At 43.9% G+C, this 72,089-nt stretch overlaps 1 protein-coding gene across 1 annotated transcript; it reads left to right on the top strand.

Annotated features, from left to right (window-relative positions):
* The first annotated feature begins 29,861 nt into the window (after positions 1-29,861).
* Positions 29,862-62,941, top strand: DAZL (deleted in azoospermia like). The gene is made up of 10 exons (XM_032801126.1): positions 29,862-29,915; positions 30,266-30,357; positions 31,314-31,365; positions 32,130-32,196; positions 32,607-32,743; positions 38,906-38,983; positions 51,809-51,859; positions 60,717-60,824; positions 61,772-61,870; positions 62,888-62,941. Exons 1-10 carry the CDS (start codon positions 29,877-29,879, stop codon positions 62,939-62,941), a joined length of 777 nt encoding a protein of 258 aa, XP_032657017.1. The 5' UTR covers positions 29,862-29,876.
* Positions 62,942-72,089: the final 9,148 nt, after the last annotated feature.

Raw genomic sequence — 72,089 nt, 5'->3', positions numbered from 1 at the left:
TTATGTATATTTTATTATGAGCATAGTAATAAAGTTGAAAACTTGGCTCCTCTCTTCCTATATTAACAGCCCTAACATTGTTAAGACTAAGTTGTATTAGTGTGTTTATTATCTTAATAGATGATGCCATCATACAAATTTATTTTGCTACTATATCTCATAAGGTGATCTTAAAATGTAATGGTCTTATATTTATATTTCAAATGGATTAAAAAAGATATGAGATCACTTCATCAACCACTGAAATGCCACCACTGTGCAAAAAGGCAACTGTTTATAAAGACATGCAGCAATGTAACTCAGTTTATAGATGAAAATCAAGAATACCTTATTAAAAGTGAAGGGGTATTTTAGGCAGGCAGAATGTACCTACTTAAACTGGAATATGTCCCAAGCACTAAGATTAACATCCTATTTACGAAGCATATTGTGGGATCTATTGACCATAAATTCTCATCCAAAAGACTTATGCACCTTAAACAATGAACTGAGAAACAGGAGTGATGCTAGCACATCCAAATGTTTAATTGTTTTCAAGTTCTTTAAATTCAGGCCCAACTCCAAAATATTTAAGTGCCCTTACCACCGTATTCTTGTAATTTAAGTATGAACATGTCTATACTAGGAATGCTACAACGGTAGTACTGCTGCTATGCCACTGTAGCATAGACACTACAGCAAAACAAGGGGTTGTTCTGTTGCTTTGTAGTAAATCCGCCTCTTTGAGAGGTACAGTACTAGGTAGGTCGACAGAATTATTATTTTATCGACCTAGTTGTGTCTACAGAGGGGTTAGGTCCTAAGTACACTGCACAGGGTGTGAAATTTTTCACTATCTTGTGGGTTGCAGGTCACTTAACCTGTTTTAGGTGTAGACCAGGCCTAAGTAAAGCTACATAGAATGGCCTTGCTAAGTCTTACCATTAAGAATAAGATTTACTTTCATCCCTACATTAATTTGAAGTAATTTAATTGATTACAGCTCCATTATGAATGTTTAAATTTTATTTTACTTCCAATGACTATGGGCCAAATTCCACAGCCTGTACTCAGGCAGAGCTCTCACTGAAGCCAGTTAGAATCAATACAACACCTAACAAGGACCAGTTTAGCATTAACTAAATCTGATTTCAATTAAACTGATGCAAACCCTGTATGGACGCTTGTTTCAGTGTAATAGTGCCTTATTTCAGTGTAGCTTAAACAAATTATAATGTAACCTTCCCCCTTCCTTTCAGCTTGCCTTCCCTTCCCCTCACAGAGGCAGAAGTTTCTAGTCACTCTTCTCTTGCCCTAGTGATTGCATCCCTCCCATTCCATCTCCAGATCTCCCTCACATCCACTCATCTCTACACTTATTTCTCTTTAACTTCTTGCTCTCATCTTGCACTTTCCTCTCACAATACAACCAGGCCCTAGTCTCCCTCTTAAAAAGACCCACCCTTGGCCCCGCTTGCATCTCCAGCTACCACTCCAAGCTCCCTTCTCCCTTTTATCTCTAAGTTCATTAAAGGCACTGTATACTATCACTATCTGGAGTTCATCTCCTCCAATTCCATCCTAGACCTTCTCCAATCCAACTTTTGCTTCTTAAACTATCCTGAAAAACCACTCTTGCTAAAGGCTCTAATGACCTCTTCCTAACTCAAAACCAGTACTCCATCCACATCCTCCTTGATCTGCCAGTCACTTTTGGCTCCTTTGATTTCTTTTAGAAATGTCCTTCCATGGCTCTGTTCTATTCAGGTTCTCCTCCCACACTCTAATCATTCCTTACCTTGTCCTTTGGAAGATCCTCCTCATCACCCCTCCAACTTTCTCTGCGGATTCCACAGGACTCTGTCCTTGGTTCCCGTCCCTTCTCCCTCTACATCTAATCTTATCCACAAACACAAATTCAGCTACCATCTCTATGCTGGCGACTCACAGATCTACTTCTCAGCTCCAGACCTGTCTCCTTCTGTCCAAACTAAAATCTCAACCTGTCTCTCATACATCTTCTTGTGGATGTCTAGCCATCAGTGCAAGCTAAACAAGGCTAAAGCAGAGCTCCTAATTTTCCCACCTACCCCCTGCCTGGTACCTTCTATCTCAATCACTGTGAACAACACCAGCATTCTACTTGTCACTCCGGTTCATAACCTAGGTGCCATCTTCAACTTGGACCTCTCTCTGGGTCCTCACATCCATGTGATATCTAAATTTTGCCAATTCTTTCTGGAAAACATCTCTAAAATACAGCCTTTTTATCTAGAGCTCAAAATCTCTTCCATCCCCTCATCATCTTGTGTTTCAGTTACTGCAATGTCCTTTTTTCTGGCTTTGACAAATGCAAAGTGGATTAAACTGATTGTAACCCGGCAGCCTCACCCCCACAGCACCTCCTACTGGTCATCCTCAGGAATTAGCTCAGTCCAGTGTCCAGAGCACCCTCTGCAGGCCAGTGATCCGCCTTCCAGCTACTGGCCCCATGTCCCTCCCTGGACCCCGGTGCCCTTTTATATAGGGTGCTGCCCCCTGGCAGTGACCCCTTGTCCTCAGGGTCTCCCCTCCCTAGGAAACCCTCACCCTCTATTCCCACCTTGCCTCAGTGTATGGCTATTGCCAGTCATTGTCTAGTCCCACACCCTAGGGCAGACTGCAGTATCAGCCAACTCATCACTGATAGGGAGGGTTTGCACCTGCTGCCCTAGCCTACCCCTGGGTTGCCTCCTGCAGCCCCCAGCACCTCTTGGCCTAAAGCTAGGTTGCAGCCTGGGCTCCAGGCAGGAGCTCCCCAGCTCCTCTGCCCTCCCCAGCTCCTCTGCCTTCCCCAGCCCTGCTCCAATTAGGCACCTAGTCTCCAGCTCCCCACAGCCAGGTCCATCTCCCTCTACAGCTAGAGAGATACCATTTGTGCTCCTGGCTTCTCTGCCTTATATAAGGGCCTGTTGCTCAGTTTGGGGCGTGGCCCTGGCTGCTGCCACTTCCCCCAATCAGCCCAGTCTAAAAGGCTGTTTTCTCCAGCCCCAGCCCTTATCCAGGGCTGTTTTAACCCTTTCAGGGCCGGAGCAGTAGTCCACCCTGCTACACTGATATAGAGGAAAGCACTCTAATTCCAGAATAAGAACATCCACATGTGGAGTTATTCTAGATTAGCTATTCTGGAATATGTAGACAAGCTCTATTTGTGTTAAAACTACAAATTGCCTTGACTTCACTAGGATTTTACTTCATGCCAGGCCTTGCCTGTACATAAAAGGTTTGCTTGTATAGCTATACCAGCAAACCTTCCTAGTGTAGATATTGTTTATACAGGCAATGCTGGTATAATTTATATGGTTTCCTGAGTGATATCGGCAAAAGGATTTTTTCTGCCAGTATGATTTTGTCTACACTAGAGTTTTTCCTGACAGTTATATCAACAAAAAATCACATCCCTAACTGACAGCTACACCAACAAACATTTAAGGGTAGACCAGGCCTTATACATCACATGCTAGCAAACACAAGTTAACAGAACACTCCTTTTTTCCACGGAAGACAAGCCCTCCACTTGTCCACTCCAGGAAGAAAAGTGTTTTTTTTAAAAATACAACAGACGTTTTAAAATCTTAGGGTAAAACGCAAACTTCCGCTGCCTGAAACAAGTATTTGGGGAATGTACAAACTAGTTTTATGTTAATTGACAAAAGAAAGAGAAACCTAAATCCTAGTACAGAAGCATGGATTTACCTCGATCAGTTAACATGTGTTAAAACTACAGTTTGCCTTATCTGCACTACAGTTTTAATGTGTGTTAGCTAATGTCTTAAAAACACACCCATTTTCTTAGTGAAGAAAAGAACTAGGAGTGAGTGTGTGTGTGTGTGTGTTGCTTACATTGGCATAGATCAAAAGTAACTCCATTGATGTCAAAAGTAGTACACTGGTGTAAAACCAGTGTATGTGAGAGGAAAATCAGTCCCAATATTCATCCTGGGGGAAAAACAGCAGAAAAAACATTAAAATAATAATTGACGATGTCTTTGCATCATGTGCAAGCAGTAAATAGCAAAAATAAGTAAATATATAAATACATAAAAGTTGTCCTATAGTATTTTCGCAGGAGAAAAAGTGAGAATAATCCACATAAGAAAGCGTCAAAAACAAGGAAAGGCTGGAATACCAGGATCTTTCAGACATAATTGATGTGATTTTTGATTGGTATGTATGTTACCAAGATACTACAGTTACGGACAGATGACACATGCTTATACACATAGTTTGGATTTTTTTTGTTGCTTTGCAGCACATCTTTAAAATCTACAGAAATCTGAGATGGGGGCTAAAGTGCTCCTACTTATACTGCAAGCTTTTTGGGGCAGGGACTGTCTTTTGTTCTGTTTGTACGCGACAGCAATTCCGGGCCCCAGGGAAGGTCAATGGGCACACTTCCGGCACGGCCAGGGCTTCCACATGGTCCCCCGGATGCCTTCGCTGCTGCCACTACCACCCCACACATGCCTAGGAGCCCAGTGGCCTGCCCAGGTGTTTTAAAAGGGCCCGAGGCTCCTGGGCTCTTTTAAATCGCCTAGACCTCTGGGCAGTGGCCCCCTTTACCCTTCCCCCCCATCAGCGGGCCTGGTATAGTTCCTAGCTCAATGGAGACCTACCTTATGAGTGTTGCCCTCAGATGCTAGTGCAATACAAATACTAAATAATAGTACATGCCTTCCCCTCAAGCTGCAGAGCAGTTTCTCCCCTGAGCAGAAGGCAAAATGTGATCTTTTACTTTGGAACCTTACAATCCACCTTTAAGGAATTCTGTATCACTAAGAACTCAGCTGCTTTTAAGCACTGAATTAAACACACATTGCATGCTAAGTTCTTTAGAAAATCTGGCCTTTATTTAGGTGTCTAAATGAGAGCTGAGCTTTTTTTGGGAGTGTGGCACCACATCACAAGAGTATCCTGTGTCTCTTAAGAGACACTGGGCACCGACTTGTTGGTTGTCAAGAAAAACTAGTAAAGGATACAAGTTAAGATTTAATGTTTTCCCCATGCCTTCAAAATATAATTTTTATAAAACCTACATTTATAATGTAAGAAAGTGGCCTTAAAGGCATCCAGCCTTTGGAGACTGTGTTTTTAATGAGCTGTTGCATTCAGTATAGTAACTTTGATTTGGGCCACAAAGCTATGCTTTTGGATTGAAAACTGGATAGATGCCAGTGTTTTATTTGAAGGCAAACCATACACTGTGGTACAACAAGTCAAATGGAAATATTAAGGGTATGACATAAGCAAAGAAATTCAGGGTTAATAAGACCTAATCACTCCAGAGTGATTATGCAGAATTAATTATTCCTCCCTATAGTAAGTGCAGCACATATGCTGTAAAAACCATAGACTACATATGCATCATATGAAGAAAAGATATAGCAATATGTTTGGCCAAGTCTACACTACAAACTTACACTGGTATAATTATGTTGCTTGGGGTATCCACATCCCTGAGCAATGCAGTTATACCGACCTAAACCCTGGTGTAGACAGCGGTATATCAATAGGAGGGCTTTTCCCATCAACATAGGTACCATAAGGGTGGATTAACTATGCTGATGGGAGAAGCTTTCCTGTTGGTATAATAGCATCTTCACTGAAGTGCTACAGCTGTGCTGCTGCATCGTTTTAAGTGTAAACCTGCCCTATAAATCATTTACACAGTGTTACATCCTGGTTCCACTGAAGCCAATGCCAAAACTCCTATTGACTTCAGTGGGACCAAAATTTCACCCATAATGCACAAAGTTGTTGTGGTTGTGCTACAGGATTTTCATGGAATATTATAGAAAAGCCTTAGAGTCATGGAGACACAGTCATAGGTACCATAGCAAAAATAATGGAAAGTTTGTGCTTTGTGATTACAAAAGTGCCTTTACAAAATGGAACCACTGCATTTTATTGTGAGGGTTTTTTTCAGTGATTGGGAAGCTTTTCTTGTTCACTCAGCTAATATCATTTTTAGGTACAGGCATCTTTATTTCTTTTTTTCCTAAAAGGTTTGCCTTGAAAATTTTGAGGGGTATAATTAAGAAAAGTGTTGCTTTTGGATCAAGACAGTAATAGGAAATTAATGGCAGTTTCCCTATATCAGGGGTGAGGAGAGGGTAAATGATGTCTACATCTAAGCAGACAGGAAAAGATATGCTTTTGTGTGCATGTTAAAGGTTGACTTTTGAACCTGAATTTATTGGCAGAGGAATAGAAAGCAGTTAAAAAGTCCAGTAAGAAACATAATTTAATTTAAAACAACAAAAAAAAAACTCATGACTTTTTCAGGCAGTCTCAAGATTTTTGATTTCCTGAGCATGTCTGACTCATGATTTTTGATCTCTTGAGATTGGCAGTACTGTATTTCCAACTTCCATGATTTATCATGAGTCTTACAATAATTGTTTTTCTTGAAGCCTTAGCTGCTGGAGTCATATGAATACATGAGAATGTCTGCTTTCATTTTAAAAATAGTAAATTTCCAGTCTATATGGTTGGGGAGAAAAGGATGAAAATGTGAACCAAGTGTTCACTAAAGGCTCAAAAACCACAAGGCAAATAAAAAAGCCCTAAACTGTATTACTTTTAAAAAAATCTCATAGTGTTAAAGCCAATTTTCAGAATGGAGAGAGGTAAATAGTGGTGTCCCCCAGGGGTCTGTACTGAGACCAGTACTGTTCAACATATTCATAAATGATTTGGAAAAAGAGGTAAATAGTGAGGTGGCAAAATCTGCAGACGATCAAAACTACTCAAGATAGTTAAGTCTAAAGCAGACTGCAAAGAGTTACAAAGGTAGCTCACAAAACTGGATAACTGGGCAACAAAATGGCAGATGAAACTCAAAGCTGATAAATGAAAGTATTTCACATTTCATAATCCCAACTATACATATAAAATTAGCTGTTACCATTCACAAAAGAGATCTTGGAGTCATTGTGGATCAGTGGTGGGAGCGGTCCATCAGGGTAATCCACTGCTGGGCCGCGAGACAGTTTGTTTACATTGACCGTCCGCAGGCACAGTCACCCACAGCTCCAAGTGGTCGCAGTTCACCGTTCCCGGCCAATGGGAGCTGTGGGAAGTGGCGTGGATTGCAGGGACGTGCCTGGATGCTGCTTCCTGCAGCTCCCATTGGCTGGGAACAGTGAACCGCAGCCACTGGGAATTGCAGGAGGCCATGCCTGTGGACAGTCAATGTAAACAAACTGTCTCACAGCCTGCTAGCAGATTACCCTGACGGGCTGTATGTAGCCCATGGGCTGCAGGTTGCCCACCACGACTGTGGATAGTTCTCTGAAAACATCCACTCAATGTGCAGTCATAGTCAAAAAAGCGAACACAATGTTGGGAATCATTAGGAAGGGAATATATAATCAGGGCCGGCTCTAGGCACCAGCAAACCAAGCTTGAGGCGGCACAATTTCAGGGGTGGCATACCGAGCACCATTTTTTTTTTCCCTTCAGCAGTTGCGCACCTGGAGGTTTTTTTGTTTTTGTTTTTTTGCTTGGGGTGGCAAAAAACCTAGAGCAGGCCCTGTATACAATACAATGGAAAATATCATATTGCCTCTATATAAATCCATGGTATGCCCACAACTTGAATACTGTGTGCAGATTCGGTCACCCTATCTCAAAAAAAGATATATTGGAATTGAAAAAAAGAAAAGGGCAACAAAAATGATTAGGGGTATGGAACAGCTTCCATACGAGGAGAGATTAATAAGACAGACTTTTCAGCTTGAAAAAGATATGACTAAGGGAGGGTATGATAAAGGTATATATTAATCATGACTGTTGTGAAGAAAGTAAATAAGGAAGTGTTATTTACTCCTTCTGATAACACAAGAACTAGGGGTCACCAAATGAAATTAATAGGCAGCAGGTTTAAAACAAACAAATGAAAGTATTTCTTCACACAACGCACAATCAGTCTGTGGAACTCTTTGCCAGAGGTTATTGCGAAGGCCAGGGTTCAAAAAAGAACTAGATAAGTTCATGGAGGATAGGTTCATCAATGGCTATTAGCCAGGTTGGGCAGGGATGAGAAATCATGCTCTGAAGTGTCCCTAGCTACTGTTTGCCAGATGCTGGGAATGGGCAACAGGGGATGGATCCCTTGATAATTACCTGTTCTGTTCATTCCCTCTGAAGCACCAGGCAGGAGACTGGGCTAGATGGACCATTAATAGAGCCCTGCAAATCCACCAAGATCCATGGACCATTTTTGTGGCTAGTGGATCAGATGCAGATACAACTGTGCAGGGCTCTACTCACTGGTGGTGTCTGACCCGTGGCGTCTGGCTCGGGCAGCCCAGGGGGGCACAGCACACTCGGGGCTGGCAGCCAGCAGCCCGGACTGGGTGGCAGGTCGGAGTCGGGGCTGTCCAGCACCTGCTCGTATGCCACTTCCTGTCCAGCAGCTCAGGCCTAGCCATGGGGATTAGAAGCCCTGGCACCCCATCCCTCCACCCCACTGTGATGCAATACGCACTGCTGCTGCCATGTGCGGTTGCTCACGAGCCCCCAGAAGAAGCATGCGATGCAATGTTCCTTCCCCACAGCCTCACCCCCTCCATGCTACCCCTTCTCTTCAAGACCCCGCTGCTCTGTCCATTACCCCCAGTTCCCATCCTCATGCTGCCTCTTTCCTGTAAGGCCCTGCCCCCCACTCGCTCCCTTCTCCCCCCACCACATCGTGGGTGCAGATGTAGGTAAAAGATGGCTAGCAGATCATGGGTCAGATTGCAGGTTGATACTGGCAGATGTGGATCAGATGCAGATCCACATTTTTGTATTTGTGCTGGGCTCTAACCATTAGTCTGACCCAGTATGGCCATTCTTCTGTTCAGTCTCATTTTTTGAGGCCTGCCTCATGATTTTTGAATTTTTGGTGTTGACCGTCTGGTTTCTAACCCTAAGATTGTGAAGAAATTAAAAACATGAACGCTGAATGCTCTAATATCAGAAGGCAAATGAAAATAATCTAAAATGTGTTACTTTTTAAATCTCATTATTTTTAGGCAAATGTTTGGGGCCTTATTTATGATTTTTGAATGCTTGGAGATGGCAATATTGTCAAAGTATGAGATAGAGGACTACTGGCAAAGTGCTGAATGTTATTTCCTTGACCCAGTCAGCTGGCATCAGTCAGAGCCCTAAGACATTAATACCCTTGTCACACGACAGGGGTCAGTATCCATTGTCTATAACTACAGAAGGAATCCCCCACCCCCACTTGCAGAGTAGCTGTGAACCTTATCCACAGATTCTGCGGATCTGTTAAGTTTTATGCCACTCTGTGTGTGACATTTTACACAAAATATTTAATTAGCAAATTTGTATATAACCACAAACTTCGCTGATGGCCAATGTGCCCTCCTACAAGTAGGGTAGGACACAGAGATGAATAAAATTTGGGAGTTGAACCTGGGATTGGCAAGTGCTGGGTAGATGGGTAGGTACTGGAAGGCATTAGGGTATCTGGGTTCAGTGGCTGCTGGCTTTCTTGGGTCAATGATGATGCTTTCTGATGATGATGCTGGGAACAAAGCTAGGGCCAGTACTAGGCCCCTTACTGTTTCTGCTGCTGCCACCTGCTTCATTTGTTCTTGCTGAAACTAAGGACATCTCCTTCCAGCAGCTTCCATTCATGCTTGGACCCAGCACAGGGAGCAGTGATACTGCCTATTCAGTAGGTACCACAGTGGCCCCTGGTGACTGGCATCAAATATCACATGCTATCTTTGTAGTCCAACCGAATGTGTGTTATTTCAGACGGGCTGCAGAAACGTCTGACAGGCTGTCAAATGCGTGTCACACAGGATGTGTGGCACTTTGCAACCCTCGGTCCTGTGGATTCTTATGTGACCCTCCGGCCAAGACAGAGAAGGAAGAGGATCTGAACAGTGTCAGATCCCTATGGCTTGCCCCTTACTGTCCCTGTGTGATTCCTCACTGAAGGAGCCTGAAAAACTCAGCTTTGTGCAAGAAATGTGCCACCTTTGAGCAGACCTCCTGGATCCCAAATCTAGCTTCCATTCCACTTTGTTGAGTGAAACTGGACTGATTCCACCACTGTCTGTTGAGTCTCTGCACCTGTGAAGGCAGGACTGGATTTTGTCCTTAGGGAAGTTTCAGGCTGTCTGTAGACATAAAAGAATAACACCAAAATTAAAAGTAAAAATCCCATTGCGAGTGAAAAGGTAGAAACAACAGTAAAATTCTCAAGCATGTTTCCAAAAAGAACTGTTATTTAAAACACCCTCTCCCATCCCCACTCCTAGCCAGGTCTGAGAAATGCTACCTTTAGTGCAAAAATTACAAAGATGCCAGGACATACTTTAGAAATTGATAAGCTGATAGAAAACAACAGAGGATGGAGAATGAAATGTGCACAAACTCAATAAATTCCAGTGCTTCTTACAGCAACAATACACCAGGTCTATTTTCTCCAGCAATTAAATAACACCATTGTCACTACCACTGCTAAATTATGAATCTGGATCATTCCACATTTATAACAATAAATCCTGCATTTAGATCCAGTGCTAAAAAGAAATGTTTTCAGCGGATGCCACCATTCACAACAGGAAGAGTCCATTCTGTTAGTCTCTGAGTCAGATATGAACAAAATTGGATCATTTTCCAGAGATTAAAATAAGGTGGCTATTATATAGTTCAGATTCTACTTATATATCGGCTGCATAACAGATGCTATCAAGTTAAAATCTGTAATACTGTATTGGATGTACATTTTGTTGTCATAGCTATTGGGAGGAGGGAAAATAATAATATAACATACAGGGAAAATTCTACTTTATTTTATACCCGTTTTACACTAGTGCCTTCAGCATTGTGGCAGAGATGTAAATGAGAGCAGATTTTATCCCAATGTGTTCAAAGACCAAGTTAAAGAAAATATGGGCTAACAACAGAAGCATATTGTGAGACCAGGCAACCTCTGCTGAGGTTTATAAAAATTACAAGTTCCCAATTTTCTGTCCACGTTGCCAAGAAACTATGACTAAAGTACATGTGTATTCAGGCACATATTTCTACTTGACTCACTAAGTCTGCTGCAAAGTTTTCCTTTCAAGCATTGAAGGAATGTGTATTGTTTTTAATGATTCTTTTATGCATGTATAAGTGTTTCTTCACCTCTGGTTAGGGTAAAAATCAGAATGCAAAGACATGGCAATGATTTATTTAAGAGAATGTTTTTTATTCTATCCTAAAGCAAACTATTCCTTTTTCTTCACTGACCGACTTCATTTGGGATCAGACTTCAAGAGATCCCAGATTATGCGGTCCAAGTTCAAGAACTTTTTTCCTGTTCACTTTGAAATGAATTTTATTAGCCATTTTTACATTTGTGATCAGCAACCCCTGCTTAAAGGCTTTGATTTGTTTTGTGCCTCATCACTAATTTCTTTTGAAGCTGATTCCAATACACTTAGTGAACACCTTGCAGAGAATACTACCCAGTTATCCAATTCTTTTTGCAACCCTTTTTACTTTTTAAGAAGTTATCATATAGAAAGGCATATGTAGTGCAGGTTATTGTTTAGATACATTTCCAGGACATCTCAATAGTCAGCACTATTCTGGTCTGGATACAGGGCAGTTTGAGGCTGAGTCAAATGACTGCTGCAATAATGATTAATATATTTGTTGCCTGTTTATGGAATGATTATTTTTAAGATTAATCATGATTTTGCATGCAATTGATGACTTAAGACTTATTGGCCAAGAGATCTCACACAAGGAGAGAGTTATTCTCATGGGTGTACTATCCTTTGGAAGGTAAATGTAAGCACACACAGTTGTACAAAATTAATAATGTTCTTGGCATAGCTACGGAAGCCAGTTCCATAGTTTCTGAGATCTCACACACCTCTAGCTTCCAGCAAAACTGTGGGCTTAGATTACAACAATACGGTGGCCTTAAAAGATACACCACTGCATCCCTTCCCCAATGCTTTACCCTCCCAAGGCTAATAAATATAAACTTCTATTATTCTGTTCTCCTAAAGAACATTGATACCATTGCAGTCCTAAGAATATGACAGTCCAACTTCTAGCAATGAGAGATGGGCAGTATGTCTTAGGTTACAACAATACAGTGGTCATACATGGCCACACCATTATAAGGGGCTTTTGAATTTATCAGAGGGAATACACTGAAGGTTAGTCAGGGTGGATAGACTCTGTGTTTGTGTGTGTTCATGCATGCGATGCTATCTGAAGAGACAAGTAATCATTTCCAAGCCTCTGACAGCTGCTGGGACTGGATGACAGCGGGATGGATTCTATTCATTCCTTCTGAAGCATCTGGCATTGCCCACTGTTGGAGAACAGGATACTGGGCTAGATGGACCATTGGTCTGACCCAGTACAGGCATTCTTATGTTATGTTCCTCTAAGTTTATACTACATTAATTACTTGGTGTTGGCAGCTGTTTTTTTGAATGCTGTGAGCAGTCATTCTGCTGGACTCCTTATTCTTCACATAAAGCTTGGGACAGTTGATTTCGGCTGTGGTGAGTGCTATCCATACCTCCCTACAGTGGGAAATGGAAAAACCTGAAATTTCATCCTAGCTCCTCCCCATATTCTTGTCCCCAAAGTTTCTATTTGCCACCTGACAAAATCAAAAGGCATAGAAAAAATATATTTGGGTGTTTTTATTCAGGAAAATAACAGCCCACAACTTAGCCCATTGAGTGACATCTGAGCTTTAGGGATATTTCACTCTCGTTTTATATGTCCTTATAAATATAAAATGCAGCATGAACCTTCACTATGTCGGGAAATCTTCGCTCATTGTATACTCTGCATTGCTGCTCATTTGTGTAACTGAATAAAATACAAAAACAAAGAGGTTGCACTTCTTGGTAGTTGCTTTCCTCCTTCCAGGTCATTTAAATCAGAGAAACATGATCTTCAAGAACTCAAGATCTGTCTTTGTTGTAGCCTGTCTAAACAGGACTCATTTGTCTGCTACTCTTCTGTTCTGTTCATCTCTTAAACATCTGGAGGAATCAGACCTGAAAATCTGAACCAATCCACAACAGTCTCAGTCCAAAAGCCTAAGGTTAGACAGGTATATGGCAGTATCCCAGCCCTCCCTCTTTATATGCCCCTCTCTAGAAATAGTACTTTAATGTGCTAATTAAGAAAATATCTGAGGGGAGAAAGGAGGAGGTCATAGGACCCAAAGTGACAGTGGACTTTGTCTCTTGTGTCTCTGATTCCTGGGTCCCTAATTTCCCCACCTAGATCACATAATTAACCTAGTTTACTCATAAAAGGTGATAGTGTAAGCTAAAGAAAAAGGGAGGATTAAGGAGGAAAACTCAAACAGAAAATTACCAATTTCTAGCCAGAAACCTCAGATAATTCTGATTACCAAGCAAGAGAATGTTCTAGCAGCCCTGGAAGACATGGGAGAAACAATGCAAAAATGACTTCAGAAGATGGAGTTAGGCAACAAGCAGCTTTCAGAACAAGTAAGTGCTATTTCCACTCCACTAAACGAACTCCAAAAGGCAAAATCAGATTTTTGGAGCAGTTGGGGTGGGTAATTGCCATATTTGAGGAATGCATAACAGGGAAATTCTGAGTTGTGGACCTGAAAGATTAACAACAAATTCAGGACTGCTGGAAAGCAAGATGAAAGACTTCAAGTACAGTTAAAGGCACCCCAATAGAAGTCCTGTGAGTTTTCCTTAGGGCAAACAAGAAAGTAATATGTTAATCTGTACACATCCCTTGCTGATTTTTTTTTAACGTGGCATTTGGAGTCTGAATACAAACTCAGTAGGCTGCGTGCAGACTTCATTTCTTTTTATGCCAATAAGTAATTCTTAAATTTTCACAATGAAGTAGGTTATACCATACAGGCAGGAAAAACACTTGGATTATGGCAAAAATCCTTGGAGTCAATCTATTCAGGAATGAGGAAAATATTCAGACTGGAGAGAGAAATGAAATCTTGTTTCTTATAAAGGAGTCTGACTGATGTCATTGTAGAAATATAGAAATTATAGAAATATACAACAACAAATGCAAGGTTATTTGATAAATCTGAGAAGGCAACTGATTTTCTATATCACATTGAAGAATCTTATGTGCTATATATATATATACACACACACATACGAACATTTCAGCTGAACACATCAAAAGGATGCTGTATATTGATCTTTTAACTGGGCTCTAACAAGAAAAATTGTTAATATTCAAGGAAAGAGAGCAAGGAAAAAGACATGGATACTCTCAGAAAAGCTAGCTGAACTACAGCTTCTGTGGATATTTGGAGAGAAATGCATAAGAGAAATGAATCTGAAATGCAACTCTTACTCTAGAATTGATTTAATTTGCACTGATAGAAGTAATCTTCACACGGTAGAACAAAGTGAGATAAATTATATCATTATTTGAGATTATGTCTCTATGTGGGCTTTAATGAGCAGTTCATTGGGACCAAAACAGACAAAGCACTGGGTTTTTATGATAATTTTTGCAAAATGATAACACAGTTAAATAGCACAGGGCAGACATCAAAGAGTATATGTGTAACGGCACATCTGTGAGTCCACCTTCACAGAATAATTTCCTGTCACTGTGGCAATGAAAATAAGTGGCATGAGAGTAGGCCGCAGTATATTTTAAATTACTTAGAAATAAATTTGGGAATTTATGGGGATAAACAATTTAAACAAGTTTTACTCAGTGGGAATGATCAAGAATTCCTACAACTGCAAAATTAAAAAAAAAAAAAAAAGGAGTGGCACAGAGGAAGAAATAAAGATCAGAAAATATCCAGACCATGATGGGTTTTCACTAATATATATCAATTTTTAGGGGAAAATAATCCTCATTATTAAGAAGGGTTTTGTTGAAACTCTGAAAATTGTCCCTAAGTTGAGACAAATGTGTAGGTTTAAAACATAAGGTAAACCTTTTCTCCACTATATACATCCTTTTATCCAATGTCAAATATAGATTTAAAGTACTTGCAAATAAATTAGTAATGAGAATCATTGGAAAGTTGATTGACCAAACAGGATTCAAAGCTACCAAGCAGTCTCGGCATACAGTCTGAGGTGAACATTAGAATCTAATCCTTCAAAAAGATCCTCATGCATAGATTTTTGTGCTGTCCTGGATCTCTTTGTAGAAGTAGTCCCTTAAACTGTTGGCCTCTGACTGGTCTTAAGTACCAAGACCTTTTACTTCTTTCCTTTGATAAAAAGTGTTTGACTGAGGCCTGGTCTACACTATAGCATCAGGTCAACGTAAGGCAGCTTAGAAAGCCGTCTCCCAGGATCCTCGCTTCCTGCTCCAAGTGGGCTGCCACCCAGGCTCTTCGCTCCCTGCTCTGATCCAGGCTGCTGCTCTCAGCTCCCCGCCGGGAGCACGGCAGCTGACCAGACTTCAGGCGCGGATCTCCCCGCTGGGAGCCCAGTTACCGTCCCTGGGCTCTCCAGGCCCCACTGGGAACAGGGCAGTTGCACTGCACTTCTTGACTCCCTGCCGAAACAGGGCAGCCAACTGGACACAGCACAGATCTCCCTGCCTGGGACCTGGCTGGCCACCGGGATCTTGGCTCCCCACCGGGAGCATGGCAGCCGCCAAGATTCTAGGCACAGATCTCCAAGCCAGGAGCCTCGCTGCCCATTCTCCCCTCTCCTCCACGAGGGTCTCAGCTCTACGCTCTGCACTGAGAGCAGAGCTACGCTTGGCAGGGCGCTCCACACCCGGAGTCTGGTCAGCTGTCATGCTCTGGGTGAGGATGCACACCACCAACAGAGGGCAATATGGACATGAATGTCTGGACTGGTATTTTTAGCCCTGCAGCCTTCTTAGAGTGAATCAGTTGACCCAGGCTGTGAGATTCGGTGGAGCAGGTTTTTCTTGGCAGTGTAGATGTCTACACTGTGCAATTAAAAATCTTTGGCTGGCCCATGCTAGCTGATTTGGGCTTGTGGGGCTCAGACCTAAGGGGCTGTTTATTTGCAGTGTCTACATTTGGACTTAAGCTGGAACAGTTCCAGAGCTTGGGCTGCAGCCCGTGCCCAGACATCTACACCTCAATTAAACAGTCCCTTAGTCCAAGTCAGTTTAGACATACCCTTAGAGCAGGTGTGGGAAAACTTTTTGGCCTGAGGGCCACAGCGCGATTCCAAAATCGAATGAAAGGCCGGTTAGGGGAGGATGTGCCTCCCCAAACAGCCAGGCGTGGCCTGGCCCCCAACCCCTATGCAACCCCCCTCACTTCTTGCCTCCTGACAGCCGCCCTGGGACTCCTACCCCATCCAATCCCCACCTTCCCTCTCCCCTGATGGCCCCCTTGGGACTCCTACCCCATCCACAATCCCCTGCTCCGACTGCTCCCGCCACCCCATCCAATCCCCCCTTTCCTTCCTGACTGCCCCCTGGAACCCCTGCTTCCATTCAACCACTCCTGTTCCCCACCCTCTGACCACCACTCCAAACTCCCCTGCCCTCTTACCACACTGCCTGGAGCACCACCCAGAGCACCGGGTCAGGCTGCAGCTGTGCTGCCCAGCTACCTAGAGCATTGTGCTGGCAGCACAGTGAGCTGAGGCTGTGGGGAAGGGGGAACAGTGGGATAGCCTCCAGGGCCAGGAGCTCAGGGGCTGGGGAGGTGGCCCGCAGGCTGTAGCTTGCCCACCTCTGCCTTAGAGACTAGCATAGATACCAAGCAATGGTCCCAATCCTGTTGTCACTGAAGTCAATAACAGAACTCCCATTGGCTTTCATTGGAACAAGTGCATCTCAAGATTTGGTTAGAATGAGAGAGAGAGAGTTCTCTTATGAAATTCTATATTACAAAAAACTTCAGTTTGAAAGTGATTGTTAAAGTGAGGAAATCAAACTGAAACCTCTTCTCCAGGGCCATGTTTTAACCGAGGACTGATTAAATGCGGTAAGATTCTCAAAGGATGAGTGCCTCATTCAAATTAACACCTACTGAGCAAAGTCCTCCCATTTGATAGAAAGAGCTTATGCTATACAGCAAAATGTTACCCTTTTCACTGGCAGGCAGGGGGAAGCTACAGGACGCACAGTAAAATACCTTTCCCACCTCCAGAGAGGTTAGAGCAAAACCCACCCCAATCCAATACCAGATTAAAGGCAGGGTGGGAACACCTCGAAGAAGTCAGTCTTCGAGCAAAGCCTGCCTCCCTCCCTCGTCCTAGTGACAAACAGTGCCCCTCTGGGTGTGGCCTTTCCCCGCCCCCTTCCCCGCACTGATTACTTAGAGGCGGCTGGCCCAGCGGGAGGAGCTGCTGTTTTAGGGGGGTAGGCGGGAGGGAGTCGGTGGGGTTAGTTTTTACACGTGCATGGGCGCTGTCCCGCGTGCGGGGAACGATGGTGAGTGGGGCTGGCGGCGGGGCACGAGCTGAGGGGGGTTAGCGATGTGGTTTGGAGCCGGTGCGCTCGGTCCGGCGGACAAGTCCGTGGATCGGGGGGCGGTGATCTGAGCCTCGGTGGGGGAGAGTCCAGGGGGAGGGCTGGAGCCCAAAGCCGCTGGCTAGTTGTGGGTTGGGAACGGGGTGCAGGGCTGGGTTGCCTGTGGGGAGGGGCTCGCCACGGCCTGAGGCTCAGTGTGACTGAGGTTGGGGGTCACCAGCACTTGCATGGGCGAAGTCCCATGTGGGGTGGAAGCGACGGGGCTGGAGGGCGAGCGGTCGCTGCGGGGTGCAATGGGCCGGCTCTGCCGACGGTAGGAAGCCGGGGCGGTGAGAAGACAGCGCCATGCCTCGCAACCGCCGCCATTTTGTTGCAGCCTGGCTGGCGACGCCCGGGCTGTTCCGCTCGCTCCCCGTGCGCGGGAGCCCAGTGCCAGGGCGGACGAAGCGCGGTGTTGTGGCCGCGGCCCCGCCCTCCCACGCGCGCATTGACTGTGCCACATGGCTGCGGTTCACCACGGGCGGGTTCAGCCCCGGCCTGCCGGCGTGGGAGCAGTCCCGGGTACTTCCTTGCAGTCACACACTAGTCTGCCCCAGGGGGAAAGCCCCGGCCCGCTGTGGTGGGCCCTATTGGCCCATTCCCTGTGGGTGGGTGTTACTGGACGAGCAGCAGCCCACAAGCGTGGGGAGTTGGGCTTGCTCCCCTCCTGCCTCGGCTCGGGGGCTGAGATTAGCCGGCCTGTGGCGGCATTTCCCTGCTCTGATGCCCCGTGAGGTGGAGGCTTCAGCGCGAGGTCACCGATGTCTCAGATCAGAAGGTCTGTAGGAAGCATTTTCAGAAGAGGCGTCAATCATCCTCTTCCCTTCTGCCTCTCTCTTGGGCTGTGTGGCGTAGTGCCCCATGTGAGGTCAGATCTTGCAGACCGTTTGAAATGCATGCTTCCATTGGTCTCATGGCAGGTTCTCCACTGGCAGTAGTGGGTGCAGGCACTGCCTGGTAATGTTAACTTCCACTAGTGTGTCTGCTACTGTGGAGACTTGCCTAGGCTATTGTGGAAATGCATAACAAAGCAGTTCTGATTTATATATATTATAGCTACATATTTAAGCTAAACTAATGTTTTAGTTAGATTTTTTTCAAAAGCAATTTTATATTATGAGCTTGCTATGAATTGTTCTTCAAAAAAACCAAACAATTGCAGTTCTCAGATGTGTGTTGAAAGTACTCGAAACTAAAGCCTGCATTTTTTTTTCTCTGTCAAACTTTTAAAGGCCAAAGTGTGCCTTATTGTTTTTGAGAGGAATTAGTTCTTTTTATGTGAATTCTTTTTCAGGGTGTACTAGGACATATTTATCTCTCACCCATAGTTAATCATTTACTAAGTAAGAATAAGGAGACTTTTCAAGAAAATGCTTGATGCTCTTTGCACATTTGCTTTCACTATATCATGCTGTTGTCTGGGGGTGGGGGTGTGGTGCATTAAGCTTAATGTGATGTTAACAATAGGTCTACACTGATAAAACCATCTAAGATACTAGCAATCAAGAATCTCAGTTGCAAGGAAGTAGTTGTACTGTAAATCTCAACATGTACTATGATCTGTACAAATATATAAAAACTGCCTTTCCTGCAGGTGTGCATGGAAAGATCTCATAAATAATTGGCTATAAAATATTTCAAATGGTGACACTAATTCTGTTGACCTTTGTATTCTCAAAGCTGATTGTTTAATATTTTCTTTTTTTGTAAAAACAAATGTTTTAGTGGCTTGTCTTTCATATTTAAATGCAATTTTGCTCGTCACATTTCACATTATTTCATTTATGATAGCATGACACTGCTATATTTTCTAGCTATTGCACTGAGGTCCTAAACACACATAATCCAAAAGCCACTTCCTGTCATATTAACAACTCGATTGTATATCCACTTTCAGTCTGTACAAGTTCTGTTAAGTATTAGACCAGGGGTGGGCAACCTATGGCACGGGTGCCAAAGGTGGCATGCCAACTGCTTTTCAGTGGCACTTACACTGCCTGGGTCCTGGCCACCGGTCCAGGGGGCTCTGCATTTTAATTTAATTTTAAATGATGCTTCTTAAACATTTTAAAAACCTTATTTACTTTACATACAACAATAGTTTAATTATATATTATAGGAAGAGACCTTCTAAAAACGTTAAAATGTATCACTGGCATGTGAAACCTTAAGTTAGAGTGAATAAATGAAGACTCAGCACACGACTTCTGAAAGGTTGCCGACCCCTTTCTTAGACACATAAATCTAAGCCAGTGGTCCCCAGGGCAGGGGTGTATGTGGTGGGGCAAGGGCCAGCCCCCACAAGGGGTGGGGAGGGAAGGGAGCACCCCCACCATGCTCCCCAAAGCTCTGGCACCAGTCATAGCTCTGCTATAGCCCCAACTCCAGTTCTGCTCCACTCCCAGGCCAGCTCCGTCTTCAGTCCAAGCTCCTGTGCTGAGCCAACTGTTAAAAAATGAAGTGGGGCCGTGGACAGATTCCATTACTTGTAAGAGGTGTGTGTGGCATGACAAAAAACGTTTGGGCACCAAGATCTGAGGTACCCTTTCTCCCCATTCCTCTTATGTAAGCTATTTTATGTTACCAGGATCATTTATCAGCTAACTGCTTTACTTTTGAATTGAATTTAACACTGGGACAACAGACTTTTTCACCTTGGGTGTTTGTTCAAAAACTATTTGCTAGAGAATCTTTGCATGCTTCCAGCCTCTTACAAGAGTAGATAAAAACAGAGGTTGAATTAATTATAGATAAATAATTGTATTGGTCTACGTGGGTGCTCAAACTTTTCCAGTCATGCCCCACCCCCTTTATCAATAATGGAATCTGCCTGTGCCCACCCTCCAATTACTGCACAGCCAAGGGTTCCTCAGCAGCAGAGCTTGGGTCAAAGGCAGAAGTAGGAGTAGAACTGGGGATTGGGGAAAAGCTGGTGCTACAGGCAGAGAAGGAATTAAGGGGACCTGCTCTGGGGACAGAGAACGAGTGAGGGTGGAGCTGGGTCTGGAGGTGAAGCAGGACTGGGTGCTGAACAGGGTTGGAGGTACAGCTGGTCTGGGAGCAGCGTGGGACTGGAAACATGGTGATCCCTCTGTGCTGCCCCCCACCCCCGAATGGTCCTCCATGTCCCTCTGTGGGGGACATGCCCCCACACTTTGAGAGCCACTGATGTATGTACAACAGAGAGACTCCTAGCTGTCAGCTACAAGACCCAAGTCCTGAAAAAGTTGATTAAGGTATCAGCTAGTTTTCAAAAAGCATGTACAGTACTTGGCTAATAGCTCCACCTGCTGCTTGATGGGTAAACTACACTATAACTATTACAGGGAGCCATGTTCCTTCTCCCTTTCAGGTAATATGCTGTCATGGTAACTGCAACTCCTGTATGTAGAAATGCTGCACATGTGGGTGCAATACCAGGAGTGTGAGTAGACATTACATATCTTTATATTCTGAGCAGGGTGTGGAAGGAGTGGAGAAAGGTCAGACTCAGACTCCCTGTCTAGGGAGAAAAAAGGCACAGGCGTATTGCTCTGGGGTGGGCTAATTGAAGCTCTAGTGAGGATACAACAGAACTGTTGGTTAGGTTTGTTGAGGCTTGTTTCTTTTCATAAATATCAGCTCTGCTTTATTATAAATATTGTAGGGTATAACAGAGGCCCTGCCTATTCAGAAGCAGAGTAGGACCTAGTGCTGCAGTAGCAGCAATGCCTACATTCTTTGGCAACTGTCATGAAATGTCCTCCATTTCCATCTGCCATCTTTTTCTGTACACCTATCTAGGGGTCATCAATTTTCTATCAGTTAGTACTTTCAACTATCCCTCTATTTTTGAAAATGGTTTTGGGGTTTTTTCCCCCCACTAACTTTTCCAGGCAGCCTGGCTTCACTCCCTGACTTTTGGTTCCTGTGATGTTGGCTGGCCAGCCAGCCTGGATCAGAACCTCTTCCTATTCCCCTGTATAATAGGGAAGGGTGGAGCTTGAAGTCACCTGCTGATGCTGGCTACTCCTAACTGCTATGATGCTCTCCAGGAAGCTCAACTTCAGATCTTACACCCTTGGTTCACTTGGCTTCCTGGCTGCAAGTTAGATTCCTGTTCTGGTTCCCCAACTTCCTGCTGCCTGACTCTGTTTGACAGTACAGAGAGCATACACTCTCTTTAATTTTCCATTGTCATGAAATCTGGGGAATAAGAGGCAGCTGCAAGAAGAAAACATAATGTCAGATGCATGGCTGCAGTAAAATAGCAAATGATGTGACGTAAATATTGAATTCCTTAGCATTTTGGAATCTGATTTTACAGGCCCCAGATCGAGATGAATGAGGCAGGTCACCCCACTACACTTAGAGCTATTGTTGCAGGCTGTGTATTCACTCAAATATATTACTGCTTCGGTTTAGTCAGTTAACCTTCTAGGTTTTATTTCTAACCATGAGGGTAAGAAAGACTTGGGAACTTCAGTTCTCATTTTAGAGTGTAATTTTCCGGTAAGATGTAAATTAATTGGGCACAGAATACACAGGGCTCTTGAGGATAGGCCAGCATATATGGCTATAGAATCTTTGCCTTATGGGAGCTTAAAATGATAACTTCTTGCTTATTCCTCATCTAGGACTTAAGGCAAAACCCTTTTTGCTAATGCCTTGTTATCTAAATCATAGCAGCTAGAATAAGGGCCAACAGTCTACATGCTTGCATTATATAGATTCCTGTTTGGGATGGGGACAATGAGAACTTTAGGCCAAATTGTCCGAAATGGGCAATCTTTCTTCCTGACAATTGAACTGGAATACGGCTGAAATGCACTGTGACATTACAGACTCGGAAAGGTGACCTACCAGGGAGGGAAAAAGGCACGTACCCATTCTTTGCTGCTTTATTTGTAAGAAGACTTTTCTTAAACTTTGTCTCAACACTAAAAAAATTGATTTGGTCTATTCAGGAACTCATGGATAATTGGAGAACTAGGACAATTACAAGAGTCACACCTGAGCAGTTGAGAGGTTAAAAGATTTTTAATTGGATTGCATCCAGTGAAGTGGGTATTCACCCACAAAGCTCATGCTCCAAAACATCTGTTAGTCTATAAGGTGCCACAAGGTTCTTTGCTGCTTTTAATTGGATTGTGTAAATCTCTACCATTAACCTGTTTAATCCCAGTGCCTAATCCTTTCCCGCAGATGTTTATCTCTAGATCCAGAAATCTTCAAAATTCTCTCAAAATTCACATTCGAGTCTTCCAGCAGAACTAGGAAAAATCATAGGAACATGCTCCTGATACAAAGCTTAAACTTCCTGAAATAAACTAAGGTTGTGTTTTATGCATCAAAAGCAGAAAAAGTATAACTTTATCTTCCCTTGCAGGTCATTTTGTAGCTGGATTTAAGAAATTATTAGCAATGAAACTTGTTAGTTTCATTTCTCTCTCTTTCAGGGTTCACTTGACAAATCAAAAAGCTGTCAGTGGCGCCAAACTAGTTTGTCTGAACTAGTGGAAAAGTGTCTAAAGTATAGCAATACAAGTCACTGCAAGATGTACATAATAGACTAGTAGATGACTGATTCATTGAGAGGCAAAAGGCTGAAAATGCCTTCAGCCACCTGAGGAGAAGTACCCCGATATCCATTGAATTAATGTATAATGGCTATTGCAGTTTAAAGTATTTTTTCTGAATACTGTAAAACAGACTTCACAGAAGAACAATGACAGTTTTTAAAAAAAAAAAAGTAAGGAAAGATGTAAACATCTGTTTTAAGTCAAATTACACTTTGTAAAGTTACCTTTAACTAAATGAATTACATTTTTTTAGCCTTATGGTTCAAGTTAACCTTCTGAATGTAAAACGATATAGTGTGGTCTTCCTGAGATCAAAGAAAAATGTCTCCAGTTCCTCTGCTGCTGCTCATGGTATTGTCAAGCAGCCATAACAATGTGGAATTTAGTGGACTGTGGGTACTTTAAGTGTTGGCGGTTCAGGATCTTGTAGGAACTAGCAAAAATGGCAGTTGTCATTTTTCACTCTGCTTACAAAGCCATGAGTTGTGGCAGGTACTGGAGACACTCAAAAGGCTTTGGAAGGATAGTGCAACAGACTCCCTTTGCAGCAGTGAGGAGGGCTCTGAAGCTTGGAAGGAAAGAGGAAGAGAAGGTTCCTCTCAGCATCTGCAATGAGAGCTTCGTTCCCTTGGTACAGGGGTGACCAACCTGAGCCTGAGAAGGAGCCAGAATTTACCAATGTACATTGCCAAAGAGTCACAGTAATATGTCAGCAGTCTGCCATCAGCTGCCCCCGCCCCCCCAGCTCCCAGTGCCTCCTGCCCACCAGCAACCCTGCTGATCAGTGCCTCCCACTTCCTCCCAATTCCTTTGAGATCCTGTAGGTATAGCTCAATCTCCTGTTCTATGGCATGCAGGAAACTCTGGGAGGATAGGAGGGGAGAAGTGAGAGCACAGCAGGCTCAGGGGAAGGGGTGGACTGGGGGCAGGGCCTGTGGCAGAGCCGGGGTTGAGCAGTGAGCATCCCCTGGCACATTGGAAGGTTGGTACCTGTAGCTCCAGCCTCAGACCGCACATTAACTTCTAAAGACCTGCATGTGGCTCCAGAGCCACAGGTTTACCACCCCTGCCTTGGTAGCATCCCCCTCTGTAAAGCATGCGTTCAGGTATAGATCTTGTGTGCCTAGAAGGTCAAACTTATTTTTTCAGAGCCGGCATGGGGATTGACTTTCAGAGTAAAGGCCTCTTCTCTGAAAACTCCCTGCCACTTCAAATTAGCAGCTCAGGTATTTTATTTGATTTCAGCTGCTTCCTTATCCTCAAAACACAGCCAAGAGACAAGAATGAACCTTCTCCCTCCCCCCCCCCCCCCCCCCCCGCAACTGTGCACTTGCTAGCAGAAAGTGGGCAAACGGCATGTGAGAGGGGACCAATAACTGGAGATAATTATACTGTTTTTCTTCACAGCCACTGGCATCTTCTGGTTTGAGTCCTGATTTGGTTAGAGGCTGGCTTAAACAGGTTTCGAGTCGCCCAGGTCCAATAAGAACCATGTCCGCCCAGAGCTAGGTGTTATGTTTTGCATCCTGATGGCAATGCAGTCGAAATCTCAGTATTGCCCCCAGATGTATTGCCTACACGGGCATCAGGAAGATTTATGGAGTAGAACGTTGTGGTACTTTTTGTATAGGAGAGGGCTGTCATGGCAGGTGGATGTTTTCCTTTACACTGGATCCTGTTGAAGATCTGATATAACTTTGGTGCTACATTCATTTTTACTTTGATCCTATTCCCGCAAATGTTTGGAGCTCATCTTCCAGAGAAACGAAACAAAAGAAAGGAAGTAACATAAAATATTATTTACCGCAGCACTGAGGCTTCTCTTACCTTTTTTGCTGCTTTTCCTGTAGATGCCTGGCATACTCTTGTTCTTTCCCTGCTGGTTTTTTTCCCCTTAGTTGAAGATAACTCCTTTTGCAAGTCCAGAAAAGTATTTTCTTTTTTATAGTCTCATTTCACTCCCCTTTCTGTAGCTGTGTAGTTTGAGGTGGGACATAAATCACACCAGGAAAACCATAAGAGATGTCTAGCCCATCTCTCCAATTATAGCGGAAGGCTGTTATGGAGGGACAAATGGCTTGAAAGAAAAACACAGAAGAACAGTGGGAAGGGGGAGAAGGAAGACCTCCCTGTACCAGCACCCTTGTCTGTAAATCAGATAGATGTGTATCTTGAAGAGTCAAGGAAGTTTCTCTTACGAAAAGAGATGAGGAGTGCCCAGTCCTTTCTGTGTAACACCATTGAGGAGAAATACTTCATCATGTACAGTAGCACTTCATTCCTGTGAATATGAAATTAATGAAGGGCTCTGGAAGTAGAGTTGAAAAACTAACAAAACTCCATTGCTGATTTCCACTAAATTTGACTACCATTCCATGAGTTTGCTTAGAGAAACTTAAACTGGTTAATAGCCAGGCACAAAAAGATGAGAATCCTATGGGTATATCCAGGGAAATAGCTAGTCTTGCTGTAGCAGTCTTGTGGGAAGCTATGTATATAACATTCTATAAAAGTTGTCTTAGTTCATGCACAAAGATTGCATTGTTTTCAATTTTCTTGATACAGCAATATTTGTTTCTTGGTATGCAAAAATCTGAGTAAAATGCCATGGGAAAAATGTCCTCTCCATCTACAAATGCTTACCTTTATTGAAAATGTTTAAGGGACTGCATTCGTGGGGCCATTACACAGATACACTGACTTTTTTGCAGATGACACTCTACAGCTTGGTGATGGCATTAATTCTTGTGGTGTTGCTACCTATTTTTAACAAGTATTTTGTTTGTACAAAAGGCTCAACCAGTCAAGACTTACTTCTTTTTGAGGGCTTGGAAGTTGTGCTGCTGCTCTCTCAGATTTTAAATTTATCCCTTTGGAAGGGGGAGGCTTAGGGGAATAATTAATGGTATTTGCCCAGGAAGTGACTGCATCATTAGGGATTCATTAGGGATACTGCTTTGTTCCTTGACTCTTGTTGACTGGGACAGGTTTGGGTGAGGAGCCAGGGATGAATGAAGAGTTTGGGATTCAAATAGTAGAGTCTGGGGGTGGAGCCTGGGTCTGGCTAGGCAGGGAGATTGCGATGAAGAAGAAGGAGGATCTGTGTGGAACAGATAGCACTGAGTTGGGGTTAAGGGGGAAGCTGGATCTGCAGCAGCAGTGGAACCTAAGACTCAAATCTGTGTTCTGCTTTTGACAAATGTTTGAAACCCATTGACAAAGTGTGTGTCAAGTTCCCTCTAGTGTTGGTCCACACTGAGACTGCCAACTTCTACTGCTATCAGTTTCTCCAGTGTCACAAGTGGCAGAGATCTGGCTGGATTTAAAGCAGGGGCAGACAAACTTTTTGGCTGGAGGGCTGCATCAGGTTTCCAAAATTGTATGGCAGGCCAGTTAGTGGAGGCTGTACCATCCCCAAACAGCCAGGTGTGGCCCAGCCTCGCCCCCTGTCCGACTCCTCCTGCTTTCTTGCCCCCTGATGGCCCCCCAGGGACTCCTGCCCCATCCAACTTCCCTGTGCCCTGACAGCCCCCACCACTGACTGCGCCCCGCCACGCTACCCAATCCCTCCTCTCATTCCTGACTGCCCCCTGGGACCCCTGCCCTCATTCAGCCCCCTTGTTCCCTGCCCTCTGACCACCCCAACCCCTATTCACACCCCCGCCCCCTGACCACCACCCCAAACTCTCCTGCCGTCTATCTAACCCCTCCCTGCCCCCTTATTGTGCTGCCTGGAGCACTGGCGGTGCTGCAGCTGCATTGCCCAGAGCAGCAGGACAGGCAGCTGCGCTGCCCCAGGAGCTCGCAGCCTCACCGCCCAGAGCATTGCCCCGGTAGTGGAGCGAGCTTAGGCTGTGGTGGCGGGGAAGAATAGGGGAGGGGTTGGGGTCGAGCCTCCTGGGCCAGGAGCTCAGGGGCTGGGCGGGAGGGTCCTGTGGACCGGATGTGGCCTGAGGGCTGTAGTTTGACCACCTCTGATCTAAAGGTTCCAGTCCTGTAGATAACTCCTGTGGGTGTCATGAGCCACCTGATGGAATTTTTGCTTTTCAGTTAGCTTTGTGTTCTTTTTTTTTTTTTTTTTTTTTTTTTTATAAAGATCGGTTCAGGAAATCACTTGTGCATAACTGCATGAAAAGAATATTAAGTTTGCAAAGTCAAGCACTCGGAAGTTAAAGAAATGCCAGAATTAAGGTTGGCTGTGCAAACTTAATTTGTCTGCCTTGTGCATCTGTATTGTGACTGTCTTGATTACATGATCATTTACTGCCCCTCCCCCTCCCCCGACCCCATCATTCAGTGCACAGGCTGAATCTGCTCTGAGAATGAATCAGGATTGTGAATGGAAGAAGGCTATAGNCCCCCCCATTTGTTGTAGATATTGAGAGTGCATATACCTGTTGCAGATACTGGGAATACTTGCCCAAAAGGCCCATCCTCTCCTCTGAGAGGACAAAAAGGGGCAAGGGAGTGAAGGTCATAGAGCTGAAATAGTGTGTGTACTATTTGTGGATAGCGAGACAGGCTGGGCTAGGCCTGCCACAGCTAAAGACCTGCCCTCTTAGCTGAGGGAAATGAGCCATTGGACCTAGGTTGCATGTGAGTAATGGGGATAACAAGTTTAAAAACAAAACAAAAAAAACAGAGAAGGGAGTGAAGGTCAGAGGGCCAAAACAGTGTACCTGTGGTTCTGGGAGATGGTAGACCTAAGCCTGCCCAGAGCTAAAGGCCCTCCCCATCAACATGAAGGAAGGGTGGGCCGGTGAACCCAGACCACAAGTTGCAGGGATCAAGAAATGGAAAAAAATGATGAGTGAAGGTCAGTGGACCAAAACTGTGTAGTAAATGAAGCAGGGGACCAGAGGAAGGAAGAAGATGGTCTCATGGTTAAGGCAATTGAATGCTACCTTGGGCAGCGATTCTATCCCTGCCTCTGCCACAAGGGTGTTATGTGTCATGCTAGGCAAGCTACTTAAACCACGCGTTAAAAGTTTGACCACTAACTGTACGCTCAGGTTTTCTTGTGTGTGGTTTTTTTTTTGTTTTTTTTTGCATGCTCAGCTTGGACCTGTGGGGTCTAATTTGCAAAAGTGCTGATCACTCAGTTGTAGCTGAAGTCTCTGGTAGCTGTGCTTTGAACATATGAGGTGCCATGTATTAAGTTTTGTTTGACAAATCAGACCCTAGGCACCCAAGCTTAGTAGATGCTTTTGACCTTCATTGTGATTCCATTTTCCCTATGGCTAAAATTAGGATAATTAGATCTGACTAAATAATTGAGTTTAGTGTAGTGGGAGAATATAAATAATCCATTTGTTTTGGTTTAAAACTGGACCTTTTTTGTTTCTTGCCAAAATGAAAAACCAGAAAACAATTTTGAAATAGTTTTGACTTGATTCAAATGGACAATTTTCTAAACCATTGAGTTGAACACGTCTTTGGGGTTTTTTTAGTTGAAACTATTCAAAAATTGGGGTTAAATTGGTAAATAGTTTTAGTACTATTTTTATTTGTTGAAGAACTTTGTGCAGCTCTTATAATAACACCCACATGAAGTGAGCTGGTAATATAGCTTCACAACTGTGAAGCTTGCTGATACTACAGTGAGTGCCATAGAAAAGCCCATGAGGAAACCAATAATTCATTCTTTGGAGCATGGTTTGAATGGTGTACAGTAAAAGCAAGGGGCCACTCGTGGCTTTATGGTCTTTGAACAAAATACCGTACAGTTGTTTGTTCATCGAGTTCCATCCATTCTTTGCACTAAGTGAAGTTGGGGTCCTGTGGAAAATAGTATGTGATTATGTAATTAAAGACTGTATCATAATGTTTAAACATAAATGCATGCAATTACAGTTGCGCAGGCACCCTTAATTCTACTATTTAGCTTTTGAGTGCTTGACTTAAGATTGTTCTTTGAATGTGTTTCTTCCTGTTTATATATGCGGGGAGGTGGGAGACGTGGTGGCCTGTGTGTACACCCTATTACAAACGTAAGTGATTTTTACAAGTCACAATTTCAAACTATTCAGACTGTTTAAGACAGTTGCAGATCTTGATAGACCTCTGATTTGATGTAACTTTAAATTGTGACAGAGTACAAAATCTCTCCTTCCAAAGGGGATCATAGTAATGTGAACCTATTAAGAGCTAGTTGTAGTGGCTATACTTTTTTTTTTTTTTTTTGTTTTTTGTTTTTTAAGATAAATTTCTTCCATGTGTAGCTGCTGGGTTTTGTTCTGGGATTGCTCATACACGAGTGCTGCATTAATTATTTAAGGATTTTTTTGGCTAGGATAATGTGGAATTCTGAACTCTGCAAGCAGATCTGGCAGTCTTCTATGTCTGCTAACTCTCTTTCTTAAATCCCATTTGATAGATATTGAAGTGCATTTTTCAACAGTTTCATTGTAGAATTAGTATACTTTTAAAGTGACCATGAAGCTTTGAGGAAAAGCAGCTTTAACTAAACCTACTTAATCTATTATAAATGCAGTGTAGTGCTAGGTAAAGAGAGTAAATACTGAAAAACCAGTCCATGAAATAGAATTAATTCAGAACATATGTTTTTCAGAAAATTATTTGGAACAGAAATGTCTCAAATAGAGTGAACTGGAAATGGAAAGTATTGTGTCCATGGGAACACTTTGAAGTTTTAGTATCTTAAAATATAGTATATAAACGGTTATAATATGTACTTTATCAAACTTGCAGTCTGCAGCAAATCCAGAGTCCCAGTGTGCAAGCATCTCCAGGGAGGATAACACCCAGTTGTCGTCAACAACCAATCAAGGATATGTTTTACCAGAAGGAAAAATCATGCCGAACACAGTCTTTGTTGGTGGAATTGATATAAGGGTATTTACATGTCTTAACTTTCACATATTCTGTAGTGGTTGGACTGTTCTTTTTGGGTGGGGAGAGCAGAAAACAGACTTCTTACAGGACGTGGCTGATCTCATGGCATCTACCAGTTTTATGGTATTGCACTGTTGTGAGATCCGAGTTCAGTTCCAGTTTTATCCCTGAACTAGGTGAGCAGCACTGAATTGTGCAACAGTGGTGGATGGGTTTGAAAGTGGCTCCTGCTTCTGTAAACCACTTCAAACAGTTGAACACAAGTTTACAAAAGGAGTTAAGACTTTCTTGTGGTGGCCAGTGATGTATTTTTTTTTTTTTTTTAAAGCTAAGCAAATTCTGTTCCTTAGATGGATGAAACAGAAATTAGAAGCTTCTTTGCACGATATGGTACAGTGAAAGAAGTGAAGATAATCACTGATAGAACTGGTGTTTCCAAAGGGTAAGTAGAACGTGAATGACTTGCCTTGGGTCATTTAAAGCCTTTTCTAACCTAGTAAAGTTGGTAGCCATAAATCACCGGAGGAAGCAGTACCACATGGAGAGTTGGACTAACTCAACCCTACAACACACTGTTAAAATACTTGAGCCCTATCTGTATTACTACTTCCAGAAGTGATGAATTACAGTTAAGCAGTTGGCTCGTATAACTCAGTTTAAGTATAGCTGATTTTTGTAAAGAATAATATGGTATGCTTTAGCTTACTTAATCTTGCTTTTCAGGGGGCATATAGGGCCTATAATTGCTGAATTGGTGGAAGCAAAGCTTCAGACTTTCCTTGTCTGCCAAATGCAGCCAGTTATTGATGGGATGGGATGAAATTGTTATCTTTTTAGCCCAGCTTCTTACGTTATTGTTCACCCAGAAGAATCATGGATCCACTTCCTAGGCATGAGCTTTTGGAGCTGGAAAGAACTCTTCTGTCAGCTTCTCTATACCTACTTTCCCCTGCAAGTTGTGTTGTACCCTGGATAACTGGAAGTCTTGGTTATTGGTAATGTGCTAGACTGAAGACTAATTTTGATTTAAAACTACTGTGTTGTCTATGCTTAATATAATAAACTCCTGTTGCTCTAAGTCTCACATCAGCTCTGTGATGGGACCAAATACTATCCCAGTTTCCCAAATTGGGGAAATGAAGACAGAGATTAAGTGAATTGCACCAGGTTGCACCCAGTCTGAAACGAGAATCAAATCTCTTAACTGGATGCTAGCTGGCACCTTGCAATAAATACACCTTCGCATCGGTTTTTGATTCGCAGAGTCCAATGGAAGGATATTGATTTGGACTTGACTGTCTTTTGGCGTACAGTAACTCAATTTATGCTGTTGAGTCTTGTTCAAAACAGGCTTGTGGGTTGTGCAGTAGTCACACTGAACTTTTTTTCCTTTTACAGATATGGATTTGTATCCTTTTTGGACAATGTGGATGTTCAGAAAATAGTGGAAGTAAGTTACTTAGCTATTTGAGGATGTTCATATTCATATCTATATTCTGTAATGAAGAATGCAGTATGGTGGTTGGTTTGTGGGGGTAATAACAGGAAAATTGAGCTGTCTAAAGATTAGATGAGAATCTGGACTAGATTAACAGGAAGAGGCAAAGTTTAAGACTGAGCATTCAAAATAGCTGATTACAATCTTTCTAAAATCATCCCTGCTCTTGAAGTGGGATTTTTTTATACAACTTACTTAACCAAAAATAAGACTAACATGTTTTTAGATTTATTGTGTGGAGGTATCTGTTCAAAGTCCATTCTTTCCAGTCCTAGCTGCCATTCAAACACACTCCAGTAGTTAAGGGCAAGATACACTGACCAAATTATGTAAAATCTGCACTATTAACCGATAGAAATAAGAAAGAGAGTACAACAGAATTGTAGCCTCACGGCTGTGAAAAAAGGCTCTAGCAGTGAGACACTAGACTACTAAATAGCAGTGTGCTTTAGCAGAGTAGTTTATATACCCTGGGTGTTCAGGTGTGTAGGGAACTCTACTCTTCTAAGCTGTGCCTCACTGTCCACGCTGCTATTTATACCCATGCTAGGTGTGCATGCAGTCTCTGTACTCTACGTGCTGCTGTAAATGTAGGTGTACCTTTAGATTGATGTAAAAAATAGTTATTGACCTGTCATTGAATCTGAAAGTATAGTAAGGTGTTTTTCTGTTTGTTTGTTTCCTCCCTCCCCCTTCCCACACCACTGCCACCCCAGTCACAAATAAACTTCCATGGTAAAAAACTGAAGCTGGGCCCAGCAATCAGAAAACAACAGAATTTGTGTAAGTACATCTAGACTGAAACTTTAACTTGTTTCCTCATGAAAGGATGCTGGCTTATGTGTAAGATATTAAAATAATTTATTTATCTGTGATATTTACAATCTTGTTTTATTAGTATTAAAAGTGCTACAACTAAACTAAAATCTAAGTAATTACCAGTCAATACTGAGACTTTTTTTACTTGGTTTTGGCAAAGAAAGCAAACTATGATTAATTTTGTACTATCAAAATGCCCCAGCATGTAAGTTGCAAACAGTGCAGGATAACTGATCAGTTCAGCAGTACTTATTTAAATTTAAATTTAAAATTCATGGAAAAATACATATCTGAACTTGAACAAAACCTTAATTTTGGGCCTAAACTACTGTTAAAACGTTTTGGATCATCTTTCCTTTGTCTCTCTAAACTAGGTGCTTACCATGTGCAACCCAGACATCTGGGTTTTAATCCTCCTGTGCCACAGTTTCATAGCGTCTGGAGTAATCAAAACACAGAAACATACATGCCTCCCCCAGCTATGATGAGTCCAGTAACTCAGTACGTTCAGGTAAGATTATTTCTTTATGGTCTGATCTTGGATCATAACTGAGTTCTTCAAAGCACTAGAATGTAACACTTTTGAGAGCCACACTTGCATGGCCTTTGAAATATGTACAATAGGAACTTGAATTTTTGACATTCAGACCCCTAAAAATGAAAATCTAGCTGTAACAACAGCAAATAAGCCAAGTGCGGACAGAATTGTCCTCTAAATTGACAGTGCTGCCTGCTTTAGAAGTACTGCCTCAATATGTCTTTCAGATTAGTCTTCTACTTCATAGAATCTTAGTAACTGGCTGCAGATATCAACCCACAAAATACCTCTGTACTGTAGAAGCTTACTTCGTAGCTAAGAAAAACAGTGAGGAGTCCTTGTGGCACCTTAGAGACTAACAATTTTATTTGGGCATAAGCTTTCGTGGGCTAGAACCCACTTCATCAGATGAATGAAGTGAAAAATACAGGAGCAGGTATAAACACATGAAAGGATGGGGGGGTTGCTTTACCAAGTGTGAGGTCAGTCTAACGAGATAAATCAATTAACAGCAGGATACCAAGGGAGGAAAAATCTTTTTTTTGAAATAAGAGAATGGCTCATTACAGACAATTGACAAGAAGGTGTGAGTAACAGTAGGGAGAAATTAGTATTGGGGAAATTAAGTCTAGGTTTTTTTTAATCACCCAGCCACTCCCAGTCTTTATTCAGGCCTAATCTGATGGTATCCAGTTTGCAAATTAATTCCAGTTCTGCAGCTTCACATTGGAGTCTGTTTTTGAAGGTTTTTTGTTGAATTGCGACTTTTAGGTCTGTTACTGAGTGACCAGAGAGATTGAAGTGTTCTGCTCGTTTTTGAATGTTATGATTCCTGATATCAGATTTGTGTCCATTTTATTCTTTTGTGTAGAGACTGTCCGGTTTGGCCAATGTACATGGCAGAGGGGCATTGCTGGCACATGATGGCATATATCACATTGGTAGATACGCAGGTGAACGAGCCCCAGATGGTGTGGCTGATGTGGTTAGGTCCTATGACGGTGCCCCTTGAATAGATATGTGCACAGAGTTGGCACTGGGGTTTGTACCAGGGTTTGGTTCCTGGGTTGGTGTTTGTTGTGTGGTGTGTAGTTGCTGGTGAGTATTTGCTTCAGGTTGGGGAGCTGTCTGTAGGCAAAGACTGGCCTGTCTCCCAGGGTCTGTGAGAGTGATGGATTGTCCTTCAGGATAGATTGTAGATCCTTGATGTTGTGCTGGTTTAGTTGGGGGCTGTAGGTGACAGCTAGTGGCGTTCTGTTACTTTCTTTATTGGGCTTGTCTTGTAGTAGGTGACTTCTCAGTACCCTTCTGACTCTGTCAGTCTGTTTCTTCTCTTCACCAGGTACGTATTATAGTTTTTAAGAACACTCAATAGAGATTCTTTAGGTGTTTGTCTCCATCTGAGGGATCGGCGCAAATGCGGTTGTATCTCAGAGCTTGGCTGTAGACAGTGGATTGTGTTGTGTGGTCTGGATGAAAGCTGAAGGGATGTAGATAAGTATAGTGGTCAGTAGATTTCTGATATAGGGTGGTGTTTATGTGACTATCGCTTATTAGTATCATAGTGTCTAGGATGGGTCGGCAACCTACAGCACACGTGCCAAAGGTGGCATGCAAGCCGATTTTTGTCTGGCAGCAGGGTCCCGGCTGCCGGCCCCACTCAGCATTCTGCCAGCCTGGGGTTCCGTTCACTCAGGAGGCTGAGCGAGGCTGGCGGCTGGGACCCCAGGCTGATGGCAGGTGCGCCCCTTGGCTCTCTCCTCACCGCGCTTGGGTTCTGCAGCTCCCAGGAGTGTGAGCTGGGGCGTGGGGCCCTGAGCCTCGTGTGGGAGGGGTGGCGGCGGTCGCTTGCACTTGTGGGAGCTGCAGAGCCCAAACACGGCGAGGGAGAATCTGAGGGGTGCACAGGGACCACTGCCTGAATGCATCTGCTGCAGGAGTCCCCCTCCCCCCCCCAGGGTGAGGAGCACTGGGTTGCAGCCCGGGCAGGTGCGCCCCCCTGGCTCCTCCCTCACTGTGCTCAGCTCTATGGCTCCTGGGAGTGAAAACCTCTGCTCCCCTCCCACAGCCTCAGCACTCCACATGGAGTTTTGCCTCCATGTGGAGCCAGTGTCTCACTGGCATGGACATGGTAAGGGGAGTCCCGGAGGGCAGTCGTGGAGCAGGGGAGGGTTGGTTGGGTCGGGAGTTCTGGGGGTCTGTCGGGCGGTGGGGAGTGGTTGGATGAGGTGTGGGAGTCCTGGGGGTCTGTCTGGGGAGGGATGTAGATAAGAGTTGGGGCAGTCAGGGGACAGGTAGGGGATAGGGTCCTCAGGGGGCAGTTAGGGTGGGGAGTGACTCAGGAGGGGGCAGTCAGGGGACAAGGAGGGAGGGGGTTCTGACAGGGATGGGAGGGAGTGGATGGGGGTGCAGAGCTAGGGCAGGGCTCTCCCCGCTTTTTGATTGTTGAAATATGGTAACCCTAGGTGAGGGGGGAGCCAGGGGGCTCATGAGGGCTGTCGCCTCATGAGGGCAGGAGCCGCTGTGGAGCACCAGGCAGCAGCCTGAGCAGGAGGGGCGGGTGGGGGGGCATGGCTACTCCCCACTAGCAGCACCGCCATCTTTGCAGGGCTGCTTTCCCCCTGCACCGCACCAGCCCCTCCATGGCTGGGGCTCGCTGCTGCCGCAAGCGGAACACTCTGTGCACCCTCTAGAGGAGTTCAGGGGGCAGCGAGGGGGGGAACCTAGTCTGGGAAGGAGCCCCTGGGAACGGCTGGCCCCTGGGATCTGTAAAGGCTCGTTGGGATTTGCCCCTCAATGAACTGATGTGCAAGGGGATGGGGGCGGTGCAAGTTTTGCCTAGGGCGCAAAATATCCTTGCACCAGCCCTGCCCTAGGGGGTGCATGCATCCCAGGTTAAGAACCACTGCACTAAACTGAAAAGATCTGCATCTTAATTTAATTTTAAATGAAGCTTCTTAAACATTTTTAAAACGTGTTTACTTTACATACAACAATAGTTTATAGACTTAGAGAGAGAGACCTTCTAAAAAGGTTAAAATGTATGACTGGCACGCGAAACCTTAAATTAGAGTGAATAAATGAAGACTCGGCACACCACTTCTGAAAGGTTGCCGACCCCTGGTCTAGGAAGTGGACCTCATGTGTGGATTGGTCCAGGCTGAGGTTGAATGTGGTGGAAATCAAATTGAAATCTTGGTGAATCTCTGGCTCTTTCTGGGTTCCAGATGTGTTCTCAGTGTAGACAAGTGGCAGAGAGCTGAAAGCGCATGTATTTAGGAGGTTGTGATTCACAATAAAGCTAGCATAGAATGCCCTACTTGGTCAGCACAAAGGTCATCTAGGCAGTATCCTGTGTTCCTTAACTGACTGTGCCCAGTCCAGGTGGCTTCAGGAGGAATGACGAAAGGTAAGTTGAAGTGATCTCCCGTTGCCATCGCTACTTTGGAAAATTTAGCTAGTAATGTTACAGAATGTCGTGAAGGATCGGGGAGTAACTAGCTTCAGAAATCTTGAGTAGTTGTGATAAGTTGCTCCCAAGCGAAATTCTTACTAACCACTTGAGCTGAGAACTTATTTGAAGATCTTCGATTTTCGCTTGAGGAGTAAGTTACGGGCTAGATCCTTATTAAAAGTAGGACAGCCAAGTTGGTTCTCAACACTTTATTCTGGGCAATAGTTTGTTGCTCTGTATTGTACAGTCCTTTTGTGTAACTAACCCACTCGTCAAGACATCACCATTGGGCATGCATATAGCACCGATTTAAGTGATATCTTATGTATATCTAGTGAGGGATGGAATGCATCTTAACATGTCTTGCCGTATCTCAGCTGTCATCATGCGTGTTCTCTCAACCCAATTGGGGGATCCCTTAGCTTTCTCTTCACTCCCAAAACCCCATACCTGTTGTTGAACAGTTCCTCCTCTACCTTGGTGGGATTCCTGCTTGTTATGGCGGTATTTTTTTCAGTCGTGAATTCTTCCTCTTTGCAGAACCCAGGGTCAGTCTCTGTGTCGTCCAGGAGTTGGGGTTTGCGGGGACCCAGGCCGCCTGCTACTCGGGTTCAGCGAGGGCCCTGGTGATGTAGCAGCTGTCTATAGTGCTCTGTAACGAGCCTGCATGCGCTACAATCTGGGCTACTTCCCGTGCCTCCTCCAAACACCTTTCTTTTCCTCACCGCTTCCTCCTGGTTGTCTGATAACACTTGTCCTCTCAGTCTCATGCAGTCTCTCTCTCAACTCCGCTTCTGCTCCTGCTTCTCTCTGTCTGACTGGAGTGAGCTCCTTCTTTTAAATCCAGTGCCCGATTAGCTGCTACTTGATTGCTGCAGGTTTCTAATAAAGTAGCTATCTCTGCTGCCTTCTACAAAGGTCTTAATTGGCTCCAGGTGCCTTGATTAACCTGGAGCAACTGCCATTTGGTTACCAGGGTCCTAGGGATTTGTTTAGCCTGGGGCTAACATACCTGTTTCTCAGTACTTTACTGTAGCCATCTGGCCTTGCCCCATCACACTACTAAATATGACGAAATCTAATATTTATTGTTAACAGGCATGCAACCCACGGTGAGTTAAGAAAATAACTTACTAAAATACTTGGTAAATGTGCACTGAGTTGGCCCTAAAATGTGAAGGAAATTTGGGGAATGGGAATGATTCTAATACCTCATATGCTGAAATAGTTTAAGTAGACTGGAAGGGCTTTACCATTTAGCATCAAACAAGAGCTGTAACAAACCAAAAATAAACTCTGTAAAATCTTACTTCAGTTTTCCAGTTGCAAGTCCTCATTAAACAACTCTAGACCTGGAGTTCTCAAATCTCATTGCACCGTGACTCCCTTCTGACAACAAATTACTTCATGACACCAGGAGGGGGAACTGAAGCCTGAGCCCCAGGTGTGGGGTCAAAGCCGAAGACCAAGCCCCACTGCCCTGGGGAATGGGCCTGTAATCTGAGCCCTGGCAAGCAGGGCTGAAGCCCTTGGGCTTTGTCTCTGAACAGTGGGGATATGACTTTGGCTTCAGCCTCAGCAAGTCTAACACCTGCTCTGGTGACCCCATTAAAACAGAGTCGTGACCCATTTTGGGCTCCTGACCCACAGTTTGAGAACTGCTGTTCTAGATAAACCTTTAGTTAAAGGAGAGTAGAGGGAGGATTTTAAGAAATTCAATAGTGGAACACTTTGGGGACGGGGGGCAGATATTTCATTCGAACTCAGCTGCTTGAAACCTTGCATATCCTCAGAGAGAACAATCTACTTCAGACTTCTGTTGATGTTAAACTATTGGAAGTGAGTTGTTTACTTTGCCTAAACTCAGAATCTGGTTAAAATAAGTTCATTGTTGGAAGCAAGTACTTCCATTCCTGTTCAAATGCAGCTCACAACTAAGGACTTGTCTATACAAATGTTTAGTGCACAGAAAGCTAGTGTGAGTTAGATTATTTACACACCAGCTTGCTGCAAACTCAATATTTGTCGAGATAAGCCCTAAGGAAAGTTTTGTGACAGGTGTCTGTTAAAAGTCTCATTGAGGCTCAGTGAGACTGACTTACTCTGTGGCAAGCCAAGGTATGGGTCTACAGTGGGGATGTCCTGTATGGAAACTGCTCCAGTGCAATGAAAGCCACAGAGTGCAGCTTGGTGGGATATGATAAAACACTGGCCACACAAGATGTTACTGCACAGCAAGTTGGTGTGCTGTAGATTCACACCATGGCTTGCCACTCTGTAGGTAACTGTGTAGACAAGTCCTTAAGCTCCCTTTTAAAAATAGGTCTTAGACACTTAGAATGTGTCCACACTGCGATCAGAAATGTAACTACTGGTTCACGTACACATACCCATCCTAGCTGTCGTCAAGCTTCTGTGCTAAAAATAGCATGTAGCTATGACTATGTGGACTAGGCCCCCTGAGTATACCTGACTCCCCACAGATGTATTTGGGCAGTTAACCTATGCAGCTGCCCATGTAGCTGTGGCAGCTATTTTTATTGTACTATCTCAATCAGCTGGTGCTGGTAGGTTTACCAGAGCCAGAAATTATACCCAGTAAATCTAACCAGTGTAGATGTACTTTACCTAATCTGTTTAACCTATGAAAAGCAAAAACTTTTTTTTTCTTTTTTTTCCAGGCATACCCTTATGGGTCGCAGGCTGTACTGATACAACAGCAAGTTCCTGTAGGATACCAGCCTGCCTACAACTATCAGGTACATATTTTTAACAATGGCTTAATTGATTAAAAAAAATTAATCATGAATCAGAATATCTAAACATTCTGACATCTAGATGTTGGACCTCAATTTGTTGGTTCAATGCTTTTTTTTCCCCACCAAATCTTTCTCCAGTTGACTTGATAAATTCTTTGTTTTAGGGCTGTCGATTTTAATCGCAGTTAACTCATGTGATTGATCACGTTTTTTAAAAAATTAATCAGGATGCGTTTTTAGTTAATCTCCATTATAATAGCACTATTAATAAACAATTGAAATGTATTATATATTTTTTGATGTTTTTCTATGTTTTCAAACATATTGATTTCAGTTACAACAGAATACAAAGTGTACAGTGCTCACTCTATTTTTTTATTACGAATATTTGCACTGTAAAAATGAAAAATACTATTTCTTTTGCTTATCGCCTCATACAAGTACCATAGTGAACTCTCTTGTGAAAGTGCAACTTACAAATGTAGATTTTCTTTTTCTTTTTGTTATGTAACTGCACTCAACCAATCTAAAACTTTAGAGCCTACAAGACCACTCAGTCCTTATCTTGTTTGTCTTTGGGATTGGCTAAACAAGTTTGTTTACATTTACAAGCTGCCCGGTTGTTTACAATGTTACCTCAAAAGAGAGAACAGGTGTTTGCAAGGCACTTTTGCAGCTGGTGTTGCAAGGTATTTACATACCAGATATGCGTTCAGATACCCCTTCATGCTTTGGAAACTATTCTAGAGGACATGCTTCCATACTGATGATGCTCATTTAAAAAATAATGCGTTAATTACATTTGTGACTGAACTCCGTGGTGGAGAATTGTATGTCTCTTGCTCTGTTTTACCCACATTCTGCCATATATTTCATGTTAAAGCAGTCTCGGATGATGACCCAGTACATGTTGTTCATTTTAAGAACACTTTCACCGCAGACTTGACAAAGCGCAAAGAAGGTACCAATGTGAGACTTCTAAAGATAGCTACAGCATGCAACCCTAGGTTTAAGAATCTGAAGTGCCTTCGAATATCTGAGAGGGGTGAGGTATGGACCATGCTTTCAGAAGTCTTAAAAGTCTCTGATGTGGAAACTATAGGACCCAAACCACCAAAAATAAAATCAAACTTTTACTGATGGCATCTGACTCAGATGATGAAAATGAACATGCATCAGTCTGCACTGCTTTGGATCCTTATCGAGCAAAGTTCATCATCAGCATGGATGCACATCCTCTAGAATGGTGGTTGAAGCATGAAGGGACATATGAATCTTTAGTGCATCTGGCATGTAAATATCTTGCGATGCCAGCTGCAACAGTGCCATGCAAACACCTGTTCTCCCTTTCAGGTGATATTTTAAACAAGAAGTGGGCAGCATTATCTCCTGGAAATGTAAACAAACTTGTTTGAGCGATTGGCTGAAAAAGAAGTAGGATGGAGTGGACTTGTAGGCTCCGTTTTATATTTTGTTTTTGAGTGCAGTTGTTTTTGTACATAATTCTACATTTTTAAGTTCAACTTCCATGATAATGAGATTGCACTACAGTACTTGGGTGAATTGAAAAATAATAATTTTTTACAGTGTAAATATTTGTAATAAAAATATATATAAAGTGAGCTCTGTACACTTTTTGTATTCTGTTCTAATTGAAATCAATAGATTTGAAAAAGTGGAAAACATCCAAAATATTTAAATAAATGGTATTCTATTAACAGAATGATTAATCATGAGTTTTTGATTGACAGCCCTACTTTGTTTAAAAGTAGATGCATACTGGCAACATTCACACATTCTGGGAATTTTCTGCTGGGTTGCATGGCTGTTTAGAAACTATTTGCCGGTAAACAATAGAGAACTGATCATTTTGCTAAATATTCTGATGAAAGAGGGCAGGAGTTCTCCAGACCATTATCTGGCTTAACCAGGAGTTCATCAATGATCTGAAACTCAAGAGTCCTACAAAAAGTGGCAACTTGGTCAGATTACAAAGGATGAATATAAACAACACAAATATGGAGGGACAAAATTAGAAGGGCCTAGGACAAAATGAGATTAAACTAACTAGAGATGTAAAGGGTAACAAGAAAACATTCTATGAGTACATTAGAAGCAAGAAGACAACTAAGGACAGGGTAGGCCTATTAATCAATGGGGGGAGAGGAGAACAATAACAGAAAATGTGGAAATGGCAGAAGTATTAAATGAATTTTTAGTTTCAGTTTTCACCTAAAAGGTTGGTTAGTGACTAGATGTTTAACATAGTGAATGGCAGTAAAAATGAGGTAAGATCAGAGGTTAAAGTAGGGAAAGAACAAGCTAAAAATTACTTAAACAAATTAGATGTCTTTAAGTCACCAGGCCCTGATGAAATAAATTCTAGAATACTCAAGGAATTGACTGAGGAGATAATGGCTAATCATAGACTATAAGGTCAGAAGGGACCATTATGATCATCTAATCTGACCTCTTGTGCAATGCAGGCCACAAAATGTCACCCACCCACTCCTGTTTCAAACCTGTGTCTAAGTCATTGAAGTCTTCAAATCATGGTTTAAAGACTTCAAGGTGCAGAGTCTTCCAGCAAGTGACCCATGCTCCACGTTGCAGAGAGAGGCAAAAAAAACCCAGGGCTTCTGCCAATCTGCCCCGGAGGAAAATGCCTTTCTGACCCAATATATGGCGATCAGCTAAACCCTGAGCGTGTGGGCAAGACTCAGCAGCCAGACACCCAGGAAAGAATTTTCTGTAGTAACTCAGATCCTACCCCATCTAACATCCCATCACAAGCCATTGGGCATATTTTATCGCTAGTAGTCAAAGACAAATTAATTGCGAAAATTAAGCTATCCCATTATACCATCCCCATCATAAAATTATCAAGGTTAGTCTTGAAGCCAGATATGTCTTTTGCCCCCACTACTCTCCTTGGGAGGCTGTTCCAGAACTTCACTCCTCAGATGGTTACAAACCTTCATCTAATGTCAAGTCTAAACTTCCTGATAGCCAGTTTATATCCATTTGTTCTTGTGTCCAAACTGGTATTGAGCTTAAATAAATACCAGGGAGGGAGAAGAATTATTTTTCTGATACATTTATAGAGAGCAATCATATCTCTCCTCAGCCTTCTTTTGGTTAGACTAAACAAGCCAAGCTCTGAGTCTCCTTTCATATGACAGTTTTTCCATTCCTCAGATCATCCTCGTCACCCTTCTCTGTACCTGTTCCAGTTTGAATTCATCCTTCTTAAACATGGGAGACCAGAACTGCACACCGTATTCTAGATGAGGTCTCACCAGTGCCATGTATAATGGTTCTAACACCTCCTTATGTCTACTGGAAGTACCTCGTCTGATGCATCCCAAGACCACATTAGCTTTATTCACAGCCATATCACATTGGCGGCTCATAGTCATCTTGTGATCAACCGATACTCTGAGGTCCTTCTCCTCCTTTGTTACTTCCAACTGATGCCTCTCCAGTTTATAACAATAGTTCTTGTTAATCCCTAAATGCATGACCTTGCACTTTTCGGTATTAAATTTCATCTTGTTATATTACTCCAGTTCAGAAGATCTGGAGGACCTTGCTATATGATATCCCAATCCTTCTCTGTATTGGCAATACCTCTCAGCTTTGTATCAGCCGCAAACTTTATTAGCACATTCCCACTCTTTGTGCCAAGGTCAGTAATAAAAAGATTGGTCCCAAAACCAATCCCTGAGGAACTCCACTAGTAACCTCCCTCCAGCCTGACAGTTCACGACTTTCACAGTCAAAACCTTGTAGTCTCCTTGAACTCAGTCTTAACCCGCCTTTCAATTTTCATATTGATCCCCGTCTTTTCCAATTTAGCTAATAATTCCCCATGTGGAACCATATCAGATGCTTTACTGAAATCGAGGTAAATTAGATCCACTGCGTTTCCTTTTTCTGAAAAATCTGTTACCTTCTCAAAGGAGATCAGGTTGGTTTGGCACGATCAACCTTTTGTAAAACCATGTTGTATTTTGTCCCAATTACCATTGACCTCAATGTCTTTTGACTACTTTTTCCTTCAAATTTTTTTCCAAGACCTTGCAGATATCAAACTGACAGGCCTGTAGTTGCCCGGATCACCTTTTTTTCCTTCCTTAAAGACAGGAACTGTTAGCAGTTCTCTAGTCACATGGTACAGCCCCTGAGTTTACAGATTTATTAAAAAGTCTTGCTAATGGGCTTGCAATTTCATGTGCCAGTTCCGTTAATATTCTTGGATGAAGATTATCTGGGCCCCCTGATTTTGTCCCATTAAGCTGTTTGAGTTTGGCTTCTACCTCGGATGTGGTAATATCTACCTCCATATCCTCATTCCTACTTGTCATCCTACCATTATCCCTAAACTCTTCATTAGCCTTATTAAAGACTGAGGCAAAGTATTTGTTTAAATAGTGGGCCATGCCTAGATTATCCTTAACCTCTACTCCATCCTCAGTGTTTAGTGGTCCCGTTTCTTTCTTTGTTTTCTTGTTATTTATATGTCTGTAGAACCTTTTACTGTTGGTTTTAATTCCCTTTGCAAGGTCCAACTCTAGATGGCTTTTGGCCTTTCTAACTTTATCCCTACATGTTCTGACCTCAATAAGGTAGCTTTCCTCGCTGATCACTCCCATCTTCCATTGCATGTAGTCTTTCTGCTTTTTCTTAATCACCTCTCTGAGATGCTTGCTCATCCAGCTTGGTCTACAACTCCTGCCTATGAATTTTTTTCCCCTTTCTTGGGATGCAGGCTTCTTTGACTTGAAGTAATTCTGGGCTTCCTCCACTTTAGATCCCTAAGTTCTTCAGTCCCATCTTCTTCCCTAACTAATTGCCTTAATTATTTAAAGTTAGCCCTTTTGAAATTAAAAAAACCCTAGTCGCAGATCTATTTTTGTTTATCCTTCCATTTAGTTTAAACTGAATTAGCTCATGATCGCTCAAACCAAGGTTGTCCCCTACAACCATTTCTTCTATGAGGTCCTCATTACTCACTAAACCCAAATCTAAAATGGCATCCCCTCTTGCTGGCTCAGCAACTACTTTGGTAAAGGAATCCATCAGCTATTGCATCTAGGAAAATCTGAGCCCTGTTATTATTACTAGCATTTGTCCTCCAGTCTATATCTGGGAAGTTAGTCTCCCATGATCACACAATTCCCATTAATATTTAGTTCATTAAAAAGGTCTCTATCCATTTCAGATCCTGGTCGTCTATAGCACACCCCAAGCACTATCTCAGGGGAGGCGCTAATAGCTTTCTTCCTCAGTGTGACTTTTGCCCAGACAAACTGTGTCTTATCCATTCTATCCCTTCTTTCTTTACAGTCTACCTCGTTATTGATATACAATGCTACTCCACCACATTTGCCGGCTCTGTCTTTCCTAAACAGAACATATCCTTCAATACCTGTACTCCACTCATGACTTCTGTTCCACCATGGTTTTTGTTATCCCTTTAATATCAGGTTTCACTTCCTGCACCAGTAATTCTAGTTCCTCCATTTTGTTACCTAGGCTCCCCACATTGGTGTACAAACATCTTAATTCTTGCTGTTTGGCTTCACTCACATTCTTTACCTGATTAGGCCCAGATACTCTATCGCCAGTATCACCTATTAGAATTGTATCTATACGATCCTTCCTCTGTATGGCCATTCTCCTGTTCATGACAATATCCTTTCTTGCTTTGTTTTTTCCCTCTCAATGTTAAAATCCAGCATGGAGATTACCTGGACATCTCCCAACCATCTCCCCCCAATTCCTAATTTAAAGCTCTCTTAATCAGTTGTGCCAGCCTCCATCCTAGAAGGCTGTTTCCCTCCCTACTCAGGTGAAGTCCATCCCGAGAGAACAGTCCCCTGTCCATGAATGCTTCCCACTGGCCATACATCCCAAAGCCCTCCTTAAAGCACCACTGCCTGAGCCATCTGTTGATCACCATAATCTTGTCACACCTTTGTTGCCCTTCTCTAGAAACAGGCAGAATCCCACTGAAGATCACCTGAGCCTTGATTTCCTTAAGTGTCTTCCCCAGCCTGGCATAGTCTCCCTTTATACATTCCAGTGAGAATCTAGCTTTATCATTTGTTCCAACATGAAGGACAATCAGCGGATTCTTTCCTGCTCCCATTAGGATCCTCTTCAGCCTCAAGTCCACATTGCATATCTTAGCACCCAAAGACAGCACACCCTTCTGTTCTCTGGATCAGCTCTGGTTACAGGCCTGTCTATTCTTATCAGTAAGGAGTCCCCAATCATTTAGACCTTCCTTTTCCTGGTGACAGTGCAATTCTTCGGTCTATCCCCTGTTCCCTCTGGCTGCAAGTCCTCTCGATTCCTGTTCACCCTGCAGTCCTCCGCAACCCGTCCCATATCTTCCTGGGATTCATGTTTGATGTCCTCTCCATTGACTCTTCCCCTCTCCTTATAGGGCTAGTATCAGAGGGGTAGCTGTGTTAGTCTGGATCTGTAAAAGCAGCAAAGAGTCCCGTGGCACCTTATAGACTAACAAACGTTTTGGAGCATGAGCTTTCGTGGGTGAATACCCACATGCATCCGAAGTGGGTATTCACCCACGAAAGGTCATGCTCCAAAACATTTGTTAGTCTAGAAGGTGCCACAGGACTCTTTGCTGCTTATAGGGCTAGCTGCTCTTCTCTTCTTCCTTGCCCTCTCACCTTCAGCAACCACCTGCTGTGCCCCTTCTCCATTTTCCAACTCTGCAAACCTGTTCTTGAGCTCTCTTGCTCCTTCACTAGCCCGTCTTTTCCTCTGCCTGGTTTGCTTAGTCACATGCTTCCACCGTCCACTTTCCTCACCCAGCAGTCTCCCCTCAGAGTTGGTCCTGCTTACACCTGCTAGTCTGAGCTTTTCCCTTTGGCCTCATCATGTCATTGCTCCATCTGCTCAAACCCCCTTTTAAACTCCACCAGAATTTCCACCCGCATCTCCAATCCTCTGATCTTTTCTTCCATCAGCTCTATCAGGCAGCACTTCATGCAGACAAAACTCTTTTCAGGTACCCCCTCCAGGATCATGTACATGCCGCAGCTTCCACATCCAGTCATCTTTTATTGTGTCTTCCACTTCTTGGGTCACTTCAACTGCTGCCTTTGTATCTGTCATAGACTTCCCACCTAAACTCTCTAAATCTGGGAAACACAAACCAACCCAGAACACCACCACCCACAGTAAAACAAACCCCCAACGAGCACCAAGACACTGCTAGAACACTGCACACTCCCTTCAGTAGCCTGTGTGTTCCTCTGCATGCCTCTCTTAGTCTTCCCGAACACTCCCCCCCGTAAACTCCCGTTTACAGCTCTGTTTGCTGGCTCCTGTTCCGCTGCAGCTATCTATGGGTCAGATATCTTCAAGAAGTCATGGACGATGGGAGAGATCCCATCAGAGTACCACTGTATTTGCCCTGTTCCAATCCATAAAAAGGCAATAAGGACAACCCAGGGAATTACAGACCAGTCAACTTAACTTTGATACCCAGAAAAATAATGAAGCAAATAATTTAAGCAATCAATTTGCAAATACCCAGGAGATAATAAGGTGATAAGTAACACTCAGCATGAATTTGGCAAGAACAAATTGTGTCAAACCAACCTAATAGCTTCCTTTGATAGAGTAAGATGCCTTGTGGATATGGGGGAAGTGGTAGATGTGGTTTATCTTGACTTTAGTAAGGTTTTTAATACTGCCTCACACGACCTTCTCATAAACAAACTAGGGAAATACAGTCTACATGGAGCTAATATAAGGTGGGTGCTTAACTGTCTGGAAAACAACTACTCTCTGGGAATAATCAGTGGTTCATACAATCAAGCTGGCAGGGCATATCAAGTGGGATCCCCAGGCATCAGTTCTGGGTCCAGTTCTGTTCAATATCTTAATGATTTAGATAATTACAGAGAGAGTACGCTTACAAAGTGTGGATAATACCAAGCTTGGAGGGCTTTGCAAGTGCTCTGGAGGACAGGATTAAAATTCACAATGATCAGACCACTTAGAAAGGAACAATCAGTTGCATACATACGGAATGGGAAATGACTGCCTGGAAGGAGTACTGTGGAAAGGGATCTGGGGATCAACAGTTTGCCTTTAATTTAAAAAAAAAAAGGCAAACATTATTCTGGGGTGTATTAGTCAGGAGTGTTGTAAGCAATACATGAAAAGTAATTCTTCTGCTCTGTTCTGTGCTGATTAGACCTCAACTGGAGTATTGTGTGCAGTTCTGAGAGCTACATTTCAGGAAAGAGGTGAACAAATAGGAGAAAGTCCAGAGAAGAGCAACAAAAATGATTTAAAGGTCTAGAAAACATGACCTACGAGAGAAGATGGAAAAAATGGATTTGTTTAGTCTAGAGAAGAAGACTGAGGGGTGGGAGGACATAAACTTTTATGTACCTGAAAACTGTTGTTAGGAGGAGGAGGTTATTTGGAGAAAAAGAAAATAGTTCCCTTTAGGATAGGACAAGAAACAATTAACTTAAACTGCAGCAAAGGTGACTTAGTTGGACATTAGGAAAAGCTTCCTAACTGTCAGGGTCTGTAAGCACTGGAATAAACTGCCTAGGGAAGCTGTGGAATCTCCATCATTGGAGATTTTTAAGAGCAGGTTAGACGTATGTACGTACGTACGTACGTCAGGGGTGATTTAGATAATACTTGTTCTGCCATGAGTGCAGGGGGCTGTACTAGAAGACCTTTTGGTCCCTTCCCATCCTATGAGTCTATGATGCAAGCAATTTGGTGAGGAAGGTTCAGTAACTGCTTGGGAATAGGTAAACAGTCTGCACAGCAGTGTCTATAAAAATGGCTTTTAAAAAAACAAAAAACCAAAAACCTGATTTAAATGCATATTTTCTTTAAAAAAACAAAACAAACTTAAACTTACTGTAATCCTATTTAAATAACAATATTCAAGCATACATACTTGCTGCTGAAATGTCAGACTACTGAACAGCTAGAAGTCACTGGCTAAGCAACTGGAACCAGTTGTTTGGTTTAGCACTTCATATAATTCAGATCACTAACTGCTGTTAATTGTTTCTTTAGTAAATCAGTTTTAAATGCTCAAACAAGATTTGATAAGCTTTTATTATGTATCAGCACATCTAAAGTAACTTTAAAAAAAAAAAGCTGTTTTGTCAATATTTATGAATACCAGTTGCCATACAAATAGGGTTTTACACACTACATGAGTAAAATTAATCGTGTAGTACCTATGAATGTAATCATTTTCTAACACAGAAGGTAAAAATTGAGAATAAGAATTAGACTTTATTTAGGAAAACTTAAGTACAAATTCAAAACAAGATTAAACTGATTGTTTAAATCATGTTCCCTATTTCCTAATTTAAATTGCTTTCATTTAAATAAAACCACCCTGACCTACAATAAAGAAGTAGGAAGTGCAATGTGGTGATAAAACTTACTGCATACTTAATCAAAATACTAAGGGCTGAATACCTGTTCTCCATAAATACCATGACAGATGTTATTCTTGACATGTGCTTGGGTAACACACATTGGGCTACAGGCTTTGTGTAGCTTGTTTTTGCACATAGAACTGATCTCAAGCACCTCATGCTCTTGCCAAACAGCATGTGGTATTCTAACATGTCTACTGCATTATTTTAAAAAGTTTTTGTAGAGTACTTGAGTTGAACTTGGTACAATTTAAACTGATAACGTGGCTTTCTTAAAAAAGTAAAATATTCTGCTTGGTGAAGAGAGATTAATCTAGTTGTGGGCCTTGCATGCTCTATTCAAGCTAGGCTGCAAATATCTTCACCAAATGCTTTTAAAGGTAACATGGGAAGGAAAAAGGAAAAATGGGTTTGAGCCCTCTTGGCATTCTTTATATTTGAAGAATGCAAAAAAGACAATTTGAAAAGTAAGGTGATCAAAATGTGTGTGTATAATCTTTAAAAATATTTGGATTATCAAGTCTGGTTTTCCCCGGATTTGCTAAAAGATTGGAGATTTCAAATCTGTATTATGAGCTTTTTCACCTTTTTACAGAGACCTCTTCTAAGAGTTTCTCAGCCATTTGAGTTATAGGAAAATTTTAAAGTCTGATTTAATAAACACCCTCTATTACTTAGCTTTCAGTCTTAACATAAAGAATGCATCTGATACCAGGAAGTGAGCATCCCCATCCTGAGAGGTCTTGAAGTTCAGCTGTGTCTGAGCAACTGATCTGTGGGTGCAATCAGAGCTATCTACAGGATGGCTAGACGTCTGTGTAAAGGCTCGTAATCTAATCAAGATTATTAGTCAAAATGCTGAATTTAATGGCGCAGGCCCCTATAGTTCTCAGCGCCACAAATTACTTTGGTCAAGTTGTCAAAACTGATCAGTGATGAGGCATCCAGCATCGCTAGTCACTCAGGCAAAAATTTAGGATTTAGTCTTGTTTTGTAAAGTACTCTTGGTAATTGGCTGCCTTGCAGAGCCTTTCTATCATTTCTGAAAGAAAGCATAGTGCAGATCCTGATGCAAATACCTGCTCAACAATATATTATGTCGAGTGGGCAAATTTTCTGAGCCACATACAACAATCTTCAGTTTTAGAGCCAGCAAGTGGCTGCTGGGGCTTGGGGCTTCAGCCCCGCTCCTGCTGGAGCCCCAGCAGGTACCCCCTGCAGGGCTGAAGCCCCAAGAACCCACCACCACCCCCGTCCTGCTGTGCAGAAGCTGTTACCTGCAAGGCAGAGGTCCCAAGCTCTTTTCTCCCCTCCAGTCTGAGAGGTGGAGAATGGGAGAGGGCAGCAGGGGGAACTCCATGAGCCACACTTTAACTGTAAAAGATATGCCTGGGGGCATTCTGGGACCAAACAATAAAAATTCTGTGCACAATATTTTAAAATTCTGCACATTTTATTTGTCAAAGTAAAGTTACCTCATCACACACTTCCAATTATTTTGTTAATTTATTTAAAAATGCCTATAGGCCAAATATGTCTGTAACAGTACAGACACACTCACACTCACTCTTTCTCCTGCCTCCTCTCTCAGGAGTAGAGAGTTAAACCCCTGTGACACCCCAGTTCTTGTTTCTCTGCTCACTCCTCCCTTCCCAAGTCCAGCTGGGAGTATGACACCCACACTCTCGTCTTCACCCCTGCCCCCAGAGGCCAGCCACAGGGTCCCCTAACCCAGATTCCAGCTATGGTCCCCCTAGCCCAGCCATTCCCCACCCCCACCCTCCAGAGCCCAGGGATCCGGAGACAGAAACAGCCTGATGCTTAGTCCCGGGCTTGCATGGAGTTTCCTGCATGCCACCCTCTCCTTCCCTCAGAGCATACTGGGAACTGCAGCTGCCAGGAACCGTCTAGCATCCTCTCCCTCTCCCCAGCAGTGTCTTCTATGTGTGAGCTGGCCCCTAGTGGTGACACTTCAGCCCAATTCTGTGGGGGAAAGGAAATTCTGTGCACACAATGTTAATTTCTAAAGTGAGCAGTGGCACAGAATACTCTTAGGAGTAAAAAGAGCTGCATATGGCTTGTGAGCCACAGGTTAGCCACCACTGTATTATGTCAACAGGCAAGAGGGTACCTACAACTCCTTTGTCAAGAAACTGTTACGCCCTTAACATAGTTCTCATGGACCTTACAGATCTGTCATTTGTTCCCTTATCCAAGGCACTCTACCACTTCACCATTAAACAGCCTTCCCGATATCTATGACCTCAGCCAGAAGTGTTGGTGAAACTCAAGCACTAATGGTATAGCCTCCTTAGACGGTATTCCAAAGTGTGGTGCTGACATTATAGCCTAAATTCCTTACAAGGTGCTCTTTGACTTTAATTTAAACCATGCCCTCAGTCTCACGGTTTTCTTCTCCAAACCCTATTCAAACATAAGGTGTGCAATTTGGCTTCCCTATCTTCAGAGCCTTTCTTTATTGACTAGCTAGCACAAACCCCTTCAGCTTGCCTAAGAGAGACTCCTGTACAGGAAATCTGCAGAATAGCCTCATGGAGTTCTGTTTCTATTTTTACAAAATATGTTCTACATTTGGCATCTGACCTAGATGCCAAATTTTGGAGAACAGTTTTGCAATCTGTATTTAGTTAGAACTCCTCAAACCTCCTTCTCTTTCCCCTGCGCCCTCACTTGCTTGGGAACCCACTAGAACTCAGATCTACATGGACAAAGACTGAGAGCACAGTTCCTTATAGTTAAGGCTAAGATTTTGTCATGCATATTTTTAGTAAGTCATGGACAGGTCATGGGAAATAAAGGAAAAATTCATGGATGCTTCTGACTTATCCTAACTTTTACTAAAAATATGCATGACAAACATTGGGAGCTGTGGGGGGTCCTCCTGCAGGGGTCTGGCTCAGACTTCGGGGGTCTCCCTGCCACCTGTGTCTGGGAGCATCTGGGGCATCCCCAGTGCCCATGGTGACTGGGAGCTCCTAGGGGTACCCTGCAGTTTACAGCCACCACAGGTGATGGTGAGGACTCTGCAGCTCCCAGGTGCTGTGGGCTGAACTCATGCAGGTCTCTGGAAGTTTAGGACTCTGACTTCCCTTTTGGAGTTCATGTTTGCTGGGGTTCTGAATTAGTGAGAGAAGTGAGAAGCAGTAAGGGCTGCGCTACCCTACATATCTTCATGGGGCATGCATGAGGAGACAATGCTGAGGGTCAACAGGTTTGAATTAGTGTGCATGAGCACCACAGTTGTGGCCACTCACATACTTACCTCCAGGAACTGCAGTTATTGTAAGTGTTCTTTGCACAAGTCAAATAAAGGATAATTCTTATTTATTAAATCTTTAAGGTCCCACCACAGTGGCCTCCTGGGGAGCAAAGGAATTATGTTATATCTCCGGTAAGGTGATAAAACTTAGTGCATGAAACTTCAACCTTCTTGTCTGAGTGATGGTCTGCATCTTAACACTTGTAAGCAAAATGAAACTTTTATTGGTGCAAAATTTCTCTGCAAAGAGTAGACCTCTCTGGATTAAATGCTGACAGTGGTACTTGTGACTGATATTACTGATTGGTAAGTCTTGGTTTAGGGTTTCGTACTTGCATGGAAGCTCTCTTACGGAAGAGTTCTTCTTTGAGTGATTGCTCATATCCATTCCAGTTAGGTGTGCGTGCCGTGCATGCACGCTTGTTGGAAGATTTTTACCCTAGCAACTCCGGCGGGCCAGCAGGTCGCCCCCTAGAGTGGCGCCGCCATGGCGCCTGATATATACCCCTGCCGGCCTGTCCGCTCCTCAGTTCCTTCTTACCGCCGTGTTGGTCGTTGAAACTGTGGAGCGCGGCATAGCTGTCCTCCACGTCCCTAGCTTCTCCTTGTTCCATTGTTCTACTAGTTATATTTAGTTAGAGTTAGAGTATAGAATATTAGCTTTATAGTTATTTACTTGTTGTATATAGTTAGCGGGCTTGGGCTCTAGGCCCCCCCCCCCCACACACCCGGCGCTGGGCTCATGCCCTGTTCGCCGGGGTTCAAACTGTGCTCAGCCTGCAAAAAGCCGATGCCCACAAGCGATCCCCCACGACTCCTGCCTAAAGTGCCTCGGGGAATCGCATATTTCCGAGAAGTACCACATTTGCAAGGCCTTTAAGCCAAGGACCAAGAAGGAGAGAGACCAGCGCTTAAAGACTCTCCTCATGGAAGCGGCACTCAACCCTCCGTCCTCGGCACCGAGTGCCGATTCCGCTCCGGCACCGGACTGCACCGGGCCCAGGAAAACACCTCAGCACTGACCTTCCCCTGCACCGGGCCCCGACAAAAGACCTTTGGCAGACTCGAACGGAGCGCCCGGCACCGATTCCAGCTGCGGGACCGATATCAGGGATTCCGTTGACTCCGGCCCGGGAGGTCCGTCGAGTCCGGCCCCTCACAGCGCCCCAATAAGATCCGAGGTCGAGCTAATGGTCCCATCAACGCCTGAGATGTTCTCCTTGGCTAGGGACCCTATAGCGTTAACAGAGTCTGCGCTGCCTCAACCCCCGGTGCCTCCGGTGCAGGTTCTACAATCTAAGGGCAAGCCAGTGGCCATGCGAGCGCCGTCTCTGGATTTGCCGAGCTGACGCCGATCCCCATCACGGTCCCGACACCGTTCCCGGTCCTGTGGGAGATCTCGATCAAGACGCTGCTCGCAGTCCCGGCACCGCTCCCCGCGGCGGTACCGGTCTTCCTCACGGCGCAGGTCTTCCTCACGTCGGTCCCGATACTCCCGGCTCCGCTCCGGCTCGAGCCATCGCTACTGGCACCGAGATTCGAGAAGCTGCTCCCACCGTTGGCGTTCCGGATCCAGGTTGACCTCCTGGCACCGAGCTGGTGGCAGGTCCCGGTCTGGATCGTGGCACCGTTATGACTCCCGGCACCGAGGAGGTCTCCGCCATCTGGAGCGAGGGACACATATCAGTCCCGTTTGGCTCCTCCCTGGCTGTCCCGCCAGCCGTCAGTCTCCTCGCAAACAGACAGCACGTATGCCCAGGACACCGACAGGCCTGCTGCTTTATTCCATGAACCCCTACCTCAGGAACATGGACCGCAGCAGTGGGGATTCTGCACTCCCTGGGCGTACCACCAAGCCCAGGGCCCTCAACAGATTCCCCCGCGTTCAACTGTCTCCGAACACAGGGCTCCGGAGGCCACATCGTCCCGTCCTCCCCCTTCCCCTACAGAGGAGAGGTTGTCTCAGCCTCAGGACCCTGAACTCCCTCCAGAGTCGGATGCAGTGCTCCAGGCAGAGCCTCCTGCAGATCCACTCCTGCCAGGTCTCTCCTCATCATCCTCCCCGGATGAAGCAGTGGCTGGAACACCATCCACCAGCCTCCCTCTGCTTGATCTCAGGGCGCATCAGGACCTCCTCAGGCGCGTGGCGCTGAACATGAACTTACAGGCTGAGGAGGTCCCAGTAATTGAGGATCCAGTGGTGAGCATACTGTCTGCCGATGTACCCACTCGAGTCGCCCTTCCTTTCATCCGGACCATTCAGGCCAATGCCACGACCATCTGGCAGTCTCCGGCATCCGTTCCCCCCTGTTGCACACAGAGTGGAATGCAAGTACATGGTGCCCTCGAAGGGCTACGAATATCTGTATGTCCATCCGCCCCCATGTTCCCTCGTCGTCCAATCCATAAACGAGAGGGAACACCATGGTCAGCAGGCCCCGGCCCCAAAGTCTAAGGAAGCGAGGCGCATGGACCTGCTCGGCCGAAAGGTCTGTTCTGCGGGCGCCCTCCAGCTTCGGGTGTCCAATCAACAGGCTCTCCTTAGCCGCTACACGTACAACACCTGGGCGGCAGACAAATTCAAGGAGCTACTTCCGCAGGATGCGTGTCAGGAATTCTCTGCGATCCTTGAGGAGGGCAGGAAGGTCGCGAGAACTTCCTTGCAGGCATCTTTGGACGCCGCAGATTCGGCCGCCAGGACTCTAACCTCTGGTGTTACCATGTGCCGTATTTCCTGGCTCCAGGTCTCTGGCCTTCCCCCGGAGCTCCAGTATACCATCCAGGATCTCCCATTTGAGGGCCAGGGCCTGTTCTCGGACAAAACTGACCCTAGGCTGCAAAGCCTAAAAGGCAATAGGGTCATTATGCGTTCACTGGGGATGCATATGCCCATCATCCAACGCAGACCCTTCCGGCCTCAGCAACAACACCGGCCCTACCCCCAACCCAGGCAGAGGCAAGACTTCGCCAGAACGGCGAAATAGAAATGGCCGACGTAGACAATCGGGCAACCTAAAAGGAGGACAAAACCAGAGCTCCTCCAAGCCTTCCTCCGGCCCGAAACCTTCGTTTTGAAGGTGCGCCCGAGGGCGCTGTTACCAGTTTCTCTCACAGATCCGTCCCCTCCCTTTCCAAACCGTTTCGTTTTTCCTCCCTGCGTGGTCCCAGCTAACATCGGACCGCTGGGTCTTACGCACGTTGGAACTTGGATACCATCTGCAATTTGTTTCATACCGCCCTCCCGTCCCCTGCCTCGTCCCTCTTCAGGGACCCCTCTCACGAGCAACTCCTCCTCCAGGAGGTGCAAATGCTCCTTGTCAAAGGAGCCATAGAGGAGGTTCCAGAGAGCGAGCGGGGCAAGGGGTTTTTTCCCGCTATTTTCTGATCCCAAAGCCAAGGGAGGCCTCAGGCTATCCTCGACCTGCGGGAGCTCAACAGATACCTGGTAAAGTTGAAGTTCCGTATGGTATCCTTGGGGACCATTATCCTATCCCTGGATCCTGGAGACTGGTACGCCGCCCTCGACATGCAAGACGCCTACTTCCTATAGCCATCTTCCCACCCCACAGGAGGTTCCTTCGGTTCGTTGTAACAACCGTCACTATCAATTCGCGGTCCTTCCGTTCGCCTCTCTACGGCCCCGCGGGTGTTCACCAAGTGTATGGCTGTAGTCGTCGCCCACCTTCGCCGCAGTCGCATACATGTATTTCCATACCTCGACGACTGGCTGATCGGGGATCCTCAGAGACACAAGTCCTCAGCCACGTCCAGCATGGTCAAGCGACTTTTCGTGAGCCTAGGCCTAATGCTCATGTCGAAAAGTCAACACTAATCCCACTCAGAGGATAGAGTTTATTGGCGCCATTCTGGACTCCACCTGGCCAGAGCCGTTCTTCCTCTATCGAAAGATTCCAACCTTGACGGCCATCATACGACGGCTGCAGGCAGCGCCTTGACCTCAATACGCACTTGCCTGACTCTCTTGGGCCACATGGCGGCCTGCACGTTTCGTCACGGAGTACGCTCGCTCCGCCTGAGGCCCCTCCAGTCCTGGCTCATTGCTCATACCGTTCGGGCCAGGCGTTCTTGGACACGGTTGTCACCATTCCCCAGGACGTCTTAGGCTTCCCTGCAGTGCGTGGCTGGATCAGTCCGTGGTGTGCGCGGGGCTCCCGTTCCATCCGCCCCAGCCCTCGGTGTCCCTGACAACAGATGCCTCAGACCTGGGATGGGGGCCCATCTCGGTACCTGCGGACCCAGGCCAGTGGTCACCTCGCGAGCTAGCCCTCCACATCAACGTACGGGAATTGAGGGCGGTCCGCCTGCTTGTCAAATGTCCGTCAACAACTTCAAGGCCGCTGTGTTTCGGTATTCACCGACAACACAAGACCATGTATTATATAAACAAGCAGGGCGGCACGAGGTCTTCTCCCTGTGTCAGGAGGCCTTGAGGCTCTGGGACTTCTGCCTAGCCCACTCCATTCACCTCATCGCGTCCTTTCTCCCGGGGTTCGGAACACCCTGGCGGATCATCTGAGCAGATCCTTCCTTTCCCACGAGTGGTCCCTTCGCCCGGACGTCGCTCTTTCGCTCTTCCGGAGGGTGGGATGTCCCGGATGGACCTCTTCGCGTCCCGCGGGAACAGGAAATGCCAGATGTTCTGCTCCTTTCAAGGTCTCGAACGGGTTCGGTGCAGACGCCTTCCTTATTCCTTGGACGACGCACCTGTTCTACGCATTCCCACCGTTTCCGCTCGTCCACAAGGTCCTTCTGAAGGTGCGCAAGGACAGGCCCCATTGATCATGATAGCTCCAGTGTGGCCCCGACAGCATTGGTTTTCCATGCTGCTGGACCTGTCCGTGGCCGACCCTGTCCCCTGCCTCTTCACCTGGACCTGATCACTCAGGACCACGGCAGGCTCCGTCACCCAGACCTTCAGTCCGCTACACCTCACAGCATGGCTCCTGAGTGGCTGACCCAGTCGGAAATGCGTTGCTCTACCCCAGTGCGACAGATGCTCCTGGGAAGCAGGAAGCCTTCCACTAGAGTGACGTATTCAGCCAAATGGAAGCGTTTCACATGCTGGTGTGCGGATCGGAACTTCCTTCCCACCGAAGTCTCCATCTCTAATATATCCTTGACTACCTCTGGTCCCTTAAACAACAGGGCCTGGCGGTGTCATCTCTAAGGGTTCACTTGGCGGCCATTCCCACCTTCCACCCAGGAGGGGATGGCCGCTCGGTGTTTTCTCACCCAGTGGTGACTAGGTTCCTTAAGGGTCTGGAGCGTCTTTACCCCTAGATTCGCCACCCCGCCCCCACCTGGGACCTAAACCTGGTTCTGGCCAGACTCATGTCCCCTCCATTCGAACCATTGGCAACTTGCTCCCTTCTCTATCTCTCCTGGAAGACCGCTTTCCTAGTGGCCATCACCTCCGCAAGATGGGTGTCGGAGCTCCGGGCCCTCACGGTGGATCCCCCGTATACGGTTTTTCACAGGGACAAAGTACAGCTGAGACCGCACCCTGCCTTTCTCCCCAAGGTGGTCTCGGCCTTTCACGTCAACCAGGAGATCTTCCTACCTGTCTTCTTCCTGAAACCCCATTCGTCTGCAGGGAGCAACGGCTACACTCATTGGACGTCCGTAGGGCGCTCGCCTTTTATATAGAGCGAACCAAGCCGTTCCACAAAACCCCCCAACTCTTTTTGTGGCGGTAGCTGAACATGTTAAGGGGTTGCCTGTCTCATCTCAGAGGATCTCCTCGTGGGAGACGTCCTGCATCCGGGCTTGTTATGACTTAGCCCAGGCCCCTCCGGGCCACGTGACTGCGCACTCTACCAGGGCTCAAGCCTCATCGGCGGCTTTCCTTGCCCACGTGCCCATCCAGGAAATCTATTGGGCAGCGACCTGGTCCTCCGTCCATACCGTCGCTTCCCACTATGCCCTGGTCCAGCAGTCCAGAGATGACGCGGCCTTCGGCTCTGCCATGCGACACGCTGCGACCTCTCACTCTGACCCCACCGCCTAGGTAATGCTTGGGAATCACCTAACTGGAATGGATATGAGCAATCACTCGAAGAAGAAAAGACGGTTTCTCACCTTTGTAACTGTTGTTCTTCGAGATGTGTTGCTCATATCCATTCCACACCCGCCCTCCTTCCCCACTGTCGGAGTAGCCGGCAAGAAGGAACTGAGGAGCGGACGGGCCGGCAGGGGTATATATCAGGCACTATGGCGACGCCACTCTAGGGAGCGACCTGCCGGCCCGCCGGAGTTGCTAGGGTAAAAATCTTCCGACGAGCATGCACGTGTGGCACGCACACCTAACTGGAATGAATATGAGCAACACATCTCGAAGAACAACAGTTACAAAGGTGAGTAACCGTCTTTTTCTTGGGAGAACAAAAACAATTTTCATTTCTTTTTTTCTCTATATTCTCCCAGTTAAGCCCCTGGGAGAGTTCTAAGGCTATAAACATAATTTGAACTACTCCTCTTCATGGAAGATTAGAGGGGATAAAATGATAGCCTTAACTTTTTTTCTTCAAGACCTGTACAACGAGAGCTTTACTACTGCTTATTGATTGTTCCAATTTTTTTGAAAGGCTCTCTGATAATGTATAATAAAGCAGATGCTTGTAGTATTTCTGAAAGTGTCTACAAATTGCTGAATCTGGTTCCTTCCAACCCTACTGAAGCAGGATAGACTATAGTATCTCTGCCAAATTGATTGGACTGGCAACAGTGATTGGAAGCCATCAGCTCTAACTCCCAAAGAAAGGTAACTTTCCATGGCTTTGCAGAGATGACAAAACATGTAATTCTTACTCCTATGTTCCTTTTAGAGACCTGTAAGAATTTTATTCTACTTGTATAAAACCTGAAACTTGAATCACTGTCCACATTTAATCCAGATGTATTTTTTTTCCCTGTTGGAGGATCTGACATGACTTCCCTTTAGGCATTAATTATTTTAGTGCAATAAAAAATTTGGCCATGATTTGAAATTGTACTGCTTGAGTATATGGATAGGATATATGCACAGTGCAATTAGACACTGGCGGCTGGCCTGTACCAGCTGACTTGAGCTTGTGAGGCTTGGGCTAAGGGACTGTTTAATTGTAGTTTTAGGTATTGGGGCTTGGGTCTGAGCTTGAACGTCTATACCAAAATTAAACAGTCTGTTAGCCTGAGCTCCATGAGCCAAAGTCAGCTGGCGTGGGCAAGTTGCTGGTGTCTTAATTCCAGTGTAGACCTAGTCTATCTCAAAGTCGATATACTTCTTGGTTTTTCTTCCTGTGAATGGTATCTCTTCAATGCCATTTCTCACAGTCCCCCTATAGGATGCGTGGGGGATTGAAAATAATGTTAATCACTTTCCCACTCTGATATTTTGAGTCTCAGGGATGGACTTCTTTCACAAACTATTGAAGGTGTCTCCATCTATCCCCATGTTGAACAATTACTCAGCTCAAGTCATAGTTGAGAACAGACTTATATTGTCCTGGTTTTGAGTGGGTGGGGTAGATCATGTGTACCAAGCTTTCTTGGTAGCATACTCTAACCTCTAACATAGAGGGAGAAATCCCTGTGCTCAACACATTCTTTGCAGGGAAAGTCTGTAGATCCATTACAATGTGTCTTCCATTTATTGGCGCTCACCAGAAGCAGAATCAGGCTTATCACTCACAGCAGTCTGGAAGTAGTCATACGCCTGAATTTCCAGCCAGTTTAAGATGCAAAACATTTAATGTTTAAAGGAATTCATTCTAACAGGCTACTAAACGTTCTCCTAAAAAACAACTTATAGTTCCATCCTAATTACTGGCTGGTAGACAAATAGTATGCTTTAGAGATAGGTGCAATAGGGTGAGCTGTCTTTCAGAATAATAGTGCTTATATTGGGTTGAATGGATCATCAGAATTTCTCTTTAGAAGAAACACAGCTTTTTGAATGAGACGTGTGTGTGTGGTAAGCACCATATACCTTCATAGTATAGTGCTTCACTGTGGCAATGTATTAACTATTTTATAGTCTGGAACAGGAAAAATAAAGCTATTAATTGTAGTAGTCTGAACACAATGTAAACAAGTAGGGAGAACAGGAAGTAAATTTATCACAGATTTGTGTGTAGGGGGTTTCTCAGAGGGGCAGTGACCACAAGGGTGTTGTGGCCATATGAGTAATCAGCCAAGCTCCCTTCTTGGCTGAAGTGTCAGATACCAGCACATTTCTTGTAATGCTTAGTTATAACTTACTTACTGAATGGCTTTAGACTGAGTTCTTATCTTCCATTTGGGTGTCCATACAGGATAGGAGATACTGTCTGTCGCATCATTTTTTGCCTTGATAAGCCATTTGAGCCATGATTTTTGTGCAGTACCTCTCATGGAATGGCATTGTGGTCATGAATCTTTCACCAGGAGACTACTGGAAGTTCAGTGGCTCTCAAGGATTTTTGGGCCTCTGTTTGTTAGTGCCTTGGATCCCCCAGAACATCCCACGCCAGATTCTTTCTGATGGCAATCAAAAACTATATACCTGTGCTCTCTTCCAGCTCTTGGCCTGGTCTTTGCAGTCTATTGGCTTCAGCTGTGAACACCTTTTCTTCCCTTCTTGTCCACCCAAATTAGATACAATTCCCTATTAAAATAACCCTTTTTGAGGAGGAGAGCTGGGTCTAACTTCCAGCATTACACCATGAAATGTATCCTGGTGAACCAGTCATTCAGTTTATCTGGAAGGAGCAATAGATACTCCTGTGCTGATGTTTTTCAATTTTTGAAAGTGTCAACACATCAACCAAAAAAAAAAAAAAAGAAAGAAAAGTAAAAGTTGCTCTGCCTTAGTGGTAGTTGAGGACCAGGAGCCCAGCTGCTATTCTTCCAAACTACTCCCAATTCAGATTACAATAGACCCACAACCATCCACCTTGGGATGAGGAGCACCTATACTTTCATTCCTTAACTGCAACACTTAATTATACAGGCTTATACTCCAGTAAACTACCACTGCAGTGAAGTAGAGCCAGAAGTTATCCAAGCAGAATGTTCTGTTCCAGAGCCTGCACAACCATCTGGAAACAGTCCACAGAAGGCAAGTGTTCACTCTGAAGATGTATATTCTTAAATGTCACCATATAACCTATTTCTAGGGACTTGTGTGGAAGGGGTGGAAGGAAGTTGTAGTAGATAGGGCACAGTCCTGGGATCCTGGGTTCAGTTTCTGCATACTCTTAGGCTTTGAGAGACTTGTCCAAGGTCATAGGCTACCCAGTGCCTCAGGTTCCCCACAGTAATGGGTGGTAAATACTTCCTCAAACACAGTGTGAGGTTATTGGGTACTATGATAGACAAATGTATAAATCAGCATTAATTCATCAAGCAACTTTGTTTAGCCATATGGCTTGACTTACAGTGAGAATCACATGAAACAAGATACAACTTTTTTTCAGTTTAACAATTTTAATTTTATTTTGCTTCTGACAATTTGTGGAGTCAAAAATCATTGGAGTATCACACTTGTCTTTCATTTGAAGTCTCCTAGTTTAGGAAATGGCATCATGTCCCCTTCTGGTTGCAGATCCTTAACTTTTGGGACTTAAATTTAACTTGGTATTCAATAGACATCACTTGGTTGTATTGCCAATTAGTAACAAATTCTGGCTTGTAATAAGGAGATGGAACACTTGTTTGGTCAGTGGCATTTCAGGTGTGGACCAGGTTACTAGAGGAAACAAGTAAACTGAAATCTCTTCTCTCAGATAATTCTGTAAAACCCCAGCCTAGTAACTTCCTTTCACAAAGAAAAGAAAAGCTTCATATAACTCTGAGGGAAAGAACAAAATTGTTGTTGTAATATATTAATACAGTTTGAATATAAACTAGCAAATATGCTATAGCAAATAAGCACTTGATAAATGTTGACACTTGCCAGTAATGCTGAATGTTTACACTTCAGAGTTTAGCATCTGATTTATAGACATGATAGTTAATAAAGTCAGTATTGTTGTAGATGCATGTTACTGAAAACATGTATTTCAGAAGTCTGTGGACCGAAGCATACAGACAGTGGTATCCTGTCTGTTTAATCCCGAGAACCGTCTGAGAAACAATCTTGTATCCCAAGAGGACTATTTCAAGGTACGGGTAAAAGCAAACTTTAAAAATTTGACCTGTCGTTTTTCTTCTACCACTATTTACTATGGTGACAAGTAACTCAAATGCTGAAAGACTTGTTCAGTGTTTGTGACTGTAGGCTGCTCTGGACCAGTTCTGTGTCTGGCTCTGACACTTATTGTGATTGCTTGATTTTCTGTGGAGATCTTTGATATAACTATTGCAGTGGTATTTGGAAGGTCTTGAATCTTAATACCAGTGCCCAAGACAACCTTTATGAAACCACTGATGGCCTTGACTTGAATTAGATTGAACAGTGCAATATCACAAACCTGCACAAAAACTGCTATGCAATTCAAACTGGCAATATTGGCATTAGCCTTTTCTTCCACATTATATCTTTTTCCATAACATTTTCCTTCAATGAGAAATAGATTAACCTTGGTCTGTTGGTACTGAACGAGCAGCAGTTTATTCCCTCATCCAGAGGATGACTTGGGTTCTATAAATTATGTTCTTCAAATCTATCGTAACTGTATTCTGACATTCAAAATCAGTGAGAGTTGCTACTGCAGTCCTTCCAGCTGTGAAATGGAGAATGGTGGCTTATTCTTGGACTTCTCAGGTCTAAGGCCTAATGCTTCCACTCACTCTCAGGGTTGTGTTGTTTTGTTTTGCTTTAGTTCACAAATGTGTGTTTGGGCTAATTACAACTTGTGATCACACTGTTTTTATGTGAACACACCCTAGTATCTGCTGATTAAACTCTCCATTAGGATTTTTTAAGGCTGTCTTTCTGAATCTTTGAAGAGTTTTTTTCAGTTTCTACTTGTTTTTGCAGAATAAACACTCCTACTCTATTATCTGAACTAAAAAGCTTTATGTAAAATCTGCATTTCTAGGACATGAGATTTTGAAGGAGCAAAATTTTAAAATATATCTCTGCTTTATGTAACTTACATTACTTCATTATATTGTATCTAGCAATATTGTTACCTTTCAGTGAATTAAAACTATATTTTTCTTTCCCTTCCCTCACAGGAGAAAAGGGTGCATCACTTTAGAAGAAGTAGGACAGTGCTTAAAAGTGTTTAACCAATGACACTTGAAGACTTTAAAGTGCCTGTTTGGGGTGTTACTGTTCAGTATAGCAAGATGTGCTGTACAATTATATAATCTTATGGAAAAAGTTACTTCAAGTTGAAGTTGTTGTTCATATTTACATGTTATCTGTTCCTAGATTTTTTTTTTTTGGTTTGTTTCTAGCATTTTAAGGATATGATCGACTAGAAAGTTTCAGTAGTACGTTACTTGGGTTTTGTCCTTTCACTTGATGCTAGAATATGTTAAAGTTTTTTAAGGAATTTGTATGGAAAGATTACTCTGGGTTTAATTTGTAAATGTGTGAATTTTCTTCTGGGGTTTAAGGTACAGTTTGCATGTTGCACTTGTTTTCTCTTAAAACACAGCTTAAATGCCTGACAAGTTTAGCTCATAATTCAAAAGTTGGACTAGAAATTTGCCCAAAAGGTAGTTTTTAAATTACGTTCTTAATCAGTGGAACAGAAGACATCAAGTTGTAACTCAATTGAAGCCCTTCAAGTCTATACCTGGTGTTATGTTGCTGGTTCTCTACAAATAATCCAATCAATGGAGATTACATTTATTAGTTACAGTTTATGTACCTGGAGTCTGAGCATCACTATCAGTTTGATTGGAAAAAGTAATTAAGAGAATTCTAAAATTCCTAGATCTAATTCAAAGAAAAACCCAAGAACATAACAAGCTACATTAACTACTCAGTGGGTTACACTTTTTTACTGAGCAAATTTTAACAATGCCTGTATCTTAAAATTGTGGGAAAATATTGACATTAAAATAACCTTGTTATATCACACACATTGTTAATCAAAGAATTTTGTAAGGAAACGTGTTTTATAATAATTATGTAGATTTTAGAGTTTCGTATTTGAAAAACTTAATAAATTTTTTTTTTTTTGTTTGAGTTGGCTTCCTACTGGAGATGCTAATTACAGTATTGCAGCTGTTGACACAGGTGTTAAATTTTGTCTTTCTAGATGTCACTGTATTCTCCCAGCAGCCATTTGTTGCAGTACTTGTGCTATGTTCAACATTATCCTGTTACACAGATTTGTAGTAACTGGATGTTGCTTAGCAAATGTAGCTAAAACCATCAGCTAAAGATCAAGGTAAAGAGTTTGTCTAATGAATTCGTTTGAGACCGTAGTACAGTCTTTGCTTTTAGACCAAAGTTTGAGCCTCTTCAGAGATGGTGCACTGATCCCTTAAAAGACTAACTAAGGTGATCTGACAAATGCCAAAATAATATTGGCTCCAAAAAAGAAATCACATCCAATGTTGCCCAGGGTTGTCTGAACCCAAAACTATGGTAACTTCTATTTCCCCCCTCTTCAGGGGGTTTCAGGAATAAATCGTTGGGAACAGAACTTCTCCATTTGGTAAATGATTGATACAAATGTCAGTGGTTTCACCCTCTCTTGCCCCCCCCCTCAAAAAAATCCATTTTAAGTCTACAGCACACATCTAAAATAGCAATAGTCTAGTGCAACCCAGATATAGTTACCCAAAGTATGAGATCATGTCGAGCAGTCAGCAGCAGGTTTTTGGTGGCCAGCCCTACTCTTATCCATTGGGGAGTGGGATGTCACCCTCTGAGCTCATAGAAAACTTCTCCAACTTACACACTCTGACTTATCTTTTAATAGGTTGCTCAAAAAAAGCACATCTCATAGTAATCCCTTGCAAACTAACAATTTTCCTAATATCAGCAAAACAACTTTGTTCATAACATCAGCAAAAACTCAATCAAGAACATCTAGAGCCATGGTTAACTAGCCACACTTCCACCTATTCTCATGGTTCTTCCAATTCTGTTTCTGTATCAGCAAAACTGAAGCTGCAGCTATTTCATATGGTTGTGCAGAGCTGTTATGCACGACTATGTTGTGTTCTCGCTTCTAATTAATGATGGCTGAGTGCACCAAAATGGCTGTAGTTTTGTCAAGTCAGTTTCTCTCATAATTCCAGCTCTTAGTTTCCACAGCTGAGTATGAAGTGGGGAGAGAACTGATGTTCTGGGGCCTTAGGCTCTCCAAGATGAGACTGTACAAAAGTGTATAGGCGTTGCTTTGGAGTGTGACACAAGTATATGTTAGTAAACACCCAGAGATGCTTTCTTCTGGATATCAAATACAGGTTGTTCAGAGAGAGGCTTTGAATTATCTTCTGGTACCAAGTTGTGCCAGTATTTTAAAAGGGTAAATGGAATGCCCAGGTAACTATAAACCAGTTAACTTGACATCATCCAGGGCAAGATAATGGGAAGATTGACATGGGGAACATCCACTAAAGAATTAAAAGGATGGTAACATAATGGCAATCAACATAGTTGTGTAGAAAATAGGTTTTGTCAAACTTGATATTGTTTTTAATTGAGAATATAAGATAGAACTAGGTAAATTGAGATTATATACTTAAATTCTTTATGATTTAGTCTGTTACACAACATTCTGATCATTTATTTTTTTTTGTTTAGTCCTAACTTTTCAATATAGCCCATATTACAGGGATTTAAAAACTGATAGATCTCAAAGTAATTGTAATGAGTTATCAGACTATGTGGGAGTGTTTCTAGTGTGGTCTCTTAGAGATCTGTTCTTGGCCCAGTGCTATTTAATATCCAAGGTTTGGAAGAAAACAATCATTGCTATTAAAATTTGAAGATGAACATTTGCAGTGATAAACAACAAAGAGGACAGGTCAGCTGTAGAGGCCACTCTGGATCATGTGGTCAGGAGGGCTTAATTGAATGTGTGCAGTACTGCACCTGGGTGCGAGGTCACATACAGAATGGGAGATAGTATCCTCGAGTAGAGTAGTAGTGAAAATGATTTGGGGATAATTATAGATAAGCAGCTGAACACAAGGTCCCATTGTGTACTGTGGCCAAGAGGGCTTACACCTCTGTGGAGAATGTAAGCTGGGAAGAACAAGTAGGAGAATGGAGGTGGTATTACACTTCATTTGGCATATAGTTGAAATACTGTGTCCAGTCTTGATGTTAACATGTCCAAAAGGATGTTGAAAATTGGGAAGGTTTTGTGATGCAAGAATGAATTGAGGTCTGGAAAACAAAGCCAATAAATCAGAGACTTAAGTTGTCTATTTTATTCAAAAGAAGGTTGAGGTTCACTTGATCCATCTACAACTATCTGCATGGGAAAGATTTCTGGGAGTAGATAGTTCTTTAATCCAATGGAAAAAGGTGAAATGAGAGCCAGTAGTTGGAAGCTGAAGCTGGACAAACTTAGGTTAGTAGTGTGAGCATTTTTAATGGGATAACACGTTGTTGGAACAACTTACCTAGGTATATGGTGGATTCTCCATCATTTGAGCTCTTTAAGATGGGATATCTTTTTAAAAGGCCCCAGGCCACAACCAAAATGTAAAAATACATGTTTTGTTGCATGGTGACCTATAAATGACACTATGGCTGACCACTAATAAAACCCGTTGAGGGTGTCTCCTCATTATGAATAAAAAAACTAGGAACAGATTAGTAGGTTGGCTTCATTGAGAGAATTGCTGAGGGACTACTCTCTCTCCTGCTTCATAACTTGTGTGGAGATCCTTATAGGATTATGGATAGCGTGAGACAGAGCTGATACAGACCACTCCATGCCTTCAAGTGTGTTGCAAAAGATTTGCCTTTTTTTGCTCTTGAAAAGAAAAAATCTGGTCACTAATTTTGTAGTTTACTCTAGTTCTCATCAGTAGTAAGTTACAAAACATATGTTTCTGAGCAATTTTACAGTAATTGAAAGTGATTCCCCTGAAGTTAAGAGTTCTCTACTTTCCAAATTTGGGATTCTTTGTTCTCTGCCACTGTCTTAAGCAACTAAACACTGTGCCCTGGCCTTTGTGACTCAAAATCATAGATTTTGTCAAACCCCCCCCCCCCCGTTTTTGAAAGGTAATTGTTTTTTCATAGATGCAAATTTCATTTAGCTTTACATTTTTCTGGTTGGTTTTATGTAGCAACTATTAAGAAACTACTTACATAATGAGACTAAAAACAAAGTAGCAAAACCCCCAAAAAGTATAAAAGGAAAATATCTGCATAGAGTACATATTTTGTGTTTATTTGATAGTCTTACCAATAACACCATCTGGTGAGTGTTAACTGTTCTGGAAATGAATTGTCCTTACAATTATGCTGTGAAGGTGTTTTTTTTTGTTTTGTTTTGTTTTTGTGGTGAAATGCATAGCCCAGTCCTTATGAGTGCCATTTATTTTCTCTTCCACGAGATAGCATTGTGCTGCTTCCCTGAGCTATTCCTCATCCATAGGAAATTCTTGGGTGTGTGTGTTTTTGTTTTGTTTTGTTTTTTCCATTCCCATCTGGGAATTGTACATTTTATAGCATGCACCAATAAAAGTAACAAGTAATAACATATATACTTTTTTAATGTTCTTTTGAAGTACACAATAACCATAACACAGGAACAGTAGGTAAATCTCTATTGTACGTTGCATTCAGGAAGTTTAAAACATCTGTTTAGTATGGCTGTAGTTGAGGGCATTACCAGAGTATATGCACAGTAGAGCCTCTTGCAGATTTGCACCAAGTATATAGTCTGAGTGGATTGTTAATGTGTAACACTCAGTCTTGTGTGTTTAATCTCATTGATGTTTACAGGGTCAAACATTTTTAGCAATGGAAGAAATAATATTTTCCCAATACAATCTTGAAAGGAACACTTAGCTGTTTTTTTGGTATCATCCAAAATGTGCTAGGGACTTCAGAAATGGATGAGAAGACAGACCCTGCCCCAAAGAGAACTTAAACAAGAGAGCTAAAGATACCAGCATAATGTTGGATCTTGTATGAAGTACACCACATCGTTTGTTACTTTTTCTCTGGTTCCATGGCCGCGTACCCTATCCAATGTGCTACACTGCTGTGGCCACCATGCCTTCCTTTCACAGGCCACATGATGTGAGACAAATTCACTCTGTATCAGACAGAAGGGCACTTTCTCTATTAGAATCCTACTCTGTGTCTGATGTATACATGAAGTCCACACTAAAAGGAAAAAAGTATTTCCATTTCAGGTATTTGTATGTTTAAAAACAAAGACATTGACTGCTAAATTCCTTGTGATGTTTTACGTGAGAGGGATCTAATGCTTGAAGCTGTAACTTGAAAAGATATATTTCCTTAATTGTTTCACATCACAGGCTTGCTTTCTTATGTATGACATAAAGCAACAGATGGTCTGTCTTCCAAATCTGCTAATTAAAAGGTATGCAAGCTGCAGCTGTTTGCAGGTATATCTTAGTGGACCGAATATTTCAAGGCAAGTACAGCATATTGCATGTCACTAACTATGAGGTTTTTCCCCTCCTTTTTCCATGTCTTCGGCTGGCACATGAATACTCCTCAGTCTTAACCTTGATGGCCTAATGTATCAAGTGTTGCTCCTTTGGAGAGAGATCTCTGAGCAGGTATCTGGGTTCCAGGGGCACTTAGTAAGGCAAGCTTAATTCATCTTGCTGAGTTGGGGGTCATTTTTATTCAAAGATGATTCTGAACTCAGTGGGAATATTTGAAAATAAAATCTGAAGCCAGTGAGACTACTGAAAATTGGAGAAGGCTCCCAAGGCAGGTGTAGGCTGCAGTTTAAGCCCAGACTCAGGGTTGATCCCAACTCCTTTCTGTCTACACACAACTCTCTCTCAGATTCTGGCTTGGACCTAAGTTGCTAGGACTCTACAGGGTTGAAGTGGTCAAGCCTGAGTCAAGCTGGGACCCAGGGTTTAAATTCAATTTCTTTGCAGTGCAGACACAGTTCTCCCCCCAGCTCAGTTTCTGGGACTCTGCCAAAAGTATCCCACAACCCCATCGGCCAACTTCCTTTGTCCTCCCGAGTCCAAGGATCTGTAATTGACTCCAGGGGAATGGAAGCATCTCACTTTGGTGCAGAGTAGCAGCATCAGTGTTCAGTCCTTCCATTGTCTTCTGAACACTTGAGCGGCAAACACTCATCCAAGAGCCTTCTTTTCGGTCTCCATTGCAAACACAGAAGAAGTCTTTTGCAAAGTGTGCTGTTTCATGATCAGGGGAACATAGCCAGACTTTGGTACATTTCTGGTGCGGGGCCAGCAAAACAGTGGACTTACATATGCTCATGCCTGGTACTTTTACTTACTAGCAAATAGAGAAGAAACTGGCAGTGTTGCAAATTTACCAGGCCAGTGACCACTGCAGGCAAGACTGAGTACAGGAAAACCAGGGACCAGAACTGCAATGTGGCTATATCATGATCATTCTGTGATGAATTTGAGCTTGTACTGTGCACTGGGCCAAGTATGGAGCCAATGGTGCATGATGACTTGGTCAGCCTGGTGCTCAGCTGGGCCAAGAATCCAGCACGGGGCCTGTTTGGAACCAGCAGTAGGTGCCAAGACAGGATAATGCAGTCACTCCTGCTGAAAGCAGTCACAGAGAAGGCTTTCCAATAGGAGCAGTAGCAGCACATCTTGGGGATGTACTCACAGGAGCTATGCGGGAAGCTTTGCGCCCCGCCCAAGAACAGCCCAAGGTAGAACCTGCAGTAGACCCAGAAGGGCCGGAAGTGACCTCTGAGCCCAGTAAGTTTCTAGCTCTGTTTTAATGTTAATGCAGTAATGGAAGAGATTTCTGTGCTATGAACCAATGCAAAAGTCATTAGAAGCCCTGGCTAACAACATGTACAATATCTGCTAATGGTGGATTGTATGCCACCTTGTTCCCCTCTCTTCCCCCTCCCCAACTTTGTGGAATTCAAAATGTCAACCAGGAAATGCAAACAATAAATGCCTTGAAAGTAATTTTTTTTTTCTTCTAGTAGATGCAGCTGTGTATGCCTCTAAGTGTGGGCACACCCAGTGCACTGGTGCCAAAGAACTTTGCCTAGCAGTACCTGTAGAGCAGAGGTCCCCAACATGGTGTCCGTGGGCGCAGTGGTGCCCACTGGGCTGTCTCTGAGTGCGCCCGCGTACTGGCTGGCAAACAAGCATCCACTGAAATGCTGACGAGCAGTGTCATCCAGAGGCGTCGCTGCCAAAATGCCGCTGGTGGCATTTCGGCAGCGACACCTCTGATGAAGCTGTTTGTCGGCCTATTGATGTTGCCACTTGGCAGCATTTCGGTGGATGCTTGTCCACTGCCACAGTACTCCGTGCTCGTCTGGCACCCACTAGACAAAAAAGGGTTGGGGATCACTGCTATAGAGGGACAGTGCTTGTGCCTCTGGCCATAGCTCCTCCCTTGGCTATATGAGGCAGCACTGTCCCAAACCCCTCTGTTTGCTCTTACCTCCCGTGACTGAAGTCAGAGCTCTGTCTGGTTTCTTACCTCACAACTTCTCTGTTTCTTAGTGACTTTTCTCTACTTGCATATAGTTAGCTTTAGTATAAGTATTTCCTGATGATGCCCTCACTGGGATTTAAACGTTCTGTTATTGTTGGGGGATCACTCCCACACATGATCCCCACCCATGGTGCTTGCTGTGTATAGGCAAAGCCAATGATGAGTAGTGTTTGATTTGCAAATCGTTCATGAAATGGACTCAGGTGATGAGGGATCGTTGTCTAAAGCAGCGCTTGCTCGAACAGGCCGTGCATCCTGCTTTGCCAGAGAGGCATGTGTTGGGTCAAAGGTCACTCTGGGTTCTGGGAGTGCTGCTGCTATGCATCCTGGAACTGCACACTCTGAAGAGATGGAGGAGTCGCTCCCTGTTGAGTGTATCAAAGAAAAAGTTACGTAAGACGGATTGTGGCCACTCCAAGTCTTGTGGGGACTGGTCTGCCTTCTCCAGAAGGAATGCAGACTGGCATGGTATGAATGCTGGGATGTGAGATGAAGCAGATTCCATCAGCTGCTCTCAGGTACTATGCAGGGAAGTCAGAGACACCCTACTGTCAACTCCAATTCTGGCCCTGGGGAGACTGAGTACCAACAAGGGTAATGTGGACACCAACTGTTTCTGCACCAGCGGCATATCAGGATGCAACAGACATATTCTGCCTTTCTGTCACAACTTCTCTTGGTTCCGGACTTTGTCAGGGCTGCATCATTTACAGTTCTGTTGGTGGGGGAGGAGGGGCACTGAACCTGTGGGTCTGTTGGCCCCAAACCCCAATGTTTCCCTTCTACAGTCAGTGGAAGTGGGGCTGGTGCTAGACTCAGTGCAAGTCACGTTTTTGGCACCCCTGGTGTTGGTGCTGCCAACGTTACTGTTAGTGACCTCTGTACCACTGCTGGGGTTGACAATGCTTCTGGCACTGGAAACAATGGAGGTGTGCTGGCTGCCACTGTTGGTGCTAGTTCCCTCTTCATTTTGGGCTACCGATTTATTAGACCAGTAGCTTACACCCCCAGGGCTGGCTCCACTGTTATCCCCTGAAGCCTGGGACTCAGCATCCCAGTTGAAATCTTCCTCCTGTTCTCCATCACCTGATGCGCATCAAGGGCTGTTCCTGGAGCACTGTGGGGTACCTGGGTTGCTGCTTGTCTCAGGATGGGGGCCCCAGCCTGGTACCTACTGGTCACCAATGCCCTATCCATCCTAGTGGTCTCCATGGAATCTATGGGATGCTCCTTGGTCACAGAAGTCCTATTCTTCATCTTACTGTAAGCAGTGATCACTGAGAAGGCATGTAGTGGTGACCATCGATCCACTGCAGGCCCAGGTTCCAGTGAACATTCCCCTTGTGGAGCCTTCAGAGTCGTGGAACAGGATCTGACTGTAGCACGGTTAACTGCTTCATCTTGGTCCAAGGTCAATTCTGCAGTACCTAATTCTTTTTCTCCTTTTGGTATCAGAGGATGTCAAGGTGCACCAGGACCTCTTGTGGTGCATGACCATTTCCCTGGGTATTCAAGCAGAATTTCTGCAGGAGAATGCCCATAAGTTGTTGAATATCCTGCAGCCATCTGCCTCTGGGAGAGTTGCTTTCCGTATTAACAGTGGGCTCCTAGAGCCTATTAAGATTTTCTGGAGTATGCCAGCTTTGGTACTGTCTACTGCAAAGTGCATGGAGAGAGGCTAGTTTGTACCAGTGCAAGGATCTGAAGCTTTTTACTCACATCTGTCCCCAAACTCCTTGGTCATAACCACGGTGAAATGGAGCCTGGCAAGACAGATTTAAGTCCATT

Source organism: Chelonoidis abingdonii, chromosome 2, assembly GCF_003597395.2.
Source record: "Chelonoidis abingdonii isolate Lonesome George chromosome 2, CheloAbing_2.0, whole genome shotgun sequence".
Lineage (NCBI taxonomy): Eukaryota > Metazoa > Chordata > Testudines > Testudinidae > Chelonoidis > Chelonoidis abingdonii.
Note: the sequence above shows the minus strand (reverse complement) of the source record. Positions and strands in the feature narration are given on the sequence as shown.

Coding starts and splice junctions, on each gene's coding strand:
- DAZL (XM_032801126.1), top strand. CDS start 29,877: ATGCCGAACACAGTCTTTGTTGGTGGAATTGATATAAGG. Junction 32,744..38,905: donor CAGTAACTCAGTACGTTCAG/GTAAGATTATTT, acceptor TTTTTTTTCCAG/GCATACCCTTATGGGTCGCA. Junction 38,984..51,808: donor AGCCTGCCTACAACTATCAG/GTACATATTTTT, acceptor TAAATCTTTAAG/GTCCCACCACAGTGGCCTCC.